The sequence below is a fragment of the Vanessa cardui genome, chromosome 21, assembly GCF_905220365.1.
Source record: "Vanessa cardui chromosome 21, ilVanCard2.1, whole genome shotgun sequence".
Lineage (NCBI taxonomy): Eukaryota > Metazoa > Arthropoda > Insecta > Lepidoptera > Nymphalidae > Vanessa > Vanessa cardui.
The window spans coordinates 1,080,109-1,134,855 of NC_061143.1; the positions used below are offsets into that span (position 1 = coordinate 1,080,109).

The 54,747-nt window shown below is 34.2% G+C and overlaps 2 protein-coding genes across 2 annotated transcripts; both read right to left on the bottom strand.

Annotated features, from left to right (window-relative positions):
• Window positions 1-3,220: 3,220 nt before the first annotated feature.
• On the bottom strand, window positions 3,221-17,979 carry LOC124538829 (solute carrier organic anion transporter family member 2B1-like). The gene is made up of 12 exons (XM_047116041.1): window positions 17,643-17,979; window positions 14,064-14,228; window positions 12,645-12,815; window positions 10,883-11,083; window positions 10,044-10,235; window positions 9,322-9,443; window positions 8,540-8,635; window positions 7,880-8,070; window positions 7,227-7,340; window positions 5,710-5,831; window positions 4,919-5,059; window positions 3,221-3,528 (listed from the first exon to the last, which is right to left on the bottom strand). Exons 1-12 carry the CDS (start codon window positions 17,647-17,649, stop codon window positions 3,356-3,358), a joined length of 1,695 nt encoding a protein of 564 aa, XP_046971997.1. The 5' UTR covers window positions 17,650-17,979; the 3' UTR covers window positions 3,221-3,355.
• Window positions 17,980-21,533: 3,554 nt separating this feature from the next.
• Window positions 21,534-54,420, bottom strand: LOC124538960 (venom serine protease Bi-VSP-like). Its single transcript, XM_047116247.1, has 9 exons — window positions 54,272-54,420; window positions 50,300-51,058; window positions 31,178-31,335; window positions 30,150-30,360; window positions 28,485-28,623; window positions 24,977-25,140; window positions 23,862-23,963; window positions 23,233-23,417; window positions 21,534-21,912 (listed from the first exon to the last, which is right to left on the bottom strand). The coding sequence occupies exons 1-9, from the start codon at window positions 54,333-54,335 to the stop codon at window positions 21,763-21,765; spliced, it is 1,932 nt and encodes a 643-aa protein (XP_046972203.1). The 5' UTR covers window positions 54,336-54,420; the 3' UTR covers window positions 21,534-21,762.
• Between the last annotated feature and the right edge of the window lie 327 nt (window positions 54,421-54,747).

Here is a 54,747-nt window from a genome sequence, read left to right on the forward strand (position 1 = left end):
AAATATTGGTCTTCGCAAAGGACATAAATTTGTGCAATTCAGTTTTGGGCATCCAACGTAAGACTGTTCGCTAGTTTTTGACTCCCTCCCTCCCCATAAGAACAAATAATCCCACCTCCTTATAGGAAACGTAAGACATGGTCGATGCCCCCCCCCTCTAAATCGTCATACGTAATAAATGAATGGCGCCTAATAAAAAAATGACTTTATTTATTTATTTATAAGGATCGCCAACAAAAGATACACATTATACAATTAACAAAACAATGGTAAATGTTACAAAAATTGTGCTCTTTCAATTACAGGAGACCACAGCTTGCTAATTTATGGGACTAAGCAAAACATAATAGTTGAAAATTAATATTAAAAAAATTAAAAAAAAAAACAAGTATTAGAAAAAAACAGCAAATATTAAAACATTAAAGGTATAAAAATAAAAATATCAACAAAGAGTCAACAAAGTGCTTTTGCGAGACATGTCTTGTAATTATTTAATTTAGAGTTGAAAATGTCTACTTTACTCATGTATATAAAACTATAAGTTTTGTGATGAAAGTTTGATCACGAAACTAAATTGACATTATATAGACAAATATTTCATATTGTTATAATAAAACAATCTTAGCAATATTTAATTTTCTTATAATGCCTAAACATTCATACAGTGCCGGCGTTAGGGAGGGGCGCGATGGGGCGACGGCTCAGGGCGCCAAATTTTGGGGGTCGATTGGTGGAGGTGGAATACTTCCCCCACCAAGCTGAAATGCATGGTGGATGGTGGGGATAGCTAAGCGTTCAAGGACGGCGCGAGGTCACTCAGCGAGAAATCTGAGTCTACTGGCAGCTACGACCGTTTACTTGACCGTTTACCGGGTGGGCGCCAAAATATTCTTGGCCAAGGTCAGTCCCTCTAACGCCGGCACTGCATTCATAAACAGATATAAAATACTTATCAAATATAATAATATAACACGTGTTGTATGAATAATCGGATTATGTTTTTATTATCTTAGTGTGTTATCATTTATTCTTATCAGACCTATATTATAAAAAAAATGTTATCTAAATCCGTATATGTGACTAATATAAACTCGCATCTCACCTCACTGACAACTGCGAACCGCGTTGTTTATATAAAGTTGGAATCAGACGGTTCGCTTATTGTTCATTTTCTTATTTCATTTTGCAAAGTGAAACAAAAGTGAATGAATTCATTAGTGAACTGATCGGTTCATTCGGCATCATTAATTCCCACTCCGAATGAACGAAAAATGAACAGTCTGAACACAGAGTAGGATAGATTATGTAGATTTGGCCATTTTGACTCGAACGCTGTGGCAGACGGAGATACGACTTCGTTCGACGCCATCTTGAAAGAAACTACGGATGAATGTTCGTTTTTACGTCATTCCAGCTAAACCATGTGAACATAGAATGAAAGAAAAATGAACCATTCACTCAAAAGTACATTCACTCGAATGAACCGTCTTATATCACCTTAACATTACATTATTAACAGCCCACACACCCCCAGCAGGGTTAAACCCCCTCCCTTTGAGAAGGCTTGGAGCATATTTTACCACGCTGCTTCAAAGCGGGTTGGTATACACACGTGGCAGATTTCACCGCAGAGTCCACCGAGCTCGAGATGAATTATAAAAATGCAAGCACGTGAAAATTCAGCGGTGCTTGCCCGGTTTTAAGGCCGCTGTCACTGGTTGATATACACGCGTTCTAACCACTGGACCATCTCGGCTCCGATGATCTTGAAAACATTAATAAATCTTTATGTTTAACCAGTGGCGGATTTACCAATAGGCTAAGTGGGCTGGAGCCTAGGGCGGCAGATTTAGAGGGGCGGCAAATTTTGCCCAAGTTTGTTATTATCTTACAGGAATTAAAAAAAAGAACATGTACTCATTACGTCCGTAATCCGTATACTCGTCACTACATAGCGGGTTGGAAAAACAATCTAGTACTGACAGAAATATCACCTAGTTTATAATCATACTAATAACAAGAAAAAACCGATGTAATGAGGACGATAGTACACAAATCATAAATGTTGCAAAAAAGTAGGGGGACAAAAATTGAATAGCCTACTAGCGGCAGATTTGTAAATCCGCCACTGTGTTTAACTATAATTTTCTTTGCTACAATATAGAAGGAACTATGAAATTTTAATAAAATTGTCGACTTCTCTTGTAAAGGCGATCAATGGAAGATACACAAACTAATATATTTATAGTAGGTTAAACAATATAGTTGCTTAAATATGGTATATAGAGGTATTTATGAAAATAAAACCACATAATACATATTTACGTTAATTTGTAATTAAATAAATATTAATTAAAAACTTAAATACAATTATTAACACCACCATAATATTAAATCTAATCTTAATATTTTAATAAAGTAAAAAAATACATAAATGAACCACATATAAAAGGAATATGATATGTATTGGTAATAGTCCAGGAGACAGCTGCAAGAAACCTAGTCAATTTGTGTCATACATACAATACTCCATAATTAAGTGTTATTTATAACAACTACAACCTGTAAATTTCACAATGCTGGGCTAAGGCCTCCTCTCCTTTTGAGGAGAAGGTTCGCAACATATTCCACCACGTTGTTCCAATGCGGATTGGTGGAAAGTGATATTTGTATGAAAGCTAAATTGTTTAATGAAGTTTTATAATTAATACCTCATGCCTGAACAACAAATAGCATAACATAAATAATACTATCATTTTCAAATCTGCCTCCCGTACTATAAGAGTATTACACATATGATGTTAATGTTTAAATCTATATTAATAATATAAATTTGGATGTAACTCTGTCTGTCTGGCTGTTGACTACGAAAACCTTACCTGACGCAAATTTGACATGTGTGGCTGTAGCTTTATCATAAACAACCCTTTCAGTACAACCATATAGGACAGGTGTATAGTAGGACACAAATTAGATGTAGCATCTGAAAATGCAATGGAATGAAATTAAAACCGATTACTGCCGATTTATACAACCAATAGAAATAGCTCTCTATCGCGCCATTCGACGCTATTCGTCGCTATAGATTAACGCGTCAGAGAAAGCAAGTGCATGTAAATCGACGCGTCAAATTGACAAGTATATTAGGTCATATGATATTACAAGTTATTACGTTTGTGCAAAGATCATATTCGCATGAGAAATAAATATTGATAATTTGGTATACCATACTCAATTCGGATGTGATCGGTTTTACGAATTTTGCCGATGCGACATCAAGTTGTGTCGTACTTTACGTAATCCCACAAATTATTAAACCTATTCCACTGTGACTATGTTACATACTATGTTCCTATCAGCTATGTTCATGACTAGTGACGAGAAGTTCGGGAGTCGGTCGATATCGACTCGCGATGATGCTGACGATGCCCGACATTATCGCGAGGGCAGCACTAACGGCTCCAACGGACCAGATTGAAAAGTCATGGAACAGACATATGCCGTCTCTCTCGTACGTACACGTCAAGTCTGCAACAAGATAAATAAATTAATGTTATCTCTTCTGATATTAAACACATATTGAAAACACAAAATGTTTTTTTTAAAGATTTTAATAGATTTTAAATGAAACGAGTCGAGATGGCCCAGTGGTAAGAACGCGTGCATCTTAATCGATGATTGCGAGTTCAAACCCAGGCAAGCACCGCTGTTTCATGTGCTTAATTTGTCTTTATAATTCATCTCGTGCTCAGCGGTGAAGGTAAACATCGTGAGGAAACCTGCATGTGACAAATTTCATAAAAATTCTGCCATATGTGTAATTCACCAACCCGCATTGGAACCGCGAGGTGCAATATGTTCCAAACCTTCTCCTCAAAGGGAGGGGAGGCCTTTAGACTAGCAGTGGGAATTTACAGGCTGTTGTTGTTGTTGTTGTAATGGCGGCCAACAGAAATTTACAACCAACATAAATTTTTAAATTTTAATCTATATTCGGGCAGTGCTTCCGCACTACTTGACGACCGCTAAGCCAATGGACCTTGAATTTTTTTTCGAACTGTTGGCCCCAATGGCTTCTACAGCATCACCGGGCAGGGTAGACGAGCTAAACTACTCAAGCCTTGAGATAAGAACCTATTTAAGGGCTCAGAGTACGCGCATCATAAGAGTGCCTCCTGTTAGGCCGGACCTCGGCTTAGGAGGCCGTTGTCGACTGCAGGGAGAACATTTAATAATAATAATAAACATTTATTGAGCAAATTACACTACTTTCACACAACATAAAAAACAAAACATAACAAAATATCACTTATCCTAAAATACATCAAACAAGAAAAAAAAATAATAACTAAAAATACAACAGAACAAGTTTTGAGAGTAAAAAAATTAATAATTAAAATCATATCAGAGTCGGTTAACAAGAGGGACCCCGACCCTATTATATATATATATATATATATATATATATATATATATATATATATATATATATATATATATATATATATATATATTTGCCTATTGGAATAGAGTTGTCGATAGTGAATGTGTCGACGAGTCTGTCTGTCATGTGGGACGTGCTTAGGACGCCTTTTTTATATATTATAGGTTGGCGGACGAGAATATGGGCCACCTGATGGTAAGTGGTCACCATCACCCATAGGCAATAACCCTGTAAGAAATATTAATTATTCCTTACATCGTCACTGTGCCACCAATCTTGGGAACTAAGATGTTATGTCCCTTGTGCCTGTAGTTACACTGGCTCACTCACCCTCGGATTGGAACTGGGACCGGGAAAAGCGAACCTTATTCCTTATACAGTCAGTCGCAGTGTTGCTACTTTTGATTCGAATTTTCTTCTTATAATAGATTAACGCTTTATCCTTTAATTGAAATAAATGAATGCAATACTTACAGCCGATTACCATGTAGAGGAAATGTCCAAGCACATGCGATAGGACCCCCACTAATGCGAAGCTAACTCCGATGGCTATGGGCTTGTCCCGGCGGGGCACAGCGCGGAGAATCGCCATGCCTTGCATGAGGAACGACGCCGCTAAAATGATGAGGATGGATTATAATCCCGAAGTCAGTAATATATGTGATCAGGGATATATTATCATATATATCATAGGCATTTATTAACTTTAACTATTTCATAAATACAATCAAGAATCCTCCTTAATTTTCTGCAGATTTACAGCTGGAAATCTACAAAATTAGACCATATCCGACTATTTGACGACCTCCGTGGTCGAGTAGTGAGTACACCGTTTTTCATGGCGCCACTTTGAGGTCCCGGGCTCGAATCCCGGCCGAGTCGATATAGAAAAAGTTTGTTAGTATTTCTATATTATCTTGGGTCTGGGTGTTTGTGGTACCGTCGTTACTTCTGATTCTCCATAACACAAATACTTTAGCTACATTGGGATCAGAGTAATGTATGTGATGTTGTCCAATACTTATTTATTTATATATGAGAAATCTATTTTTATTTGACAGGGAGACAAAGAACAGCTCACGCTATTAATATAGCAAGATTGCCACTATTATTTACTGGCAACCCTTAGTTAACAACATTTACAGATTAAAAATTGCACAAAGGGTACCACATACAATATGTTCTCTTTGGACTATCCTGACTTAAACTTCTTACCCAAATCCAGTTGGCACTTTTGACTGAAAGGAGAAAAAGGCGGGACTCACCAGTGGCAGCCAGCACCAGCGTGAAGAAGACCAGGTAGATGTTGTAGACGAGCCAGCACGAGGGCAAGGTACAGCTGCCGCGAACCGCCCTTTGTGGGCCACACGCGCAATTGTCGAACAACCTTTGGAATTATTGACGTTTGTTAAACCATACATAAATAACATGACCATTATTTTTGTCTTATTTTTAACAAATATTACACGGAAAATTTTGGTAGAAAGTCCTCATCGAAGCTTTTTCTGGTGTGATGTTTACTTGAGAAATGGATGCTCAAAATTAATTATGTGGATTTATTGTTGTGTCCACAATTGTGAAATAAGTGAAAATTTAGGCGATTGTTTTTTGTATGGAGTACCTATTAAGGTCACTACTTATTTACCAACTTTAGATTATTTTTTGTAATTGAAGCCTTTTTGCAAAATATTGGTATGGTTAGAGGTAACATAGACATAGACTATAGACATTGAAACAAAAGTATTAATCATTTGGTACATCGACAATGCGCCATCAACCTCTGTAACTCAGATATTCCGTCTCTTGTGTAGTCCAGCCATAATAGAAGTGAGATTTAAGTAAATCTAAGTAAAGTTGAACTATAGTCGATGTGCCAAGCTATGACAAATGTCAATAAACAATTTTCTCCCCTTTAATACCAAAATTATGCTCGCTCAATCACTTCTTCTCCCAATTATTGACTATGCCGATGCCTGCTTTCTAGATGTGACGGAGGAGCAACTTAATAAGTTAGAGCGCCTACAAAACCTCGCTATTCGTTTTATTTTCGGGCTACGTAAGTATGACCATGTTTCTCATCTCCGCTCTCAACTTTGTTCCCTCTCCGATTTCGCCGAGATATGCACATCCTTTCTGTCCTTTTCAACATACTCAATAATCCGTATACTCCTTCGTACCTTAGCTCCCGGATCAACCTCCTACCCACTCCCATACGCTCCAGGCGCTCTTGTATCACTTCAATACTTGGTGTGCCTAGGAGTAACACAAAATTTCGACTGCAATCGTTCACAGTACGAGCTCCGATACAGTGGAATAACCTACCGAAATCCATCCAAAACAGTGGTAGTATTGAATTATTTAGAAGCCGCTTGAAACATTATTTTCTCTCACAAGCTAACCCTTCATCTTAACCTTACTTCTCCCCATGTCTTATCTGTTTTATTTTATATACTAAATTAACATCGATCTGTAAATAAGTATGTATATGTATTTATATAGTATATATTAATAATATACGTAGTATATGTATTTTGTGCATTGTATTTTTATGTATGTTTATGTATTATATTTTTATTTATGTATGTATTTATATTTTCATATTTTTCTATATATTTTCTATACTAGTCTGCACTATCTTGCCCGCTACATCACTCCGTCACTCACCTCCATAGGTTGACTGGAAGAAATCTTTTATAGAGATAAGTAAACCTTTGCCTGTACCTATTTTACTGTACAATCATTGTATGCACATATTTTAGTGCAATAAAGAATATAAACTTACAAAAAGCCATTCAGGTCTTCATATTCCCTGCAGCCCGCGTGGCACGGAGAGAAGTACGTCGTCGAAGTATTTAATATACACACCGGACTGAAGCCGTAAGTCTCTGATTTACATCTAAAAAACAATTGTAGTATATATTTAGAAGTCACCTTCCTCATATACAGGTAGTTTGGACACATATGTTACGCTTTTACGACCTATTCACCGTCTCATTGTCTTTTACCGTTTTAAAGTACGTGATAATTAATATACATATACAAAATAAATAAGTGATTTTTTATTGTCCGGATTTGAAACAGAATTTGATTTTTTTATGGTATAGTTTGGCGGACGAGCATATGGGCCTGATGGTAAGTGGGCACCATCGCCCATAAACAATGACGCTGTAAGAAATATTAACTATTCCTTACATCGTCAATGCGCCACCAACCCTGGGAACTAAGATGCTATATCCCTTGTGCCTGTAGTTACACTGGCTGAAGATAGAAGCTAGAAGATAAAAGATTCACTATTCCTTTTTTTTTCTTATAAAAGAGGGTAGGGGGTTTACAAATAACAACTTAAATACAATTTAAATATAACATAATAGTCTTACGTAAGAAATGAATGGTTTTTATATTAGAGATTAAGACTCTGTTATCCTTGGTACGTACTCGCATCCAACACTGCAGCCTGGCTGCAAGTACTCCCCGTTGAAGCCAGCGATATCCCCGGTGCTGCAGCTAAGGCCAGTGAGTACGGCGAAGAATGTGGTCACCAGAACGCAAGTAATGCCGCCAACTTTGGAGGCTGTGTTCGATTTGACACCGTCACTGCGCCGACCGGAAAACCTCATACGAAATATCTGGGCAAATCATTTATATGGCTTTTATTTAAACCATGTTCTAAAACGAATTAAATATCATGAGAACCACAAATGCATGCGAAACGTCAATTAAGACGATTAGATTTGAGGAACGTCTTTAAAATTCACAAGATATACTTGTGATGATGTTGTTTTGGCTTTTCTGGTCATGATGTCTATTCTGCGAACCAATTGCGCAGTAACATGAGCGAAAACATAGGTGGACTCTCTTTTTCCTTGTTCTCATAATTCCATCACGCCTGATAGAAATCCAAAAAACATCACATAATAAGTGGTTGTTACCTATCCTATCCTATTATTGTAATGAACGTGAGTCCTACTAAAAAGCAAATGTAATTACAATTGGCTTTTATTTCAACGATGTTGTGTACTAATATTATTAACGTAAGGTTAAAAGTGTGTATATGTATGTATATGTATGTATAGTAATTTGTATGTGATTCCTTACCGAGACGAAGAAAATAATAACGAGGGAGCGGAAGATGTCCATTATAGTGCGCGCGGTGCGAGGGTCTTGACGCAGAGTTTCAACGTGGAACTTCGACTGAAATTAGGAAAGAGCCATATGGTAATTTATGTTTTTTGATTAGTTTAGTTTACAAAATTCACTTTTTTACTTTCAAATTGAACACATTTTGCGTTTTATATTTTCTGTTTTTACTGGACATCAGCAGATCGTCGCTACTCTTCAAGCTAGTCGTACATTTGGTCTCACAAATTATGCGCTTGGGATAAAACAGTAAGTTTTTAATCCTATTTTTTTTTAATTTGCATTTAATATTATAATATTGCGGATAATTTAATATTATAATAATGACCAAAAATGCCTTGTATATAGAACACGTAATTTTTCATCGACAAGACTTAACCCACAAGTACTGTCTAGATATAATACGAGATAGAATAGTGAAGTAACCTATCATGAGCAGGTCGACATTATAAGTTATTAATTTGGAGCAGCGGCTCGAAAAAAGTTCAAACAATTTATCTAAAGAGAAGATGAGGACTATACCTAACCGCTCGACATGTGCGGCCTTATTTAAAATAAGAATTATTATTACTATTATTATAATTTATATATTTGTCTTATTGCTGCTAGTTATTTTAGTCCAGAGGATCGTAACGGATTGTGGTTTAACGACTGCAAGCACTCTCAAGGTGATGATTTGTAGAGTATTAATCAGGTTTATTTGTATATAATCAAGAGATTTACATTATAATTTAGCGGACCTGTATCATGGATGTGTCAAAGCTGACGTAACCGAAGAGAGCCGTGTTGAGGAGCGACAGCGCCACCGTCTGCAGCATTAATGGCTTATTGCGAAGCATACGACCAATTGGCGTTAATACACCTGGAAAAGCGAATATACACTATAAATATAATTATAAAGCAGCCTGTCTATTTGACATTCGGCTGGCCTTCAAAACTGCAGATCCTAAGTTTAAACCGTAGCCAGATGCAATTTTATAGAGTTTTCCTCAAATTTTTTTCATAAGAAGTAAAAGCTTGGAAGTTGTTGGTGGACCTCATCTATAACACACATTTTACGTGTGACGTAAAGCATCTGATGAGTTTACTTCGGCCTCAGATCCTGAGACACTGTTTACTTTAGATTTGCCATTTCTACCGATTTCAATCACATCAGAAAAACTTAATACGAGTATATACTAGCCTTACTTTAAATGTATTATTTTGTTAAACCAACATATTGCCTTAAAGGTAAACAAACTGTATTACTGATGCCAATATTGTAGTATTTTATTAATACATTAAAGTGTGTTGCCGCTTGCAGCAGTATTATGCAAATATAAACTAACAAGATATCATCATTGTTCACCAATCCTTTTTCTGAAATAGAACCTTTTTTGGTTAAGATTCACGACGATTCCAAATACGAGCTATCCTAACTTATTAATTAAACAATAGCATATATGTTTTCAAAATAACTTACAGTTGTATTCAATAGGTTCGAACTCCTTATAACCCTCCATTTTCCTCGGGAACAGTGTGAACAGGATACAAAACATGAGAGTCAGCATCGAGAGAGACACATGTGCCTCCCACCAGTCCTCCCTCACCGAACCACTCCTCAACCAATTCTGACCACTCAGACCGAGTGACAGTCGAATTGATATAAGAATACCTGAAATTTTAAAATAATTATTCCGATATAAAATTGGTAACAAAAAAATGGCCTCTTGAAAATACTCGTATTCCATAATATCAGAATGAATTTGTGCCCTTTGTTATTTAAAGTTAAAAGAATGTCTTGCTCTCCAGCATGCAAGAGAATTCTGTTCTTCTCCCTATAATTTGAAGAATTTATTACACAGATGTTTAAGTGTGAGAAATAAATGTCTGCTTTCTCACTATGGATTGGAAAAAATTGAGGTCTACGCTCATGTTGACGATTAGTGTGTATGTTACCCTATCTGAGGCCGAAATGATGTATGAGTAGAATGAAAATAAAGACGAATAATCACTAATTCAAGTACCTATCATAATTTCAAAAAAAATATCATAAATTTTTTGGCATGTTTTAATTTTTTTTCTAATCGTTCTTTACACTGCGACAATTAATATGTACATAAAATATATACATAATACATATTTCAATCAAATCAGAATATACTTTATTCAAGTAGACTTTTGAATCGTCATTTAACAAAATTTTGAGTGAGGCTACCGCCGATTCGGAAAGTAGGTTCTACCAAGAAGAACCGACAAGAAACTCAGTAGTTACTCTCTTTTTTTATATGTATAAGTGCTAATAGTAATTTAACTCCTCACCATAGAAGTATGGGCCACTCTCTGGTTCGTGGTCATCCAAATACGTGATCCCGTGCGCCCACACGCTGATCTTTGTGAGTGCACAAAGTATTGCTGTGATAATGAGGAACACGGTCCTCGGAACCAGGAGACTATCTTCAGCAGATTGATTTTTTAAGTGTTGCTCGGAGTATGCGGAGATCACACCACCTCCGCATAGTTCTGGGTAAAAGAAACATGTCCATTAATTTTCTATGATACTGATGATAATTTTGATTATATTACATTAGGTTCATATATAACTGATTATATTATATGAACCTAATCTTTAATAGAAAACAATACATTTATGTTTTCTATTAAAAATTAGGTCTAGCTTTAGACTTTAGGTTTGGTGTATATATGGCAGAATTTTATCTTGAATAATTAAGTCACCATACATATTTATCTTTATGTTAAATTAAGTACGTAGTAAATGTCATGCCTGGTTTAAAATTACTGGATGCTACTGATTTAGAGGACAGTTGTATACCCTCGGTAATACAGTTTCTATTTAATCCATGGTGACTTATAAATCAACAAATAATTATATATCTTCGTGGCAAGACCGACTGCGTAGCTACTCGGGAAGTACCAACCCGTGATATATTCTTGCACTAAATAGCAATAGCTAAATTTCTGTGTTCCGTTTCATAAAGTCAGTGTAATTACAGCAGAAGGGGCATAACATCTCCCAAGGTTGTTTGTGGCAGAATGGTCAATATTTCAAACAAGCACATTATCTATGGGCGGTGGTGACCAATTGCACATTTGTTTGTCATAAACATAAAGATGATAAATGCTTAATTATAATATTAAAGCAAGTACATATAAGTATATTATATGTTAAATATATCGACCATACATGCGATATGGTCACCAAAATTATATGCCTCTTTTTAGGCTGGATCCAAATTGTTTGTTGTAAGTTTAACGTAAGATAAATTATTATCAATATCTTAATATATGCGTTGCAGATCGCATAGCATATTTTCTTTCTTTCTTTCATAGCCCTAGCTACGATTCGAACTTATTGCTTGGCCATATCTACACCTGTATAAGTTGACCATTGGACTGATGAGGTAATAAAAATTATAGTAGTCAAGTACGTGAGGAGATTCTTGTTTTATCTTTGATCGATGAACCGGTGTACGTATCCGGCCGAGTTTTTTTAGTAATTACAAGATTAATTCTAATTATCTATTATGAACAAAAGATACTAAGAATTGACAATACGATAATTATTCGCTATGTTCAGATAATATTAAATAATATTTGCTCCACGTTCTTTATTACGCAATTAAGTTAATAGTCAGAGTTCCAACCAATCATCAGATATTATACGAGATGGCCCAGTGGTTAGAACGCGTGCATCTTAACCGATGATTGCGGGTTCAAACCCAGGCAAGCGCCGCTGATTCATGTGCTGATTTAAGTTTTTTATTCATCTCGTGCTCAGCGGTGAAGGAAAACATCGTGATGAAACCTACACGTGACAAATTTCATAGAAATTCTGCCACATTTGTATTCCACCAACCCGCATTGGAACAGCTTTGGAACAAGGGAAGGTTCGAAACATATTTCATATGTTCCGAACCTTCCCCTCAAAGGGAGAGGAGGCCTTTAGCCCAGCAGTGGGAATTTACAGGCTGTTGTTGTTGTAAATAAATAGTACTTAAATTTACTAAGACTTAAAAATTAATGTGCAATGTATTTTAGAACTATATTGTAAATACATTCTTACCTACCGAAGGTCGCCCAGATTCAGGATAGGGGAAGGCTAGAACTATCAGTCCAGAAACGGCTGTAGCTCCAAGCCAAGCCGACAGTGTAAAGTGCCTCATCCCTCGTCCATACCACGCCACCATCGCGCCCAAGAAAAACTCAGCAAAACCAACTCCCAATTTAACCCAATCTGAAAATTTGAATTGTTTGTGCGTTATTTACTGTGTGGTTTCAAATTCTTCCAACAAAAAGTATTACATTCCAAAGACAATTTTTTTTTTATGTAATAATTGAGAAAGTTAACGAGTGGAGCCTGTGTAATCGTAGGGGGCCCGCCCAGGCTTCGCACGGGTGCAATACTGATACTAAACATACTACAGAATTTGTTTGCTTACGACATCACATTATACACTTCTACAATTATACGTTTTGGCATCTGTACCGTATATACATTCATGTCCACGTAGTAGAAAAATTACAAACAGACGATGATGTCCGCGTGGCGTGGGAAATTTGCAAAACTCAACGCAACATACACCCGATCAAGTACCAGTATAAGCTGACCCCCAATTCATATCGACAACCATATCAGAAGGAGCTAAACTTAATTTGGGCGCTTATATTTCCACAACTTTGTATTATTTGCGTATAAAAAGTAGCCTAAGTTACGCCTTAGTACATTACCTACCCGCCAATGAAAGTCCTGTTCAAATCGGCTCAACCGTTCCAGAGATTACCCGGAACAAACAGACAGACAGACAGACAGACAGACAAAAATTCTAAAAATGTGTGTTTTGGTATGTGTACCGTATATAAAGACAAATGCGTGTAGCAGAAAGCGGTAATTTTAATATTACAAACAGACACTCCGATTTTATTTATTTGTATGGATTTTACAGAAGATTAATTGTACTAAATTATAATGATAATAATACGTCACTGTTATGTGGGACAGAGGACGACTAACATAATTTCCTAGTGGAATGTGCCCGAAATACTGCCACGAAACACGAGCTGACGCGACGTTTCGATTTAAATTTAAAGGATGTCGGCGTTTTTCAAAGCTCACTGTCTATACCCGAGTCAGATATGGCAAAAAGGATTTACCAGTTTAAGCTCATTGTTGGTGGAGGTGGAATGCTATTAAGGGAATGATGGGACTGACATTTAGCTTTGTCACTAAAAAGTCCCAAAAAAATCAGAATTAAAAAAATACGTTGCCGATTCTATTTCAATATGACAATATCTTGAAATTGAACCCCAGCTTAACCGTAACTGAGGGCCCAATCTACTTATTAATGAGTTAAGATACGATCCCGATTATTTCGACGCAAATTTTTAATAAAGAAACAAAAACTTGTCGATTCCATTTGTCCATTTGTTCGTGAATTTGAAACCTAGATTATCAATATATCGTTACTTATAAATAATATATTACCTTCATTTATTGATGACAGGTACCCAGTACCCGCATTTCTCCTTAACAGGAGGTAGACATTGCTCTCCAGAAATACTACGATTAGTAGCGCTCCTTGCAGGAACAGGTCGAACCGCGGAATTGTCAGGATATACTTGCGCAGGAGAAACCATCCCTTTGTTATTACTGAAATAGTTAGGAATGTTACAATCAGTAAAATGTAAAATCAATATGACTATAATTGTTCAAATTGGTTTATAATCGGCGGAGATATTGCGTATAAAAAAGTTCATCCCCAATTTTCCACCCTTGGGGGTTGTTTTTTTATCATTAAATTTAAATGGGACCACCCTTGCGGTATTACCTATATACCGAAAAAAGATTTGTTCAAATCGGTTCATAATTGGCGGAGTTATCGCGTAACAAACATAGAAAAAAATCATACGAGTCGAATCAAGAACCTCCTCCTTTTTTTGAAGTCAGTTGAAAATACTGATAGAGTTTCATTAAATAATATCAACATAGTTTAAAAGCAAGTCGCTTAACGCTTATGAACAGTCAGAGTCAGAAAACCTTCGTCAGTGGTCAAATTCATTCCTTTATCAAGTCCTAAACTCTTAGTACCTTTTGCATCTAAACGCCAAATAATTGCGACGCAATGTGTCATTCTCGATCGGTAAAGCAGATTATCGCTCATACTGAGCACACGAAAATAGATCATAAGTTGACGAACTTTTTCTTTCCCTGACTGTACATAGAACTTTTAAACTACGCAACGGATTTTAATGCGACTTAAATCAATAAACAGATTGATTCAAGAGTAAGGTTAACATTTACGACACATGCATGCAAATATATATTTTTAATGTTTGTTCTCAGTGGCGGAGTTACAAATTTGCCGCTAGTAGGCTATTCAACTTTTGCCGCCCTAACTGACTATGTATGATTTTTGTTCTATGGTCCTCATTACATCGGCTTTTTCCCGTTATTAGTATGACTGTGAACTAGATAACATTGCTGTTACTTACTGGATTATTTTTGCAAGCCTCTATGAAGTGACGAGTATAAGCTGAAGGGCTTTGTAATAATAATAATAATTAGTATTGAGTATACACAGTATTTAATTAAATAACTTGCTAGCATTCTGGCTACCATGCCATGCGGTCTTGATTTAAATATTACTAAGTTACAGTAGTAGTACAGTAGTCACGTTACCGCGGTTATGTTTAGTCCAGTTTTATTTAACTATGATTTGTATTAACATATTTAAGAGATCAATATAAATGTTTATTAACGTAAATTAATGTCTTCATTTTATAAATGAGTTTAATAGAAAAATACATCAACACAAACATGGAATAGCTTAATTATCTTAGCATAGGCATCTAAATTATTTATTGATAAGATTCCTCTTGCAAACGACGAAATTTAGTATTTAATTATAAAAATAATCGAATAACAACTGATAAAGATACAGTTTAATATGATAAAGTTGGATTTTGATTTAATTCTAGTACATAACACTATGTACATAATTTTTTGTTTGAGTTTAGGGTAACATCAAAATCACAATATACTTTATTCAAGTAGGCTTTTACAAGCACTTTTGAATCGTCATTTAACAAATATTAAGTGAAGCTACCACCGATTCAGCATGTAGATTCTACCGAGAAGAACCGACCAGAAATACAGTAGTACTCTTTTTCAACATTTAAAATTACAGTCATATTACTTAAATACAATTATAGATGTATGTAATATATCCTGTATGGAAGTCATCAAGTATTAACTCCACGCTTTTTTATCGTACGTATAATCTTTTATTGAATAATATGGTTTCTTTACCAATGTATTTCTTACAAATTATTTGAATTTAAGAAACGGCAAAGTTAAAAATGTCCGTTGAATTTTATTACAGAAACGGATGCCTTGCCCCAAGAAGGATTTATTGACTTTGATGAGTCGGAAAATTGGCGTTATAAGATTTTCACTTCCCGTAAACATAGGCATTGTTGGAAATATTAACTATGTCTTACAGCAATCAGCCACCAACCTTAGCAACTAAGATGTCTATTGTATCTGTAGTTCTGAAGCAATACTAAGTATTTATGTTTGGCGGGCGAAAATCTGATGCTATACGGAAGGTCTAATTCAATCGATAATCCTACCACCCAGTACCCTTATCACTAAATTACATCATTGTATAATTACTAATTACGTGTTATCTTTGAGCCATTATAATCACAATTAACGATTACTACATGGAACTCTTAAAATCTACTACTTATTGTAACATCCAGGCCATATTATTTCACGTTGCAGGGATGCGAAAAAATCTGGCACCACACGCTAAAAAACAGTACGCCGTATTGTTGTGTTCTGGTTTGACGGGTGAGTGAGCCAGTGTAACTACAGGCACAAGGGACATAGCATCTTAGTTCCCAAGGTTGGTGGCGCATTGGCGATGTAAGGAATAGTTAATATATCTTACGGCGTCATTGTCTACGGGTGACCACTTACCATCAGGTGGCCCAGATGCTCGTCCGCCAACCGATTCCATAAAAAAAAACGTTATAGTGGACTTCGCCAAGGATCAAGTCTTAGTTCATTGAAATTGTTTTATTGAAATTATTTTAAGGAAAGAAGGTTTTTGGAAAACTTCTTGCGCCTAGCCTCTCAATAAGAAGTGGATACATTTTAAACGCGTGACTAATTTCTGATGTTTAAATTGGATAGAGACCACTAAGAAGTCTTCGAAGTCTGGAAGAACAGATTCAATAATTGAGAGAATACTAGTGACGTCAGAAAACGACTACAATTAGACTATTGTTAACGATTATAAAAAAGCATTTCAGCTGTGATTATGCCTGAAAAAACAGTGCGTGTATTAACTACTAATGTAGGCGCGTGAAAAGGTTCACCTCTTCGATGCTATTAAAAATATTGTGTATGATATATCCTATCTCTATATTTTAAACAAAATATCTTAATTTCGTAGACATTATTTTTCACAATACACAATAATTTCTCTAGCCCGGCTATGAACCGGACTCATTAGTTACAGGCATGCCTGCCAACCAATAGACCCATGAGGAACCTATGTACCTATTATTACATGCAGCAAAAATGTGTATGAAATGATAATTTAAATTGGATTTCAGAAATATTTTTAATGATTATTTATGCATTATAAATACGTTTACATTTATGAAATAAATAAAAAAACATTACACACAAATACTACCATGCGTTAAACTCATATACATATTTAATAATAAAAAAAATTAAGTTAACGTGCAAAAGTTCAAAATTAATTACGCTTTTTTGACATTTGGTGTTTTTTATTGTAATAAAGACAAGATATCATTCAGTTCAGCCTAATTTTTCAAAAAATAATAAATATTTCAATGCTATATTTTTGTTACGAAGAAGCCCTAGGTGGGCAAGTATTATTTATTAATAAAGAATATTCCATTTATCAATACGGAAATAAATTCCAATATAATTACAAACACGAAAATAAAATATCTTGGATATCCTTCGAAAAATCAAATTCAAGGCGAAACAGTACTTTATTTATTAATAAAAGTATATACTTACACATCATATTTAAGTTTTGTAAATTAATTCATTAATATATTATATCACATTGGGTACGAATAATTTATAATTAACACAATATTTGGAGTAGCTATGCGTAGCGCACACGCCGCCGTCCGCGAAATCGTTTATACTGAGCTTGTACTTGATTATCGATCCAATAATCTTATCAATCCAAATGATTACACCAAAACTATAAGGACTTTGAAAATTGTCACACGCTAATTAATTCCAATTTTACGGTACGGTTTTGTGAAAACAGTAAATTGATTAATTGAAATCATTTAAAAAACTGTAAATCCATTATTTAATGTGTTTCATATGACGATTGGCTTCTAAGCCTCCAGGAAACTTCATTTCTTTAAATCACATGGATTACAAGCAGATGACGCCAAGAGGCTCCACTTCATATAGTCGCGTACAAAATTATTTAATTTTGCAATAATTTTAACCCCCATATGCATATTTTTGAGTTATCATGTTATTTAGCTTTTTTCAAAATTTGTCAAAAATGCAACAAACGATTAAACGTTGGATATTTGTGAATGTTAAAATTATAATTATCGGTGCAAATTTAAAAATGCGAGACGGAAAACGAATTTTTTTAGATATTCGCGTTAATTTTTTTCATTAAAAATGCTTAATAATATAATAATTCAAGAATATAATTTTGTGACATCGTACTATAGAATAACATCCTATTACAGAATACAAATTGTATCTCATTGTTAGTGAACTTTTTGTTATTATGAGAAATAAATTATTTAAACCAATTACATTAATACTACATTGCTATTAATGTAACTTTCAATAAAATCCCGCCAAAAATGCTCACGAATAAAGATAAAAAATCGTGAGTGTTTATGTCAAAATGGTAATAATTATGTGCCATACGTGTGTCCACCTCAAGAGGTGAGCTGACCTTTTTCCAACTGTGAAAAAAAAATATTTAGATAATTTAATCATTTTATTACGTCAAGATAATATTTCAATGACATTATAAAATCGAGATTACAACTCTAAGTAGATCTGCGAAGAGATAAATTATTCTTAATAATATATTTTTTTAATATATCTTATAGGTTATTTGTGTTTTCGATCAACAAAAACATTTGTAAATATATTAAAACGTTTTGATATTTTTATAGTATTAAGTACACATGATTATCAGATGAGTTACTAATAATAACAAGATATTTGTTTAATGTAGTTATTGTTACTAACACGAATTGACAACGTATAATTAAAATACAATTTAGGTTGCTTCACTGATTTAGTTAACAATTTTTGTGTTTACAACTATTTACATTACTTCAAAAGGTTACCAACAAAAACAGAATACAGTATCAATTTTTATTTAGTATGTTGACAAAACAAAAGTTTACACCTTTCTTATATGGTATTGAAATATTAAATATTGCTATAAAATATATATTTACACATATGTTTGATTATTAAAATATATTAATCTCATACCTCTCTTCGTCACGATCCTAATTAAACAAATATAATCTAAATAAAAAACATATAAAACTTAAAATATAATACAACAAAATACATACAAAATTAATTGAGTATATCATTCGTATATTTGCAATATATATATTTTTATATAATAGATATAATTAGAACATTGAATACACTCATCAATGTAGTTTATATTAAATAATATATAAATAAATGCACACAACTGTCACAGAAGTAGAAATAACTTCAAGTATTACATAAAACAATTAAATAGAAAATAAATACTTGACATCATAAAAGGTCAATCTTAAATAAAAACTACTATGAATTTTTTGTTAGTAGTTTTTATTTAATATTTAACATATAACGTATAATTAAACGTATGTACTTCCCGTTTCATCCTTGTAATATATGTATTAATGAAATATACATCGTAAATGTGTAATTCCAACTTATGTTCTTTTATTGGAACACTTTGATCTTTGTGTAAGAGTACAAACATACTTTTAATACTGTAACACAGATGACAGATATGGCGGCTCCATTTTGTTATCGAGTAAATATAAATTATAATTCAATGGAAAATACTTCTGGCTGTTATTAACTGCGGTCATGATTTTTAAAGTAATGGTGTATATTATGAAACCGGGAATGATAATAACTATTATATAAATTAACTAACTGTGCCTGCGACGTTGTACGGGTTTGAATTTAACAAAAAATATATATTATTGTAGCCTAAATTACTCCTTACATAATCAGTTAACTGCAAGCGAAAGTCCCGTCAAAATCGGTCCAGCCGTTCCAGAGATTAGTCGTAACAAATAGACAGACAGAGAAAAGACATATGCATTGAATAAAAAAGGCCTTTTTTAATATTACAAACAGACACTTCAATTTTAATATATGTATAGATTATTAAATTTGTCAATGAAAATAACAATTATGTAAATTAGTAATATAGTATTATTATATTTGAATTAACTTTCCTTAATAAACGGTATATGTTTATTAGGGTTTTTCAAATGAGATTCAACTCAGGTCGCTATTTTGATTACATAAATAATCGCATCTGATTAATTGCTACCAACTTACATATATATTAAACTTATAACTTATACACGTATAACCTTAAATAAATTACTTAGTATACAGAATAAAGAAACGATATATCGACGCTGCTCCTGCAAAAGTCGCTATGTGTTTTTTTTTATATTTTTCGACTGTTGTGCCGTTTTAATCGTTATTTCCATACGGACGAACTGTAGAAACATTTTTGACATTACTTCTAAGGTTTAAAAGTATACAAATTTGGCTTTGCGATATTCATACATCGAAATTTCCATATATTGAAATAACGATATAAAAAATTATAAAAAAACACGTGGCGACTTTTGCAGGAACAGCGACAATATATCTATAGTTTGAAATTTTTGTTTTCAAAAATAGTAAATTTTGTATAACGAAAAAATGCAAATTCAAATAAAATATTTTTAAATAATTTTTTTGTCAAGTCATTTTACAGTAAAACAAAATACTTGATTACATATTATGTCTCTATAATGTACCGTCATAAGCATAAATAATGTTCAAATTAAGGTGTAAAATATCAGATCAATCACGTGTACGGAAATCACAAAAATTAAGAGAAATAAATATATAAAATAAAAATAGTATAAAAAGTGATTCAGAAATAATACTATTTGTGATACTTAAATACAATATATTAATCTTAAAATTAAACATTTAATAAGCTTATTATAAATAAACATTAATTCAGAATAAATATTGTGGGTCGGCTAAAGTCAAATTCAAACAATAAAATGAATTACATTAAAAAACGAAACACAAACAAAACAATGCTAGTAACTAGTCTGTATAATTAAAAAAAAAATGGTCGTAAATGACAGCTATTGCTGTCTCACTCGCACTGCTCGCGAAGAGCGAGACAGCTGTTGTTGTTTTAGCAACGTCATTGACATTTAATAATATTTTGTGGTATAGTGTTTTTTGGTCGAAATTACTTGCAATCGATTTCGTGAAATTAATACGATTGTGTCCGAAGTTTGCCGATGCACAATATTTATTACGTCTTGTAAATCAATGATGTCCTAGTAAACAGATATGTCATTAACGCGCAAAAAGTGAAGACTAGAAAACGTCCTAATTGGGACGTTTGCCTTTAGTCGTTTAACGTAGTCATACGTTATAATACATCATAATTACGTAGTAATACGTTTTGCGTAATTAAAACATCTAGTTATGCCTTTTACTTATAGTTTTTATCAAGCTATCCTTTTTACTTTTAACGAAATGTAAAAATAAACTAAAATAAACAGTCCCCGGCGCGGCACACTTTTTTCATTTATTTAGTATGGATATAACATATCTGTTTATTAGAATTTATTTAATATTTATTATCATTGTTGTAAATCTATTGTATACGTCATGGCTACGGATAATTAAATCACAAACAATCTCGCGCTGGTAATTAGTATTATTTATGGAACTTTGGGCTATAACGATCCACGTGGCAAGTTAAGTTCCAAATCCTTCTCCGTATGCATTTAAGACGCAACTTACACAGTTACACAGAACTATATATTGTCAACTTTTTTGAGTTCATAGCTAAATATATTTGCTAGTTTTGTCACTAAGCCCTGCCGAGGATGTTCTCCTGAAGCCACGGCACGAAGTTGGTGACGCGCGAGTACACACCAGGGAAGCCGGCTTCGGCACAGCGCTTCCCGTACGACACCACTCCGATTTGGAAGAAGTACGTCGTCAAATTTTGGGGGTAGTACTGGAAATTAAGATTATAATTATATTATTGTTAAAATAAGAAGGACCATATATTATTACTTAAAGAAAAATTGGGCAATTCAATTAACTTATAATTATTGGCCAGTGTACAGTAGTAGTAGTAGTAAAGTAACAGCCTGTTTCCCACTGCTGGGCTAAGGCCTCCTCTCCCATTAAGAAAAGGGTCTGGAACATATTCCACCACGCTGTTCCAATGCGGGTTGGTGGAATACACGTGTGGCAGAATTTCAATGAAATTAGACACATGCAGGTTTCCTCACGATGTTTTCCTTCACCGCCGAGCACGAGATGAATTATAAACACAAATTAAGCAGATATATGTAGTGGTCGTTGTCTGGGTTTTGAACCCGAAAACATCGTTAAGGATACACGCGTTCTAACCACTTGGCCATCTCGACTCACTTAAAGGAAAATTAGACAATATTAATTGGATAATAATTGGGCAGTGTAAAGAAATATTTGGAAATATTTAAAAAAAATGTCCACAAAAACAAAAATAACAGTTATTTAGAAGAAAAAGCAATGTTATAGTAACATTTATCCTGTTAAATATTATATATATTCTGTAATGGACACTTTCTATTGAAAATTAGACCTTTAGGACTATTCACTAGTATTTAAAAAAGACATAGTTGAGTCTTCGACTATAATCGGTAGACAGAGAGGCAGATTTTTTAAGGTAGATCGAATACACATCTCTCTTTAATATTGAGGCGGCAATAATCAAAAATCATGTACAGTCGGGGGTAAGAAAAGGTTCGTCACCTTAAGATCTATTTTCGCGTGCTCAGTATGAGCGATTATCTGCTTTACCGATCGAGAATGACATATTGCGTCGCAATTATTTGATGTTTAGACCCAAAAGGTACTAAGAGTTTAAGACTTGATAAAGGAATGAGTTTGAAAACTGACGAAGATTTTCTTACTCTGACTGAACATATACAACAACAAAACAACAGCCTGTAATTTCCCACTGCTGAGCTATAGGCCTCCTCTCCCTTTGAGGAGAAGGTTTGGAACATATTCCACCATGCTGTTCCAATGCGGGTTGGTGGAATACACACGTGGCAGAATTTCTATGAAATTTGTCACATGCAGGTTTCCTCACGATGTTTTCCTTCACCGCTGAGCACGAGATGAATTATAAAGACAAATTAAGCACATGAATCAGCGGTGCTTGCCTGGGTTTGAACCCGCAATCATCGGTTAAGATGCGCGCATTCTTACCACTGGGCCATCTCGACTCTATGACCGTACATATATGTGAGTTTAAAGCATTGGTTATTTGATCGCTACTTACAATCGGCTGCATCAGAGGTCCACCACTGTCTCCCTGACAAGCGTCTTTCCCGCCCTTCTTGTACCCAGCACACAGCACCCGCTCGTCAATCACCTGGGCTTTGTAGTCTACGTATGCTTTCTTGCAAAAGTCATTGCTGACAACTGGCAGCTGTAAAACTTGCAGGTGCGTTGCTGATGGGCCACCTGCAAATAAAATAAGTAAAATAATAAAAATAATAATTTCAGAGGTTTGAAAATGAAAACGAGATCAAAACTTTTTTTTCTATAGGTTTGGAGTAGCATTTGAACTCCTGATGGTAAGTGGTTACCAAAGCCCAAAGACAAAGGCGCTGTAAGAAATATTAGTCATTCCTTCCATCGCAAATGCGCCAACAATCTTGGGACCTAAGATTTTATGTCTCTTGTGCCTGTAGTTACAGTGGCTCACTCACCCTTCAACGTTGGAACGGAGCGAAGACAATAATACCAAGAACTGTTGTTTGGGGATAAAAAATCTGATGAGTGGGTAGTACCTACCCAGACGCTTGCACTACTACCTACTACCAAGGAAAATAATAAAAGTTTAACAATGCCATATTCTACCGTGTAAAAAATATTAGAAAACGTAATATATTTAATTTGACTTACGGAATTCAGTGTCTCCCCAGCCGGCTATGATGGGATTGTAGTTCTCGAAGCTCTTAGCTCTCAAATCGCTGGACAGAGGTATACATATCGGTCTGATGAGATCTGAAATACAAAACCGGTAATATTAAATAAAGTAACAGTATAAGCACAGCCCATGTATCATAACACGTTTAATACAAGAGGTCTATTAGGCCTCGTATGTATCTTGCGGTGCGTCTAAGGAAAACATAGACATTTCTATCATGCGGAGGCCGTAATGCCTATTTGATATATAGTAAGAAAATGATAAGTGTATTTATATGATGTCTATTGAAAACTCGGACTGTATGTTCGCGATAAACTCCAAAACTACTGAACGGATTTTGATGCGGTTTTCACTAATAGATAGAGGGATTCGTGAGGAAGGTTTAGGTATATAACATATTAAGGTTTTTGCGTAATTAGGAAATAGAACGACAACTCTTAAACATGTAGGAAAAAATCAACAAAAAATATATAAAAGCAGATTTCAACCTCTATCAGGAAAAGCATTTGTTTATTATATTTTTAAGAAATAACAATAACACCACATAACAATTAAGAGGAACAAAGGAGGTTCGTCGCACACGCGGTAACGCTTGTTTTTGACTACGCCACAATAATGGCGGCGTTCAACATTCCGCCAACCGATAAGACGCTTCACCAGACCGACTAGCTGCCAAATATTATTCCCTCGTAATTTAAAAGTTAGCGCTAACAACAACAACAACCTACAAATTCCCACTGCTGTGCTAAATGCCTCCTCTCCCTTTGTGCAGAAGGTTTGGAACATATTCCACCACGCTGTTCCAATGCTGCTTGGTGGAATACACATGTGGCAGAATTTCTATGACATTTGTCACATGCAGCTTTCCTCACGATGTTTTCTTCACCGCCAAGCACGAGATGAATTACAAAGACAAATTAAGCACACGAATCAGCGGTGCTTGCCTGGGCTTGAATCCGCAATCATCGGTTAAGATGCACGCGTTCTTACCACTCGACTCTTGGCGCTAGCCGTAATATATAAAAAAAACTTATGTCCACCTTCGAAGCCAGAGCTGGCCGCTAATAAATGTATATAATACAATATTTACCTGTGAACTGCACGTCGTTTTGCAATATCAGTAGTCCGATGTCGTTTGTGAAGGACTTGGCGTTGTAGCCTTCGTGCTTGATCTTGTACTTGATGAGGACGTCTATGGGGGTTGCGCCCTCGTCCTCCCTCGCGAGATCCAACTCACCGAGTCGCACTACGTATCTGAAATAATATATTTAATATTAAAAAAAGTGTGCAAACCAACCTTGGTGACGATCTCCGTGGTCGAGTGGTGTGTACACTGGTTTTCATGTGTACGCCACTCCGAGGTCTCAGGTTCGATTCCCGGCCGAGTCGATGTAGATTATTATTAGTTTTCTCTTTTCTTTCTTCCTTCTTTGGTAAAGGTTGGCGGACGAGCATATGGTCATGGGTCTTGGGTCATTGTCTTGGATCTGGGTGTTTGTACCGTCGTTACTTCTGATTTTCCATAACACAAGTGCTTTAGCTACTTACATTGGGATCGAAGTAATGAGATGTTGTCTGTCTGTGTCAGATATTGTCATATTTGTTTATTTATTAATACTCGCATATTTTAAAGTTCTTAAAGTTGGGGATGACGTTTTGCTTCACAAGCGCGCTTATAATTCGATGGAATATTAATCAAATATACTGGAGTGAAATCAGACACGAGACTAATAAGATGTGGCATGTCACTATCATAATCATAGGTCTGGATACAATATTTCGGAAATTTCTATTTATTTATTTATTTGACAACACCAACAAGTAGTACAACAAAAATACACAGTAAATCAAAATTCATAATAAGTAAATGGGTAATTGCCTACTTTTATTACAGGTGTTCTAAGATTACTTGGAAATTAAAATATAAGTCAACATAACATACATAAGTAAAAAGTTAATTGATATTTTTTTATAAGTTTATCCTATGGCAGACAAACTCCAAACTATAGTCGAATTCTGCTTCTTGTGCAAATATTTTTCTGTATCTATCTATATAGTGTACTAATTAATTGACACCATAGGTTACTATGATATCAAATCATTAGTAATTTATTTTCGGTTGCTCGTCAGGTATTAGGTACAAAAAACGTAGCCTGTAAGCTTCTTCAATACCAACATTCACCAAATTTCTTTTAAAAATTATTCGAAATAGCGTAACAGACAAATACAATTACTAAAATATTAGCACAGATGAATTTTAGTAGCAATTTTAGCAAAAACGATTAAAAAGAAACTTCAGTTCCCAAAACGCATTAAACAGTGGACAAAAAACCAATTCATAAAACATCATGAGTTATAGTAATCCTACATCCGTGTCTTGCTATTATAACATAAATCACAGAAATAACACTTACTGTCATTACATGAGAATAATTTAGCATAAAGCCTCAAGTTAATCGTCGGTTATTGCTTGTTATAGTCGAGTCATTATGGAAATTGCTTCATTAGATACGAGTATACGACATATTTATTTATTCGACGCGTCATTTAAAGGGCTTTTTCTTAAGGTCATGTGTTAAATTGGTTAATTTCGGTAAACCTCTTTTCTCTGCAATATTTATCGCGAAAACTTAAAGCATATTTTTATGTTAATTTACATGATTTATTTTTAAATCAATTACGAGTCATAATAACAAAATGACCAAAGTATAAACTAGTAGTTAGTTTACCGCCGAGCACGAGATCAATTATAAACGAAAATTAAGTACGTGACAATTCAGAGGTGCCTGGAACCCGCAATTATCTCTAACCACTAGTTAATGAGTGAGGGTTATTCCTGCGCGCCCTTAGAGCGAGCTGGGTCCAAGGACCCTGACCCATCGTGTCAAAATAGAAACGAGGAGGAACACCCCGGGTAGGGTGGGCAACCTCGGGACCCGCACCCAGCTCGCCCTTTAACCACTAAGCCGTTTCGGTTCTACGTTGTTGCCACTCGCTACTAGATGGCGCTGCACATAAACTTACCCACAGTTTATCAAATGGCCAATTATTATTAATATACAGTAGAACAAAATCCACAAGATGTTCTAGTACAAAATAAAATGTTAATGATTATTATTAAATATTGAAATATTAAAATAATTATTGACTGACTACACTATTAATATCAAATATACCCTTATCAGAGGATTTTGGAGGTTTTTTGAACCGTAAATTATTGCTTACACTGAACACTTTCAACTTGTTACCCATATGAGACGGTTCTCCTTATCTTATCCCTTCAAAATGTAACGTAAAAACTTTTATAACATCTTGAAAACAATACCAGAGTGAGCCAACACGATTATATCCATCTTGGAAAGAGAAGCACTGAAAAGCGTGGTGAAAGAGACAAAGACAAAGCTTTGTCATAGGAGAGAAGAAGACGAAATATTCAATCACAGCTGAACACGAAATGTATACTAATATTATACACGTGAAAGTGACACTGTCTGTATGTCTATCTATCGCTCTTTTAAGACCAAACCGCTGAACCGAATTTGATGAAATTTGGTATGAAGCAAACTCGAACTCCAAGAACTACTACTACTACTTTTTTTGCCTGACACATGACAACCGACACACTAAAACGCGAGCGAATCCGCGGGCTACAGTATCATATATTTTAGTGACGTAATTATGTTTGTCATTACGTGTTAATTGTTAAGATACTATATCATATATTCAAAATGCATCGTCGTGTGATCATCAGTTAACTATGATTATTCATAGTACATTAACCCTATGATAAATAATCTGTGGTACATACAGATAGACGGCTAGCTTTTACTTATCTGGGCAACTTGTAAGCCTTTGTGGTACTAACACTATCTTATTTAGATCAAGCTGTACTTAACTTCCTGCGCATTTGAATTTAAGTTATTCGGCCATTGCAGAGTGACTTAATTTTTTTTTATATATATTTTGACTTAGTAGTACCTTAAAGTAACCTTAAAGTAGTATAAGGTATAGTGTAGTATTACATCAGTTATCTGCCAGTAAAAGTCCTGTCAAAATCAGTCCAGCCGAACAAACAGACTGTCTGTTGACAGGGACAGAAAACGAAATTAAAAAAAAATCGGATGTATGCAATGTGTATATGCATGTACATACACATGCATTTAGTAAAAAGCGTTTATTATAATATTACAAACAGATACACTAATTTTATTATATTTATTGATAACATTCTCTTGGTGGTAGGGCTTTGTGCAAGCCCATCTGGGTAGGTACAACCCACTTATCAGTTATTCTACCGCCAAATAACAGTACTCAGTATTGTTGTGTTCCGGTTTGGAGGGTGAGTGAGCCAGTGTAACTACAAGAGTAGTAACTACAAGGCACAAGAGACATAACATCTTAATTCCCACGGTTGGTGGCATATTGACGATGTAAGGAATAGTTAATATTTCTTACAGCTTCATTGTCTATGGGCGATGGTGACCACTTACCATCAGGTGGCCCATCTGCTCGTCCGCCAATCTATAACATAAGAAAAATCATACACCATAAATACATCGTGCATGATTTAATACAATGGAAAAACTAAAATAACTTACAAGTCCTCCTCGTGGTTATGTATGCAATGCGCAGCGGTCAGCACATGGTGCGAGCTGATGAGGGAACCTCCACACAGCCAGCGAGTTGAGGAACCGCGCCTGTCTTTGTAGCCCAGCAACGCCATCCAGGGGAAGTCACCTGATAAATTTACCATCACATAAAAAGGTCCTTTAAAAAGTATCTATCACACTTGAAATTTACTAAATTTGGGACTTTTTATTCTACTTAAGATTGGTATCTAAATAAAACTGTTGTTAAAGATTATCAATTATCCTGATTTGTTTTTAAATGACGGCGACATGAAAAGCCCGTGTACATCTTTTATACTTCCATTTCACTTTTAACTTAATATCAATCTATTTTATAGTAAATGAAGAATTTTATTTTGCAATGCTTCTCTGAATAAAATACTGAAAATAATTAAATCTACACCCGAAAACCATGTTTGCGAACAATAAGTATTATTATAGTAGCATACACTAAAATCTTAGCAGAACGTGTTGGATTTTTATTTGACAAATATGAAAAATATAGCGAAGTCATTCAACGAAAAATAAATGACGAATTAGAGGAAACGTAGTAAAGTAAAGTAAGAGCCTGTAAACTTCCCAATGCTGGGCTAAGGCCTCCTCTTCCATTAAGGAGAGGGTTTGGAACATATTTCACCGCGCTGTTCCAATGCGGGTTGGTGGAATGCACATGTGGCAGAATTCGATGAAATTAGACACTTGCAGGTTTCCTCACGATGTTTTCCTTCATCGCCGAACACAAGATGAATTATAAACACAAATTAAACACATGTATGTATATATATAGCGGTGCTTGAATAAGTTTGAACCCGAAATCATCGATTAAGATGCACGCGTTCTAACCACTGGGCCATCTCAGCTCATACTGGAGGAAAGCCATTAATAAGAGTTAAAATATATTAATAGACTAGCGATCCGCCCCAACTTCGCACGGGTGAAATCAGTATTGTACTAATACAGTACTAAATTTTCTTAGGAATAGTTAGTTTTTTACGAGATCCCATTTGAAACTTATAAAATTGTCAGCGTTTCTTTACTACACTGTGCATATACTATATAAAGAAACATTACTCTCGAATCGCTCTATCCATTAAAGGAAGGCATCAAAATCCGTTGCGTAATTTTAAAGATCTGAGCATACATAGGGACAGACAGCGGTAAGCGACTTTGTTTTATACTATGTAATGTTGATGAATAAATTGGTGAAGGAATTTTTTTATTTATGGAACCGATCACCATCACCCATAGACAATGACGCTGTAAGAAATATTAACTGTTCCTTACATCGTCAATGCGTCACTAACCTTGCGAACTAGGATGCTATGTCCCTTGTGCCTGTAGTTACACTGGCTCACTCACCCTTCAAACCGGTACACAACAATACTTCGTGCTGTTGTTTAGCGGTAGAATATCTGATGAGTGGGTGGTAACTAATAAGACCGCCCTTGTACACCACTTTCTTTTCCTTATATTTGTTATTACTGTTTTTTTTCCTGTTAATGTTTGTGTGCAATAAAGTTTTTATCTATCTATCTATCTACCTACCCAGGCGGGCTTGCACAAAATCCTATCACCAAGTTTTTGCCGATAAGCCTTCCTACATCCATCCCATTACATATATTTAATAGATCTTACCTAGCTTAGCGTCAATTCCTCCAACAACTCTGCTGAATGAGGCATTGCTAACTCCACATTCTGGCGGCGCGGGGAATGCAAGAAGGAAATCGGATTCCAGGGATTTCCCGGACGCCGCGTCGGGTGTGACAGGAGCCACTGTGGTAGTTGTTGTTGGTGGGGCTGCGGTCTGCGGCGGAGTGTTCGGTATAGAGTTAAGTGGGCAGCAAACCTGGAACAATGATTTTGATGAAAAACCAATATACAACCTCACATACGACGCTCAATGAGTGTAGGAAGGTGGGGAAAACATCGTGAGGAAACCCGCATGTGTTTAATATCATCGAAATTTTGCCACATGTGCATTCCACCAACCCGCATTGGAACAGCGTGGTGGAATTTGTTTCAAAACCTCTCCTTAATGGAGAAGGAGGCCTTATCTCAGCAGTGGGAAATGTACAGGCAATGTTACCTGTCATTGTACAGATGACGGTTAGCTGCCAACACTACCATATATATTCCTAATCTCTTTGTTATATTCTTTTATCCCATACATAAAATATCCATATTAATTTTACGCTAATCGATTCGGCAGACTTCGATAAAGCCTAACAATTTAAAAATACGAACTAGGTGTCATGTGACACCAAGTTGGAACGAGTTCTTTTTGATGTATACAATGTATTAAATAAGATACAATGAAGTAAATTAAAGTTTCAAAATAACTAAATAATGACAAAATTGATAATGATAAAAACTAAAATCAATCTATATTAATATTATAAATGCGAAAGTAACTCTTTCTGTCTATCTGTCGATCTTTCACGACCAAACCACTAAATCGAATTTGATGAAATTTGGTATGAAACAAACTTTAACTCTAAGAAAAGACATAAGGCACCTTTTTGCCCTAACACATATCAACCAACACCCTAAAAGCCTAGCCGCGGAAGACTACTAGTTTTACGTAAAACCCTTTTTTCTTACTCGTGGAGTGAACAAGTATCGTAAAAAAGCTTTGTTCCCAAAAAGCGACTGGCGTTTGGTACCTTAGGATTGTTGCCTTCAAAGCCGCAGTGAGCTTTCCTCAACACTTGCACAGCGGCCGGGTTCGTTCTGACTTGCTGCAACAGTTTCACGTACGTCGGACACGTCACTATGGAGATACAACTTCCGATGCCTCCTTCTATTGTTGTACATGATTCCTCTGCAAATGGAGTATCAATTAAAGGCTACTATTATCAATGGAGTAATTAATAAAACATTGAGAAGCTACTACTTTCTTCTACATATTTATTTATTATTATGTTGATGGACGAGCAAATGGGATACCTGATGGTAAGTGGTCACCACTGCCCATAGACAATAGCAATGTATGAAATATTAACCATTCCTTACATCACCAATGCGCTACCAGCTTTGGACTAAGATGTTATGTCCCTTTTACCTGTAGTTACTTAACTGGAATACAATAGTACTAAGAGCTTCTGCTAGGCAGCAGAACATGTGATAAGAGCTGGGTGCTTACCCAGCTGAGCTAGCGCAAACGCCCAGACACCAAGCTGTGTTAACGAACCACCCAATAAACATGTTTTAATTGAAGCAAACTGTATTGTTAATTAAATTATATTTATTGACCTTCACTGTTATATCTATACGTAAGGCAGATAATCTTGGGGGTTAGATAATACCCTTATACCTGTAGTTATAATGACCCTTCAAACCGGAACACAACAGTACTAAGTATTGCTATTTGGCGGTAAAACATCTGATGAGTGTGTGGTACCCAAAGGTGGCACAAATCACTACCATCAAATAAATTAATTGGGTGTTAACAAGCTGTTACTGTCACCTTGAATTTTAACTAATTAAATCGACAAAGTGTTCCAAATATTCGGTGCTTATTCCAAATTACTTTTTAGGTCCAATTTGTTATTAAAACAAATTGATCTTGGAGTAGTAGTGACAAGAGCTTCATTAAAAGTATAACACCTCGCCTTATTGCCTCCACTGGTGACAGGAGGGCTGGTTCGTTTTTTGCCCAGAGGATCGGAATTGCGACTCAACGGGTAAACGCTGCTAGCATTCTTGCCACCATTCCACGCGGTCAAGATTTATACAGCAGCAATTAAATTCATATTTGTATATGTAAGGACTTAATGTTAATTATTCCTATATAAATAAAAACTATAAAGGCAATTGTTTTGTTATATACTTGCTGATTTATACAACTATATAGGTAATATATGAAAAATTACTATACCGTATGTAATAACCTTAATAAGTTAGCTATCGTAATACAATATGACATTATTTCAAATCGAACTTCATAACCGCGAGGTTATAAATCCATAATAACATATATTACACGTGTTATTATATATTTAAGTGTAGAAGGAACTTAAACAGGATACTATATGTGTAACACTTGTACAACAAATTGCCAAGGCGACTTCCGACAAAGAGATATGATAAATAATATATTAAACTCGTCATATAGAGCGAATAAGTCATTCGTGGCCATGGGCCATGTGCTGAATTGGAAATGTACGTATTAATTATTATTAGTCGATTATTTATCGGTAAAGGGATTTTACAGTCAATATGGTGTATAGTACGACATAACTTAGATGTAGCATCGGAAAATGCAATGAATTGAAAATAAAAGCGATTACTGCGGATTTACTCGATCAATAGAAAATTCGACGCTAATCGTCGCTATAGATTCTCACGTCAGTTCAACCCAAGAAAGCGAATCGACGTGTCAAATTGACGAATATATTAGGTCATATGATATTACACGTTGTTGCGTTTGTGTAAAGATCATATTCGCATAAGAAATAAATATTGATAATTTGGGATGGCATACTCAATTCGGATGTGATCGGTTTTACGAATTTTGCCGACGTTACATCTAAGTGTCGTACTATACTAAGGTTTGGTCATCAGGTCGACCGTCAAGGCGAAAGCGATCCTGTGGTACCAATGGTTTTTTTAGTGGATATTCTGGTGTACTAGGATGCATTAGACGTTTGGATAACCAGAGAATCCCACATGGAGGAATGTCGTTCATATACTTTATTCTGACTTAAAATGTATATGCAATCGCCCCGAGTTATTATTGTAATGATACATAAATCGATGACTTTGAACATTGAACTGTTTAAGAGTCCCCTTGATAATTAAAAAAAATATGTTTTTATCACCAAAAAATATTTTTAATATTCTCACACGGAACAATAATTTTATATAATTTTTCTATCCGTATCGAGTATCTAACACCAGTGGCCCACACCGCCCACGGCCTCGCGGGGCAAAGGGCCTCGCAAACTGTTGCCCACATTACGATTAGATCTTGCGCCGCCACTGGTACCAAAAAGCCGCGGCATAAATTTGAAAAAGTACTATTGTACTTTTTCAAATTTATGCCTTAATATTGTTACAGATTATTATTTGGTAATATTTATGCACTTCATCAATTTCAAAAATTCTAAGAACTAGCGCGCACTGGTGACTTTTGTCACGGTGTCTTTAAAGTGTTTGTCATTGTCACGTCACGTTTCCAAATTGCAGTGCGCTCATTAATAGAGATAGTGACAAAACATTTTCGAAATCGAAATGTCATTTGCCACTATGGGTTTCGAAGAGACGGTGATTATCTGTGAACTCGTGAGACTCGGCAGAAAAAGACTTTAATTTTCACGTGAATATCTGAATACTCTATCAATTTTCTATCATAAAGAGCTGGGCTCTTTTCCACTTCTTCTATTAGAACATCATTATCAATATAGTCTTCACGAATGTTTACGTTTTGAATAGACGGTGACGCAGATAGCGCAAGACTGACGACGCTAGCGGACACAAATGTCACCCAATTGTCACGTCGTAACGTGCGCGCAACTCCATACATATTCATGGACTCGACAAGAGTGACGAAACAGTCACCGTGACAAAAATCACCTGTGCGCGCTAGTTCTTATTCGAATAATCAACACCATGAATCAAAATCGTTCCATATATCACAGGCAACATTATATATGTGTTATAGTATGTTATTACACATATATACGTATGTTAAAGTTCGACGTAATTAAACTTCACACGGCTATGACATATCCTTGTGACAATTTATCTCTTAAATTGAAAATATATTGCGTCAAGACTTAGATCCGGAATATATTTTAATGAAGACATTAAACAACGAATTACTAATGACGAAAAAATTAAATAAAGGTTCCAAGCGGTAGATTAAAAATGTAAAAAGATATATGATAAATTTGATGTGTCTGTTTGTGATATTAAAATAATATAGATTAGAATATAGTGAAAAACAATGTGTTAAATTGCAATCATATTTTACGGTTCATACAATATTTCGACAGATTAGAATCTCACGAGGTAGATTGTAATCTAACGATATTTGTAATCTTACGGTGATCAGAAAGGCAAATTTTTGTATGTATAGATGTCTGTTATCCTTTCATGCAAAACTGAACGCGCTAAAACTAGTGGGTAATAAAAACATACTCTAGCCTTATTTATGATGCTATGTTTTTTGCTAATGATTTTCTGGCAGGATACATAAAATTAATTGTAATTAATTCATTGATATATCAATAACAACAACAACAACAAACAACAACAATTCAAACACACGATTACATTTCAGATATCGAATTCACGCGATATGATCGAATTTTATTACGTGTTGACCTAGCTGTTATCCGATCTATATCTTCTATATACCGAATATATATCTGCTTTAATTATTAAAGCCAATAAAAATATATATCTAGTGAAATGGAATAGAATTGTATTATGACTTATTAAATGAATATAATAATAATGAATCCTCATGCAATACAACTTGTCAATGGTATGCAACTAAAGTTAAAAAAAAGACAAATCAAAGATAAGATACGCCAAAGGTACGGTCAACGAGTCTGTAGACATGATAATAAAAAAATAAAAATAAAAACTGTCCGCGTGAACAATACGCAAATGTATATATTATATAAATGTTTATACTTTACTTATAATTATTGGATTGTTATGAATCTTGATTTGTATAAAATTGAAAATTATTTAGTAGCGTATACATAGTATGTAGTACAGTTTCGCTCGCGTTTTGGGTTAGTTGTCAGTTATTTTTCACACAATATCTTTATAAATTAAGGCCTATACGCTATTGTAAAGTTTCATTAAAATCTATTCAGTTATTTTAACGTGAATCAGTAAGCATTAAGTATTAGTTGCCATCATTTAACGATTCATAAAACAATTCTACAAAAACATCACAACCGCGTACCCTAAGTTATATTAATGTATACATAATATGTTTGTCTCGCACTTAACGATGGTCTGACGTTACAAACGACGCGTTAGCTATAAAAACGAACAGTAAACAATCAACTCAGCCGCATAGTGATGTATCAATATAATATTATTCATATCGATGGAAAGTTACAACCCTATGTTGCTATAATAAATAAATATTGGACAACATCACTAACCTTACTCTGATCCCAATGTGAGTAGCTAAAGCACTTGTGTTATGGAAAATCAGAAGTAACGATACCACAAACACCCAGACCCAAGACAATATAGAAAAATTTATGAACCTTTTCTACACCGAGTCAGTCGAACCTGGGACCTCGGAGTGGCGTACCCATGTAAACCAGTGTACATAATACTCGACCATAGAGGTCATTATCTATTACCTAACCAATAGTAGGTTAATGTATGTGAGAAATGTTTAACTTGGTAGGACTTGTTCAAACCATTGGTACCAACCACTTATGGTGTATACTATCGCTAAACAGATTTTCTCAGTAATATTGTGTTACGGTGAGTACATTGAACTACTAGCACAAGGGCATAACGTCTTTTGGCCAAGGTTGGTGGCGCATTGGCGATGTTGTTCAAACCATTGATTTTTTTATGGTATATAAGATGGTAAGTAGTCAGCATTACCCATAGACAATGACGCTGTAAGAAATATTAACTATTCCTTACATCGTCAATGTGCCACCAACCTTGTGAACTTAGATGTTATGTCCCTTGTGCTTGTAGTTACACTGGCTCACTCTACCTTCAAACCGGAGCACAACAATACTGAGTACTGTTATTTGGCGGTAGAATAACTGTGGGTGGCACCTACCCAGACGGGCTTGCACAAAGCCCTACCACCAAGTAAAGTACCAACCACTCATCACGTATTCTATCGCTATACGGCAATACTCAGTAATGTAGTGATACGGTGAATTAGTGTAAACTACTGGCACAACATAACATATTTGGCACATCTTTTGGCCGAGTTGTTGGCGCATTGGCGATGTAAAGATTGGTTGCAATTTACAGCGCCAATTTATAAAGCTGGACCAACCTATGTTACAGAAAAAAAAATATACCAAAAACATGTTTTCAGTTTCGTAAGTGTTCCCTAAAATTTATGTTAGGAGTTAACGCAAAATAAAGTAAAGTCAGTTCCACTCGCGGCTCGACACTCGATCGTAGTAAACGCGCGCATTGTTATTAATTTGTTTACGTACGTCTTATCGCGGTACCCGCTAGGTTTTTACCTGCGGGCGCCTTGCGCACATCTGTTGACCGTCGATTACAATAATAATGGACGAACAATATGAATACGAGAATGAATATGAAAACAACAATATACGTCAATCTAATTATTTGAGCGAAAATGAGATGGTAGCGGATATAATAGAAGTAGTACCAAAACAATTAGAGGCATCACATGAAGTAAGTAAAGATGACGAGGAACAGAAAGCCAGCAAAAGGGACAGAGAAGAAGATGAAGAAGACGAATGGAAATTGGTTCAAAAAAAAAACGAAAAGAAGTATAAATCTAGAACCGATAAAGAATTCTTTGAAATTTATATATCATCCCGAGAAAAGTTACCGAAACAGTTCTCTTTAGCTAAAATTTTCTGTAATGAAGGAATAATAAATATCGAGAAAATTAAATACATTAACCCATTTAAGATAAGAGTCGACGTTGTTAATGAAGTTATGATACATAAGATTGAACAATGTAAAAAGTTTAGAGATCTAGGATGGAGAATTCAGAGAGCCATGGAGGTTAATCTTTCTTATGGAGTGATTAAGAATGTAGATATAGAATTGTCAGAAGAAGAGATTATGAAAAGTATTATTTGTCCAAATGCAGGAGAACTGATTTCTGTAAATAGACTTTTACGTCGAAATCGAGAAGGGGATGACTGGAAACCTAGTGAATCCATACGTCTATGCTTTAAAGGATCCTATCGTCCGTCATATGTATGTGTCGATGGGCTAAGAATCCAAGTCGAACCTTATGTATTTCCGGTAACACAATGCTCTCGGTGTTGGAAGCTTGGACACACTTCGAAACGATGTTCAAACGCAAAAATTGTATGTCCAAAATGTGGTGATAACCACCCTAATTGTGATACTACAATATTTAAGTGTAGTAATTGTGGAGGCCAACATATGTCTTTGCTGCGCTCTTGTCCGGCATATCGAAAAGAGAAGAGGTTAAGGGAGTTAATGGCGGAATTTAACTGCACGTATAGAAAAGCTCTGACCTTATACGTACCAACCGAGTCTCATAAATTGGAAAATAATAAATCCAATGTTAATTCACATAATAAACCCACAAGTAATATGTTTGACATTCTACCACAAGAATCTACCCCAATAGTATTCAGAGAAGTCCCAACATTTGCTGATATTGTAAAAGAAACCTCTACTACGCCTAAAAATAAAAAAAATAAAAAAACATTGTCTCATTCTTTAGGAAAACACAATGGGTTCGAAGAAGATCTTTCTATTGAGTTGGATGAAAATTTAAATAGTAATACTGATAAAAAAGATGAAAAGAAAAGAGAAATTAAATTTAGTGAACTTTTAAGTAGATTAAAAGAGATTTTATTTTTAAAAGATGAGTCATTTCAAGAAAAAGTGCAAAGTGTCATTAAGTGTTGTATAGAATGGGTGATGTTAGTGATAGTCGAAAATATGTCAGATTGGCCAATGCTGAAGTCACTTATTGAATATTTGAAATAATAATGGCTGAAAGTTGTAAGTTAATTAAGCTCAATATTATACAATGGAATTCACAAAGCCTTCGTCCAAAGTCTTTGACATTAGAACAATTGTTAATTCAAGAAAAGATTCACATTGCTGCACTTAGTGAAACGTGGTTAGAACCGGATAGCCATCTTAAAATAAAAGGTTATAATATGTTCCGTAGGGATAGGGATGATTCTTATGGAGGAGTAGCAATATTGGTTCATAATTCCATTACATCTACTTTGAAGAATAATTATAGTAGCACGAATGCTGGCATAGAAATGATTGTAGTGAAAGTTTTTAATTGCGAACATGTTAAGTATATAGCATCCATTTATTGCTCCCCATCCGTACGAACTTCTAAATCAGATTGGGAGAACTTATTTAACCTTTTAGATAGTAATACTCTTATTTTGGGAGACTTTAATGGGCACCATGGTAATTGGTCAAACAAAACAGATTTGCGCGGTTCTCAGATTCATGATGCACTTATAGATAGTTGTTTCGTAACTTTAAATGACAATAATAGCCCTACGCGTATCAAACTTGTAAATAATAATATACAACAGTCTTCCCCCGATTTGTCTATAGTTTCATCCGACATTGCAATGAAACTTAAATGGAGAACTATAAATGAAAGTTTAGGTAGTGATCATCTTATAATTAAGATAACGACACAATGGGAAAAAGGGTTTGAGGATAATATACCTCTTCGACGTAATTATAAAAATGCTGACTGGTCATCCTACACAGAATTTTTGGAAAAATTATTTCGTGAATTTTCTTTTGTTACTGACGACCCGCAAAAATTATATAATAACTTTCTAAATGCTATTAATACGGCGGGTGATCGTTTTATTCCATTTATTAAGATTAACCGTAATCCGACCTGTAATTTTACACCTAAACCATTTTGGAATGTATCGTTATCAAAACTTGTAGCAGAGAGACGGCTTGCTCTTTCCTTTTTTCGGCGTAACCCAATCCCACGGAACTTTAAGATTTTACAGGAAAAAATTAGTAATACTCAAAAAATTATGCGTCAGTGTCAATATAAATTAAGAAACGATTATTATACTTCAATTGATAGCAGGGTAACTCAAAGTGAGATGTGGTATAAAGTGAGTTGGTTAAAAGGGTCTAAAAGACCAAGATCTTTTGTGGGTAAATCAGCTGCCACTGAGCTTTTGCATAGTTTAACTCCTGATTTTGTATCTCCAAAGGAACCTTATTTTAAAGTTATTAAAAATAATTTAGACATACAAATTTCTAGACAAGAGTTAAAACATTGCTTGCTTCACAAAGATACATCTCCCGGAAGTGATAATATTTCTTATTCGATGTTGGCTCATTTACCTGTCAATGGAAAATCCATTTTGCTAAAAATTTTTAATTATTTTTATTCAATTAGCTTTGTACCTTCACAGTGGCAAGATGTTACCATCGTTGCAATCCCAAAGCCGGGAAGAAATCCGGAGTCTTTTGGCTCTTTACGTCCCATATCCCTCATCTCATGTATATGTAAAGTATTCCATAGTATTTTAATTAGACGACTGGAGTGGTACATCGAAAGGAATAAACTACTGTCTTCGGATACCGTTGGCTTTAGAAGATGTCGTTCTACTTTAGATAACCTCAGTAAGTTAGTGTCACGTATTCAGATCGGCCTATCAAAAAATCAGACATGCATTGCTGCATTTATTGATATTAACAATGCCTACAATAATGTCGATGTGATTAGTTTAATTCATATTATGCAGCAACTTGGCATTAATACTAAAATTTGTAAATATGTATGGAATTTTTTAAAAGAGAGACATTTAAAAATTATAGTAGGTACTTCTACTTATTGTAGAAATACTTGTTGCGGTTTGGCACAGGGAGATCCCCTTTCACCTCTCCTTTTCAATGTCGCTACCAGTAACATCTGCAAAATTATAAATAATGTATTTATCTCGCAATATGCAGACGATTTCGTTCTATATATTATGTGTGATAATGTACACGAAGGAAGACTACAATTACAAATAGCAATTAATAGATTTACTGAATTACTGACATTTATTGGTTTAGAAATTTCCACAGAAAAAAGCAAATTATGTGTTTTTAAAAGAGGTTATCGCAGACAATCGGTATGTGTATCTATCAATGGAATTCAGATGCAAACTGTTGATTATGTGAAGTATTTAGGACTATGGCTAGATAGATCACTACGATGGTCTAAACATATTAAAGAACTTAAAAATAACTGTCTTAGATTAATAAATTTGTTTAAAATATTAGCAGGCTCGGACTGGGGCATTCATCCGGTTCATTTAAGAAGAATTTACATCGCTATGATAAGAAGCAAATTAGATTATGCTTCCTTTTTGTATGGAAATAGTTGCAAAACTCACTTAGATATGCTAGATAAGATCCAAAATCAATGTATGCGTATAATCGGAGGATTTATAAAAACTACTGCTATACACATAATGGAAAATGAACTCTCACTAGAACCATTACAATTTCGTAGGCTGTATTTAGCTGGAAAGTTTTGGCTAAAAAGCAAATCTTTTAACGACAATGGAATTGTTGAAATAATGGAAAAATTAGGTACTTTATGTCAGGATAGTAATTATTGGAGACATAGGAATAGGCCCCTACTTGCTTTCACTCATAATAAATTAAGAAATATGTCCTTTCACTCCAATAAACAATTGGAAATGTATACTTTACAGACATGGGTCAGCAATGTGGATCTTTCAGGTGTAGTGGAACCAGAAATACAAGGAATTAATAAGAATAAAAAGAAGTATGAATTAACGCAACTTAAGCAAATTTGTGAAAGTTTCTTAGATTTGATTTATTACGATTTCCATAAGCTTTACACGGACGGATCTAAAATTAAAAATCTTGGTAGTGGGGTTGCGATCTATGACTCTCAGAAAAATACAAACATTCAGTTAAGTGTTACTGCTAATATTTCAATTATGTATACAGAATTGATTGCTATTGCGGAAGCTATCTCTTATATTAATTCATTGGAGGATGGGAAATATGTTATTTTAACAGATTCTAAAAGTGCTATTTACCACCTGGCTCGATGTACCTCGAATTTTCGAGGAACACCGATAGCCTACAGCATATTAGATTCGATCTCGAAACTATCTAGTAATAATAAAACTGTTAAAATACAGTGGATACCTTCTCACATAGGCATCCCAGGAAACGAAAAAGCTGATGTTCTTGCAAGAGATGCTATTACTAATGGAGTTCCATTTCAGTGTTTACCCTTATTCACTGATCATCTATACGTTGTTCGAAATATGTGCTCACAACTGTGGAAGGAGTATTTTGACGAGAGATCTTTGACTAAGGGTATATGGTATAGAACGATTCAACCCCACCTCATGCGAATTCCTTGGTTTTCTGATTCCACTTTATCCAGACTGTATATTGTTCTTGCTTTGAGACTTCGATCCGGACATATTCCATTAAACAGTTTTGCATTCCTAATGGCAAAAAATAACACACCTAATTGCACGGAGTGCCATAAAGTAGAAGACGCTTATCATGTCATGGTGGAGTGTGTCCGGAACGAAGTTGAAAGGTCTCTTATGAAATTTGAAAATGGAATAAACTTACATGAGGTTGGAAAATGTAACAGTATTTTGGCTTCTCCTCAATCGGAGGAGGCACAAATGTTGTATAGACTTGTTTTATTAGCTATTAAGCGAAGATAACTTTGCATGATGAAATAAGAATATGTATGTTCCAATGAGGGTGGCATGATCATACTTGATCAAACCCTCTATAATAAAGGAAGATTTAAAAAAAAAAAAAAAGTAAAGTCAGTTACTTCATAATAATTATTAGTTTACAATTTCGCAACGAATGTAAATCCTTGTGATGTTTTCCTTCTGTGTGAACACGAGATGAATTATTAAAACTAATGGTAGCTTGTAACTGTTTAGACGTGAACACGGAAACTTCAGCTTAGATTAGCGTGTTGTGTGCGCTGAGGCATAGCGCTTCATATAAAATTTTCCAAGTCTTATGTAAGTGAGCTGAGATGGCCCGGTGGTCAGAACGCGTGCATCTTAACCGATGATTGCGTGTTCAAATCCAGGCAAGCACCACTATAAATAATTGTAATTTATCTCGTGCTTGGCGGTGAAGGAAAACATCTTGAGGTAACCTGCATTTGTCTAATTTCTTCGAAATTCTGCCACATGTGCATTCCACCAACGCGCATTGGAACAGCGTGGTGGAATATTCAAACCCTCTCCTTAATGGAAGAGGATGCCTTATCCCAGCAGTGGAAAATTTACAGGCTGTTACTGTTATGTAAGTATTATTAAAGCGTCAATAGCACAATGGTTAAAGGGGCGCCTAGGGACGTAAATAGTTGCAGGATCGATGCTGATCCCATCAGGCTATGAGGGGGGGGGGGGGCACAGTGGCGTAGCTAGGTGAGGAAGGGCCCAGGTGCATAGAAAAAGAATCAAACCCTCACCACCTCTTTCCCATCCCTCTTTAACAAATAATTTCCCTTTAAAATTATTGATACCAAATAAGAAATCTTGTGCGCAGGGTCGTCATTTTCTAGCTTCAGAAGTTTAAGGTTTAGTTTAGGGGGCCTCCTGAACTCAGGGGCCCTGGTGCACTGCACCACCTGGCCCTACGATAGCTACCACTGGGGGGACGGTATATTATTAATCTATAATAATATTATAAATGTGACAGTAACTCTGTCTGTCTGTTTCACTATCGAACCGCTGAACTGATTTTGATGAAATTTCATATGGAATCTTGAAATCCAAGAAAGGACATAGTAATTTTTTCCAAACACAGCACAACCAACTCCCTAAAACGAGCGAAGCCGCGTGCGACTACTAGTTCCTAATAATTCCAACGCTGACGTTCTTTAAAAATAATAATATACTCACCAATGATATTCTAACAAACAGATATGTTATACCCATACTAAACAACAGAAAAAAGTGTGCCGCGCCGGGGACCGTTTATTTTACATTTCGTTACAAGTAAAAAGGATAGCTGATAAAAACAATAAGTAAAAGGGATAACTAGATGTTTTAATTACGCAAAACGTATTACTACGTAATTATGATGTATTATAACGTATTACTGGCATAATTATGATGAAAACGACTAAAGGCAAACGTCCCAATTAGGACGTTTTCTAGTCTTCACTATTTGCGCGTTAATGACATATCCATTTACTAGAATATCATTGATTCTAACTGAATGAGAAATACAGAGAAACAGATCTCATATTAGCATATTATATACCATTTGCTAATAACTCTGCTACATTATGTCCAACTAACATAATATATATTTACTTTAAATGCAGATGTCGTAACATTCAATGTCATGATTGTATATCTCTTTACATATATTTAGTATATAAATACGTTAATTTCGGAATGTTATGTCCAGTAGTTGAGATATAAAACTGCATATTAAGGCTTTGTGTTCCCATATAATCATCATTACATATTATGAAACAAAGTCGCTTACCGCTGTCTGTCCCTATGTAGGCTTAGATCTTTAAATTACACAAGGGATTTTGATGCGGTTTTATTAATAGAATGAGTGATTCTATAGGAAGGCTTTTGTATATAATACATGAACAATATAGTAAAGAAACAAGAAATATTCTTTCTATTATATTCTATTATATATAATATTATATATAATATTATATTTACTATAAGCATTGCACACGTGCGAAGTTGGAGGCGGGGAATAAATTATATCACAGTAGCATGCGTAAGCGATCCCGCGGCGTCCGCCGAAAGACGGAGAGGATACCTGGTTTTTTAGTGAGTAAACCCGGTGGACCTGGGCGCACATGGCGTCCAGGGAACCGGGGAGTACACCCGCCCCCCCCCACTTTCCATCACGTGGAGGAAGCGCGTAAAGCGTTTTTCCAGCGAGAAAAAAAGGAGGAGTAAATTATAAGCATGAAATCCCATTTTATGTGCTATCCTTATATTAAATACTTTGCGATATATCGTTGTACAAGCTATAAAAGCATAATTATAAAAACACGTTCGTAGCAGTTTGGAACTTGTGACGCAGTGTGTCAAGGGGGACCAGGTTTCCAGTTTATTATATAATCTACTAGTTAACGTACGGCTTCGCAAGTGGCAATGCTAACTAAATATAGCAGAAATTAACTAAATTATCTGTGTTTCTTTACTGATATTGTCCATGTATTACATACAAACCTTCCTTTTAAATCAGTCTGTGAATTAAAAAAAAACGCATCAAAATCCGTTGCGTAATTCTAAAGATCTAAGCATGTATAGATTCACAGCGATAAGCGACTTTGTTTTATAATATGTAATGATAATGATTAAGGTTTTGCTGTTACAAGCCGCTTTATACGTAGTATAATAATTAGTAGAAACTTTAGATAGATTACTTGGTGGTAGGGCTTTGTGCAAGCCCGTCTGGGTAGATACCACCCACTCATCCGGTATTCTACCGCAAAATAACAGTACTCAATATTATTGTGTTCCGGTTTGAAGGGTGAGTGAGCCAGTGTAACTACAGGCACAAGGGATATAACATCTTAGTTCCCAATATTGGTGGCACATTGACGGTGTAAGGAATAGTTAATATTTCTTACAGCGTCGTTGTCTATGGGTGATGGTGACCACTTACCATCAGATGACCCATATGCTCGTCCGCCAACCTATACCATAAAAAAGACACCCGAACTATTAAATAAGGCTTTCTTATTAGTAAAATTAACATCTCCGGTACGAATCAGAGGTTCCAAGATGCCTCATTACCTAATCAAGGCAAATTTTAGCATATCACTGCTCTTATTCACAAAATAATTAGTTAAATCAACCTTCGGTTGCGAATATCAATGTCAAATTAACAATTTTTGTATCCTGAATAGCTATTGGTAGCTGATGACGTTATTATCGACCAATCAGCGTTTTTAGCTTTTATTAACTCCGGGTTTAAATTTAGAACACCAAATAATGCAGCCTTGTCTTGGGTATATATAATATCAAATGGTTTTTAAAAAAAAAAGAATGTCAGGCCGAAAATACGTTTAAAAGAGGTTATATGCAAATATAATTTCAAGTAGCTAATTACACTGGACGAAGAGAGCTCACATCACTAAGCTAATACACGATATGTTTGCTAATTCCAGTCATGGCTCATATGACCTGTTAGATGACCAACGAAACCTTGACTACTTCAAACATAAATATAGCTATGAGGAAAATGGACGAACGAATTTTGTTAATAGCGAGTTTTTAGTGTTAATAAATTCAAATAAAACTTGAGGTCAAACCTCTTACAAGCAAACTTAATAAAAATGTACCTCGTACAAATATAGCGTTCAGTTTAAATGATTGTTTAGTTTTATTATTGTTACGTAACGAGCAGCCATCTTTGTTTTGCTCGGAAAAAACGGTCATTTGAAAAATAATCATTGCACAGATTAAAAAGATATCGGAAAATAAAGAAAATATGTTTTCGTTCTTAAACCGTTAAATATTTAAACGTTATTTATTAAATTCAACACAAATACAAAAGGTCGCTCCACGTTAAATAATCAACGTTTTATAATAATAAACAAATAGAAACTAATTTGTATTTTTTACATTCGTCTCACACACACAAAGACAATATTATAATAGAACGTCACTCATACTAATGCACGCTGATAATAACTTAGCGTTGTGGAACGCCTTCGAGAAATAAAAACAAAAACATCTAGTCTTATTTCAGTCGAGGGAAAAATGCTAAACAAACCTTTGCTATATATCATTCAATTTGCTAATAGCTAGGCTATATGGAGCTCTAATATGTTATTCATAGAACAAGAATATTCCAATTAACGACTCATTCGCGTTAATTTTTCTTCAAATATTCCGAAAACGTAATACATAATAGAGTGGAGATGGATGGATTATAACCACTGGGTTATAACGCGAGTTAACCGATGATTGCGGGATCAAACCCAGGCATAAAACCCAGTACTTAATTTGTCTGTATCATTCATCTCGTGCTCAGCGGTGAAGGAAAAAATCGTGAGGTAACCTGCGTGTGACAAGTTTCAAAGAAATTCTGCCACATGTGTATTCCACCAAACTGCATTGGAACAGCGTGTTTTTTTCCAAACCTTCTCCTCAAAGGGAGAGGAGGCCTTTAGCCCAGCTGTGGGAATGTACAGATCGTTGTTGTTATTGATGTTGAAAATTTAATTTCTTTAGAAATCAATATTGAATATTATAGATTATTTAAGCTTTCGATTAAATAATGTCAAGTTAAATCAATGTCAGATGTTGTTTACTTGGTATTTATTATTTTCTTGATGGAATCCATATTCATATTATAAATGAGAAAGGAACTATGTCTCGCTTTCACGCTAAAATTACTTTGACCGTTTTTAAAATTGAAATTCGGCGTACTAATAGATAGTCTAGAGCCTGAAAAAAGGAATTGCAAACAAAGAGGTTTTATATCAAAGTAATATTTAAGTTAATTTGTAAACGTTTTCATATTTCCTACGCGAGCAAATACGCTAACAGCTAGTAGACTTTATATATATATTTTTTTTGATCTAACTATAACGTTTATATTTTCCTATTTTTAAATAAAAATGCACAAATATATCCATATATCTAAAAAATACAGATTATAAAAAATAATGTCATAGCTCTCAAAGGACATATTGTTGTGTTATGATATTAACTCATACTACCTACTTCTATTTCGTGACATTTTAATTTTAGCTGTAGAAAGAATTGGTGATTGTACAGGGAAGTCGATTTGGTCACGAATGATTCATATCATTCGAATGCCATTTCGGTTGTCAGATTGTTTTTTTTTTATTAAAACAGCAATTATATTTTGTGTGTTTTTTTGACGGTAGTCGGTGACAGTTGGGGGAAGAACCAGCTTTTAGTGATCTGTGAAATTAGGCGGAAATATATATATTATTAAAAAGATTCGTCCATAAAATCAAAATCAACTTTATTTAAGTGGGCTTTTACAAGCACTTTTGAATCGTCATTTAACAATTAAGTGAAGCTACCACCGGTTCGGAAAGAAGTTCTACCGAGAAGAACCGGCAAGAAACTCAGTTACGCTTTTTCAACATTTAAAAAAAAAAGTCATGTTAGTTAAAAGAATTATTTAAATTAATATATCCTGCCTGGAAGTCAACAGGTATATGAAATGTCATCTAATTCCGATCACTTTTCTGTCCGTGAAAGAGCGACAGAGATAGAAAGATATGTACGTCTTTCTCGTTTATAATATTAGTATAGATATAGACGTCAAAATATTTTTCATATTTTAAACTATATTTTCTACGTTCATTGGCCATATCAATGCTAAACCAAAATAAGTTTTTTAAAGATTATTTCAGTTTCTCACTTGAGAAATAAGTTTATACGTCATTAATAACAATTTATTACGGCTATTCAGACAGGTTTGGCTTCAAAGTTCAATGAACTATTAATTTTGGGTGTATTTTAGTTGCTTTTTTATCTACAGCCGTGGACGAAGGAAATCTTTATTGAGCTTAAGGAAAAAAAATGAAAAGGTGTTAACGTATTAAATAATAAATAATTATGTCGGATACAAAATTCTGTTTCTCAGAATAAGTATTTTATTACTCTTAATATTGTTTGTATACCTTTAAATTATTATTAATGATAATGTCACACGTCACTGGTTTGACAGCCGTGCTTAAAATTATATTTTATCACAATACGGCACAGCTTAGATATAGCATCGGCAAAATTCGTAAAACCGGTCACATCCGAATTAAGTACGCTATCCCAAATTATCAATATTTATTTCTTAGGTGAATATGATCTTTACACAAACCTAATAACTTGTAATATGTGACTTAATATATTCGTCAATTTGAGCTAACGCGAGAATATATAGCGACGAATAGCGTCGACTGGCGCGATAGGGAGCTATTTCTATTGGTTATATAAATCGGTAGCAATCGGTTTTATTGAATTTGCCGATGCCACATCTAAGTTGTGTAACTATACCGGTTTAATCACCAAACCGCACACGATAATTGTCATTTGTACATAATAAATATAGTTTAAAATTAAACTTTGCAGCACAATCTTTAAAGTCTATTTTTGCGTGACCCTCCATTTCACTTCTACACATATAAATCAACAAAGGTTCTCCAAATATCAAGACTATCTAGTTTGTTTTATCGAAACGTCGCGAATCAGAAAACTTTGCTTTTTAAAAATTACAACTATTATTATGTAACTTTAAAGAAATGGCTACGATTATAGTCGGTTATTTTTTGTTATAAAATCTAATTACTAAATCAAATGTATAGCGTGAATACAATACATAGAAATAAAATTCTTTATTTATCAGTTTTTCAACGTACCATTTATATTCAAATGGAAATATGACTGAAGCGATTGGTCTTGATAGGACTGCACTACTGAAAATCAAAACGCTTCTCACTTCTCAACGATGGACCTTTTTTATCTGAACTACACATATACACTCAATGAGGTGATAAAAAAGCGTGGAGTTAATACCTGTTGACTTCCAAGCAGGATATATTAATTTAAAGAATTGTATTTAACTAATTAGACTTTGTATTTTTTAAATGTTGAAAAAGAGTAACAACTGAGTTTCTTGCCGGTTCTTCTCTATAGAATCTACGTTCCGAACCGGTGGTAGCTTCACTTAATTGTAAAATGACGATTCAAAAGTTCTTGTAAAAGCCTACTTGAATAAAATTTATTTTGATTTTGAAAATGGATCTCTTGTTAGGACTTAACCTAATTAAAAAAATACCTAAACCTAGATCCCTATCCAACATTTTTATTATGATTTCGTCTAATAACAGTAACAGCCTTTAAATTTCCCACTGCTGGACTAAGGCCTCCTCTCTCTTTGGGGAGAACGTACTCCAATGCGGGTTGGTGTACACACTTGTGACAGACTTACTATTCCAAATTAGACACATGCACGATGAATTATAAAGACAAATTAAGCACATGAAATTTTAGTGCTTTTGAACTCGCAATCATCGGTTAAGATGCAAGCAATCTAACCACTGTGCCATCTCCGCTTGGATGTCGTCTAATATAACATAATTTAAATAACATAATTATATATATGACGTCTTCGACGAAGGTTAAACTTAACAGTGATTTTATGTATCACTACTAATCAAATAGATGAAGACATTAATATATTTGTCCAAACGTATTTACATTGTATTAGCTAATCGTTTATAGAGGAAAATACATTTTGCAAATCTTAAAGTTGTCAAAATGAATCAGCATCCTATTCAAATTCAGATATTACTAGAACTTTACTTTATTATGAAAGTATATACAGTGAAACCCCGGTACAAACGTATTGCAGGGCAATGTTGGACTATCGAAATTGTCGGATTATAGTATATATTATACCCTACTGACTATGAGTAAGGCCCCAATAGTCCGGAATTTTTACAAAGGAGATAAAAATGATACGATTCTATATGTTATACTCTGAAGGATAAAGAGATGGTATCTAGTAATAGTCAAAATCGAAATAGGCAATCAGAATCAAAACAAATAACGCATGGAGAACCCATAAACTGATGTGTATTACAGGATGAGTTTGTTTTTCCTAACATGCTTTAAATCTTAACAACTAATAATAAAGCTGGTGTTATATTTATCGCTACGAAAGTTAATTTTAACTGATATTTTATATCACATTAATTTAGACAACGACGAAAATATATTATTTAAAATCGATATTTTTTGATTACCGATATGGAAACGATGGTTTCTCGATTATTTAATCGATATGACATCGACTTTAGTTAGTTGCGTACATTACAAATAATCAATTAATTTAAGTTAGCGTTGTCAGTAATCTTACCACAATCCTCATTAATTTAAGTATAATTATTTAATATTATTATCACACATTAATCTTTGTTTAGTGTATAACCAGAGCTATGTACTTCAATAGCCTTACCATGCAAATTATCACTCATGAGAATTATTAATAAATTATTGATGTTAACAATTATGAACTAATAATATAATATTAAAAGTTATTACTGAATAATCCTTGCGATCCAAAGTTGAAATTGTTTCTTGATTCAGACGGAGGCACTGGAGTCAGTTTGGGTAATTCGGTGGAAGGAGGCAGTGGTGGAGGAGCGGTGGGTATTCCATTCTTGTTACTGAACTGATCATCCTGTCCTTGATTATTACCAAGCGGGGCAGAGGTTGCTTCATTTGTCGCTGAGTTTTCGTCAGGGTTGTTGACGAAACCAGTGTTGGGTTTGTCTCCATTGTTCTGAAAACCATAACCCATTTCCTCTTCTTTTGGAACATTGACCGGTTGTAGGGTTTCCGGCGTTGGTTGTTCCGGTTCAAAGTTGACATTATCTTGTGGTATATCTTCACCCCCTCGATTTGGAAAACGAACATTATTTGGTGGATAGACCGGTCCATTTTGGTCATACTCGTTATTTATAGGCCTGTTTTGATCGTATTCATTGTTGTTAATCGGCCTGTTTTGTTCAAATTGATTGTTGTTCGTAGGATAGTTTTGGTCATATTGATTGTTGCTGATCGGTCTATTTTGTTCGAATTGATTGTTGTTTATAGGCCTGTTTTGGTCGTATTGATTGTTGTAAATAGGCCTATTTTGGTCATATTGATTTGGTCTGTATTGATCGTATTGATTTGGCGGGTTTCTTTGTAGATTGAAAAGATTGTTCAGCGTGTTTCTGACTCCATTTGGATTTGGTAAGAAGTTTTGTGTAAAACCAAATGATGGGTATCGACGCTCAGCGCGAGGAGGGAAGAAGCCTATACAAGACAATATTATTTAGTTCATTGATATATATATATTGATTTACAGATGTTATATAATACAAAGTATCGTTTATTGTTGACATTACATGTGTATAAGCAGTTTAGCTCTATCGAACAATAGATAGCGTGATAATTATATAGGATAATTATAAATAAACAAAATCAAATGCATAAAATTAGCTAGTGTATTATAATTTATATATTTTTTTTAATAACAATCGTAGAAACTTTTGCAAATAAGCAAAGGTGCACTTTTATATGTGAATGTAAAAATATTATTAAGACTTAATTAATAAATACATCAATTATTCATTAAGAGTACTCTCTTCTTTTTAGAAAAAAACGCTCTGAATTAGACTCATATTCCATTATAGGACACTAATTACTGTAAAGAACAGCATTGTAAATCTGTTTATATGAAAAGGGCATCTATGAGAGTTTCTTGCTGTTTTTTCTGGCTGGAAGCTGCTTTCCGAAACGGTTGTATTTAATTATTGACGATACAAAAAGGCTTCATTGTGAAGTTAACTTGAATAAAATTGATTTCATTTGAAGTACCGAAACCGTGGTTACTAAACAAATCGTTATGTTCACCGAGACTGTAATATATGTAATAATAAATTCAAGCACAATTGTACATCCGTGGAGCGTGTTTGGGTTATTACCTGCTATGCCATACAAATAATAATTACCCAGTATACATCATCGCTTTTTATGGTAAAGCTAATTAACTTTTTCTAATAACATACGACACAATGTAGCTAATAATAAAACTTACAACATAAATTTAAATTAAAAAATAACTCGAGTCAAAAATTTTTTTTTTTTTTGTTATTGTAACATTTGATTCCTTTTAATATTTAAAACTGTCAATGACCTTGTATTATCTGTTGATTATTATGGATTCCTTTATGACAGATACTTATTAATTTGACCTATTTGACCTGTAACTGTAAATCTAATATTCCCGTAATTGTCATTCAATATTTTATTTGTTTTGATTGGTATTTCCAAGATAAATAATTATCACGTTATAAATATAATTGTAATATAAACTCGGTAAACTCCCGCGGTTTTTAAGCTGCCAACCGGTTCGGTGACGTTTACAAAACCAATTTTATTCCTATTATAGTCGTTGCCGCCAAAACTTTATAACCTTCACTTATATAATTCACAGATTATACAAAATTGGATATTGTTTTTTTTTACTTCCATTAATTGATTATCTATTTTTTTATTTAACAATATTGATTTAAAATGTTTGAATATTACATATTATTTTATAATAATATAAAAAAAACTTTTTACGACATCTTGGAAAATATTTTAAAACTATCTATTGCTTGATGTTAAAGTTGTTTGGGTAGTTTTAAATAATCGAACGATCGAGTTTTATGTATATTCTTTTTTTTTTTTAATAAAATATTCGTTGAGACTTTAGGTATTTTATTTTATTATGCTTTATTGTTAATTTTGTTGTTTTAACTTCTTACCGGTTAGAACGTGATTCGTCGTAATAAAAATAATTGTTTTATTCCTTATACGTTTTTTTCTACGCATATTTTAAAAGCAAGTAAATTAAAAAAATACATTTTTTTTAAGTAGTTTAATATGCGAAGGTCATTGAGTAAAAATCCTACTATAAAAACAATTATGGATTAAAAAAAAATACAATTTTTAACTCGAGCAAAAATGGCAATTTACAGATTACTAACTTATATAATGAAATGCAAAACCCATGAACGCCATAATTGTGACTTAATTAGCACTAATCACCACAGTTTCAACCTGTTTAGATTATTTTTATTACGTTCCTTTTAAAATGTGTTACAATTGCGATTACTACTGATGTAATGCAACTTTTTTTTTAATTATTTTAGTGCTGTGTGGCTAGTTTAAGTTTATGTTTTTTTTAATTTGACATGTGCTATGAAGTTAATTTTTTAATGAAAATTTTAAACGAAACTTTTAATAGTTATTTGTATTATCAATGAATTCTCGCATATTATATTAATTTTTTAGCAAACAACAATGCCGTTAACGATTTCAAATAAAATATTTAGCTAATTTTATCGATCATGTAAGAATAATTACGTTTTGTATTAACAATTTAGAAACATTATCAGCCCTCAAAGCATCAACTCCATAGACATGTATATACCAAAATGTATCGAATAAATTTATCAATAAATAACTTAAATTAATTAATTTATAATATTTCGGTGGTTTGTCTATTGCCATCATCACCGCCCATAGATATTGACGCTTTAAGGATTGGTTTAACATTTCTTGCAGAACCAATGCATTACCATAGCATCCTTAAGATTTAAGATGTTTTGTCCCTTGTGCCTGTACTCGGTCACACTAAAGAGTGACCAGTTATCAGCTCAGGTGTATGCACGAATACAAGCATACTCTTTTCCTTTACATTCAAAGTCTGATGAGAAAAATTAAACTCGAACAGAAGAGTCACAACCGGTTTTAAGTGCTGTCTGAGGAACGGGAGATGAAACTCAAAGAAAACAACCCAGCAGTGAAATGTTGCAATAGTGATCAAGTCCTCCCTAAACAACAATGACGGATTCTAAGCGTTTTATCACATAATTAATTAATATCCGTTGAATTGTTCATTCTCAAATTACAGTAATTATAAAATTTTAAACGTCAATTGTTTACATTAATGGGTACATTTCAATCGTCAGGATTTTTCCTGTGTTTAAAGTTAATTACAAACAATTTCAGTGATATACATAAAACACAGAACCACACATATCTTTATATATTTCCGATAAGTTAATATTTGCCCGTACAAACTTAGCTTAATAAAATGATAATTATATATTTAATAAAATAACTTTACAGCGTATAAATTAACAGTACAAAAACCATGAATTTTAATAACGTTTTAAATATATCTTCTTTAATGTAATTTAATTACCTTTTTTCCGTAAAACTTTTTAACTACTCAACTTATTTGAGCCGAGAATATTTGTATAGTTAAATAACAATTACAGAATAATATTACGAATTTTAAAAATTACTTAAGTAGGAAGTTAAAATAGAGACCACAATTAAAAAAAAACAACATTAATAATTATTAACAATTATAAAGGAACCCTTATTAATTATTTAAACAACAACACACTTCATATATTCTGTCGTGTCAAATAAACCATTAAAAGAAAAACACCATGAAATTAGACTTACCGAACTGTCCGGCAACCAATTGTAACCACAAACAAACACACAAAAATATCGACACACCCGCCATTACCGAACTTAACACTAAAACTCTTTAAGATTAAAAGCGTGCGTTAGCGACGCGTTCGATAAACTTATGGCGAGATGCTGACTGATTTTTAAATATAAACGAGGCCAGCTGTACTTATTCAAATGTCTGATCTGACCGGAACTTCACTTCCAAGGGAATATGTTGATCGAAAAACCCGCTGGTCATCTGAGTTGTCATTGTAAATTAAGATCAGTATTATGTTACACTATTACATCGAATTTTTATTCATTATTTTATTACTAAAGTTATTATTAATTAAAGTTATTTACGAAAGTCTTGTTCACGAGACAATACATTCGTAGATAATGTCGGAATATCAAACTCCACCGAATAAAAATAAGAAACATATTAAATATCCCGAAATTAATAACTTTAATAATAAAAATAAACA

Coding starts and splice junctions, on each gene's coding strand:
- LOC124538829 (XM_047116041.1), bottom strand. Junction 9,444..10,043: donor CGAACCTATTGAATACAACT/GTAAGTTATTTT, acceptor TCGCTTTTCCAG/GTGTATTAACGCCAATTGGT. Junction 3,529..4,918: donor CCTCTACATGGTAATCGGCT/GTAAGTATTGCA, acceptor ATCTTGTTGCAG/ACTTGACGTGTACGTACGAG.
- LOC124538960 (XM_047116247.1), bottom strand. CDS start 54,335: ATGGCGGGTGTGTCGATATTTTTGTGTGTTTGTTTGTGGTTACAATTG. Junction 30,361..31,177: donor TTGAAGGCAACAATCCTAAG/GTACCAAACGCC, acceptor TCATTGTTCCAG/GTTTGCTGCCCACTTAACTC. Junction 23,964..24,976: donor AAACGACGTGCAGTTCACAG/GTAAATATTGTA, acceptor TTTGTATTTCAG/ATCTCATCAGACCGATATGT.